Raw genomic sequence first — 72,089 nt, 5'->3', positions numbered from 1 at the left:
CAGCAACATTCCAAGGGAAAAAAGCCAGTGATAGCCAGCAAGAAACGATCTGTGCCTAACTGAGCACTGGGAACTGAGGGGAAATACTTACTCAGAACACAGGTTTTAATGAAAAGAGACCCAGGATAGTAACAGGGTAGAAAACATGGCTTGAAGTGTTTGGAATGATTGCAAATTCAAAGTGAACAGGATTGCCTGACATATCAGGAATATTATGCCACTAACCATGAATATCAGGATTGCTGCATTTTTTTTTTCTGTTTTGTTCTTAGTGTAGCAGCGGGATCAGCTGTCAAATTTGCCAAAGTTTGCACTTTGGAATCAGAAGACCTTCTTTTCCTCTGTGATGGGATGAATTCTCAGTGTACATGTCGCCTGAATGGGACCAAGAACTACCCAGGCAATCCGTTTATATTTTTTCCAGTAAACCAAGAGAAACTGCATGCTGTTGCTAAATTGTAGACATCAGTACAGCTGGAGAAAGGCTCAGAAACTCTCTTTCATTGTATCAATTAAATGTACTTAGTATATGCACATATTTCTTTATCTAGATTCCGTAATTTCAAAAACTATTGTCATATTAGCAGTGAATATGGCAAATCTGATGAGAAAAGAATTAGTAAAATTATGTATAAAGAAATAAAATGATGCCATAGCATGAGATTGTATTGTGGTTGGAAATACTTCCCTTCTTCACAGGAAAATAAAAATTAAACTGATTGTGCAATAGCAACTCTAAAGGCATCGCTCAGCATTAGATTAAAACCTGCTATCCCACTTGACTCATTTTCTAAGATAATTAAATTAGATTCCAAGCAATTGATCTAAACATTTTTAGTGAAAAGAATTGGACATTCCCTTCTCTTTTGTTTCCAATTATTTCAATGCATAATTTTATTTTTCTGCATTATATCTAATTTTGCTCTAAACGTAAAAATTTAATCATACCTGTGTCTTTCTACCGATGGGAGGGAGAAATTGTAGAACACGGTAGTTTTATTTTATAAGGCAATTTCCATCTTCTTAATCAACACAGGGCATCTTAATTAGACTAGATGGCAACATTACTTTATGCTGAAAGCTGTGTTAAAAGCTATGATCTCTATTAGTCCATAAAGATTACTGGGCAGCACGTTAGTTCCTAATAAAACCAAGGTAATTTGAGAAAATTAAAGCAAAATTTCAATGCGCCATGCTTCAATTTTCATGTATAGTAAAAATATTAAAATCTAATGACTAGGAAATCAAGCCTTGTTGTCTCATTTCTTCATGATGACATATACTATTTTTGTGAAATATTTATCTTGCTCCTTTTCTTAATTCATTAAAACACACTGCAATGAAACTTTATCGGCTTTCAAGAAAGAAAGACTGTGATTATGAGAAGTAAAGTTCACAAACCTGCACCTTTTAACTTTTTACAAAAGTGATACTTTGAGATCGCAGGAACACAGCAGTCTCCAATGTGAAAATACAGAACATTTCTCTTGAGAGGAAAGAGAGGTTAGTCTGAAGTTCTGGTCAGAGTCATCATCATTTCCTTCTTCCAAGTTTAAAGCAAATTACTCAAAGTGGGGATTTCATTCATACTAGAAACAAAACAGTTTTGCAACTCAGTATAATTTATCCTGTAAAAATAGTTATTTTATCTGTATGAAATAATTTTATCAGACAGTCATTACTTAAATGCTTAGGTATCAGTTAGAAGCTAGCTTGTTAGCTAGGTATTTTCATCAGAGTTTTGAAGAATTCAGACATGAATTGATCTGAAATCTCAACTCCTTACAAGAGCATACAAGTTTTTAACATTTCGTGCCTTACATGATCCTATTCTCATTTACCTTATTATCAACCCTGATTCAATCCTGACAGTTCATTCAAATTCTCCACACAGACTAATGTTTCCCACGTGTAGGGAAGAATCTGCTTTTTTTTTTTATTTCTTTTTTTTTTAAATTTTATTTTAAATTCATTAATTACATTGTATTATGTGACACAGTTTCATAGGTACTGGGATTCTCCCCACCCCTCCCCAAACCCTCCCACCATGGTGGATTCCTCCACCTTGTTGCATAACCACAGTTCAAGTTCAGTTGAGATTACTTTTACCATATTGGTTACTCATTACTATGTCAATTAATTCCATAATGATGTAAATTTTTGCTGATGGTATGTTGGAGCTTTTAATTGATCGGGATGATACTCTGCTGGCTCTGTCTTCAGACCAGAGAGGGTATACCTAAGAAGCCGTTGAACTTGACTAGAATCTGCTTTTTAAATGGAGTTTTGTCTGTGTTTTCATCAAACAGAACCGACATGCATGTGGTTTTCTGATATTTTGTCAGAATGATGAAAGCTACATATTAATTCAGATTTTGAGCCAAACTGAACAGCTTTGCAAATAAACAATCCAAAATTAAGCCTTTGAGTTAAAACCTGTTCATTGATAGAAAGAATAATATGTATGATTATATACATGGAAGTCTAAATATATATATATATATATATGTATATATATATATACAGACACATTTTTAAGTCTAAATGTCACTCCAGGTCACCCAAGAAAGGTAGAGCTAAACTAGAATAAAAGTTCAAGCATAAGTAGGGAAAGGCAAATATGCTAATTGTTAAACTTGATAGTCTGAATAGTCCCCAAATCTGTATGCTATAACTTAACACCCTGTATGATAGGTATTAAAGGGTGGGGACTTTAGGAGCCAATGCCAAGAGTTCTGAGCCATCTTGGATGGGATTTGACATTACAAAAGTGGGTTTGAGAAAGAGAGCTCGCTCTCTTTTTTTCTTCTGTCCTGTGAAGATAAAGTGTCTGTCCCTCTGGAATGCCCAGCAATACGAGATGGTACTTTGGATGAAGACAGCAGTGGTTACCAACCCTATCAGCCACTTAATCTTAGATATCCTGCACTTCTAAATCAGGGGAAATAATTTTTTATATAAATTACTATGGATATTTTATTATATCAACAGAAAAACTTGTATGTTCTTATTTAATTCTCCATGATTATCTTAGACATGTTAGTGTAAAAAGTAAACAAAAAAATAAAACTATGGCACATTTTACATATGCTGGTAAAAAAAATATATGTGTGCTCACGCTGTATGTACAAATAGAGAAACAAATTAATTAAATTAAAAATACAATAAACATAAATAGGTCGATAGCAACTACTATGAAAATCCTTTGAAACTGAGCCTTATAAAAGTTACTTCTTTTGGAGTTTCTGTGTGTAAGGAACATTCATTTTCTATTATTAACATACTCATTATGGTTTTTCCCCCATTTCACCATCTCTTTCAGGCATTACCTAAACGCTTCTGCTTTACTTGATTAACACATCAAGACTATTAGATTTGGTATTGTGGGTTAAGCACTACTTGCAATTCCAGCATCCTATATGAGTGTAGCTGCAAGTGTCACTGTGCTCCACCTGTGATTCAGTTCCCACATATTGGGAAAGGCCATGAGACAGACCAATTACTTGGGCCCATGCTGCAGATATAGGAGAGTTCTTAGCTCCAGGCCATCTCTTTATATATACATTTCTTTCAAGTAAATAAGAATTGATGTTAAATAAAATTTAATTTTAAAAATCTAGAGCGTAGGGGCCAAGTACAATCAGTCAGTGGCTGAATCCTTACCTTGAACATGCCAGGCTCCCATATATATGCTGGTCCCTGTCCAGGTTATTCCATTTCCCATCCAGCTCCCTGCCTGTGACTGGGAGGGTAGTAGAGGATGGACCAAAGCTTGGGACCCTGAACTCAGACTGGAGACTCAGAAGATGTTTCTAGCTCCTGGCTTAAGATGGGCTCAGCTCTGACCATTGTCCAGCAGATGGAAGATATTTCTCTGTCTCCTTCTCTCTGTAAATCTGCCTTTCTAATCAAAACAAATAAATCTTAAAAAAAAAACTCTAGATTGATCTTCTATACCTTCTCTCTACAAGCTTATATAACTTCACACTTAAAAAGTTAAGCAGATTTCCTTCTAGGTGAATGAAATACAAGTCTTAATTCTTAAATATTTAATCATTAACATTCACAACCAATTCACACACAAAAAACTCCAGCAAGAGATGATTACTTGTAATTACTTGTTTAGTTACCTGTCTTTACTTATTTCCAATCCCTTTCAGGGTTGGAAAACCTTGTTTTGTCACTTTGTGTGGATTTAATGTGCCTTTTCTAGAATAATTCTTGAAAAATGTTCTTTTCCCAAGATCCTAACCATTATTTAAGTAACATCTTACTATTCTACCTAATCCTCACTCCTAGAAGAGGAAGAGGAAATTTGACATAGAAAACATGATGAACACTTTTTACTCACTTCTAGTTAACCTAATTTAATTGCCAATGCTTGGTTAAAGTATAAACATACCTAGAAATGTACTTTTTGGCTGGATGCCAAATTCATGCTTGCTAAAATTAACATTCAAATGGAAACCAGGTGTAAGACAAATATCACCAAATTATGCACTCTAATGTTGAAGAATACATTGGATCTACATAAACATAAAAATGTTAACATTAGTAATTTCTTAGCATATTAGTAAGTACTTGAATGCTTTTAAAAAACATTTTGACATTATAATGGAGATGCAACAATTTCTCAGTTCTGTTAGCTGCAAGGATGCTTCTGTCTCCCCTGTCCTGAATATGTACACTTTTAAACAGATGCGGATTTTCAACCTTGGTGGATTGTAAGATATACTGCGCTTTTGGTTAGCTCCGCTCAGAAAAAACACTGCGAGCAGTGATGTCAGAACCCTGTCTTCTTTGTAGTGTCTGATTTACGAAAAGGCCACTTTTTTCAATTAAGGTCACATTCATATAGCAATCCCCACACAGAAAAATATTATCTAGCTATTATTCTAGTCTCCAAAAGAATTGCATGTCCTTTACCTACTTTAGTAAGCTGTAGTGTTGTTTTTAGTATTTGCATAAATAGCCTGTTGTTCATTAAAAATTTGTGTAAACTGTCAGCTTTCTTTTCAGTATTCCCAAACCCTTTCAAGATTATTACTAATGTTTTGATACCCAAAATTATCAATGATTTATGTCATAATTAGTTGTGACAATATTTTAGTGCCTTATTGTAAAATATACATTTAGATTTCAACTAATTGATTGAATCTCAGCAGTGGGAATTTTTAGTCTATCATGTATTTTTATATATATTTGAATTGCACATTCAGATGTTACAATACATTTGTTTGATGACCAGCATTGCTTTATTAGTTAAATGATGAATTCTGGTTGAAGTGTGACATTGATTCTGCATGTGTTCAAGTAGTAAGGCAAAAGCTAAGAACAAAGTTAGACAATCGGAATTGCTTATCAATATTGCCAAAATCTCCATCTCAAAGATAATTCAGTCACTGTCTAAGGAAATGCACCCACTGTGGCTTAGGTTAAGCTTTGAAGCAGCAAAACGTCAGACACTGGAAGAGCAGTTGTTCCAACAGAACTCTTATCCTTCCAGAATATTTTATCTTCCCCCTTCAATTACTTTTTATGCAGCAAAACACTTACTAAATTGTTCCAAAAGTCATTCTCTACTTTATGCGTGTATTTATGCACATTTTTGTGTTTTAGCATTTCCCTGTTCATTTCTGCCAAATCATTTTATTTCTCATAAAAATTTCAAATCTCTGAAGTCATCCAAACCACTTTTTTTCAAACTTAATATGGTCTCAAGAAGCCACTTTATTTTCTGCTCTTATCAAGCTGATGATAAAAAATAGTTTTATTTGCTATCTTTTTAGTAACCTGAAGTTAACTTCCCAGTCCTGAAGGCTGACTCTTTCTTTTTCAAATTGTCCCACACATACATAGATTTTTAATTTCACATACATGTGGGTTGGTTATTATTGTCAGATCAAGTGTTTTGATTGAGTATTTGGATATTTATTGCTTTCAGACGCTATCCTCCTAGCCAATAATGCCATGTTCTGGTATATTCATCTTCACTTTACTCTATAGTCACTATGTTGTCTATCCACATCTCTGTCTCTGTCGTGGTCCATCCTTCACACATCAAATTCACATGTACACATGTTCATATACATATATGCACATGTATCTAATCAGTATTCTTTTAACAAGTGTTGTTATACAAAAATCACATCTTGATTTTTTAGTCTAAAAACATTTTAATCCAGTTTCTTTAGGCAGTACATGTATAATTCACTCCTGTTTATATCAATGTATTATACTGTGTTTTATATACCTGATTCATTTAACTCTGTTTGTATGGATTAGAATTCACTTGACTTCCTTGGTTTTAATTTGTCACTACTAGTAATACTTCAACAAATATCTGAGTATCTATTTCTTTAGATTTAGATGTTTTCATTTTGAGTAATATAATGAACAACTCATGCTATAATCAATAGCAACTGCAATTGACTCTGATAATCAGAGAATCATCTTATTGCTTTTTTTGAGATTCAGCTTATTGTAATAAATATTTTAACATTTTTAAAAGGCACTTAATAGAATTCTTGTTTTTTATCCTCATGTTTCTAAGATGTATTTACTAAAATGTTTAATTTATAGTTTATTTATAATTTTACTGAGTGTTTTAAGTTAAATTTCTCACCTTCCACAATTAAATGTTTATGGGTTAAATCATGTTTTTTGTTTAATTTTTATTTACTTGAAAGCCAATTTTACAGAAAGGGGGATTGAAAAAAGATGAACAGAGACAGCATTGGTTCACTCCACAGATGGCTGCAGCGGAAGACTATATCATATACCATCACTGCAAGTGGCTGAATTCCAATGCTTGCCACAAATCATTCTTTCTTTATTCTGTTCCATTCAAGTATTACTCTTGCTATTTACTTAATTTTTGTATTTTCTATGATTTGTGAACTGTTTACTTCATGTAAACAGTTTACATGTCTATTCATGCAAAATATCCAAATTCATTTGTTTAGCATATCTGTATAGTAACTTAACAACATGCAGTAAGGAGACCCCCCATTTTCTTTTTCAATGTGTCTGTTGGAATTGACACAACTTTTGTCATTTCCTAGTCATAATGAATATGCTTATGACATCAAAATACCAATTTTAAGAATAGGAATTTTCTATCGTGTGTTATCCTCTTACTTACTTTTTTTTTTTAAAGATTTATTCAGTTTATTACAAAGTCAGATATACACAGAGGAGGAGAGACAGAGAGGAAGATCTTCCGTCCGATGGTTCACTCCCCAAGTGAGCTGCAGCGGGCTGGTGCGTGCCGATCCGAAGCCAGGAACCAGGAATCTCTTCCAGGTCTCCCACGCGGGTGCAGTGTCCCAATGCATTGGGCCATCCTCGACTGCTTTCCCAGGCCACAAACAGGGAGCTGGATGGGAAGTGGAGCTGCCGGGGTTAGAACCGGTGCCCATATGGGATCCCGGCGCGTTCAAGTAGAGGACATTAGCCACTAGGCCACGCCGCCGGGCCCATCCTCTTACTTTCAACACTACATGGGATTAATGTCACAGAATCTCCTCCTGTTTCTGATTACACTTCCTCTGGCTTCACTATCTGCTTGTTCCTACTAATGCACTGAAAAGAAGCACTGCCTTTTGTTCTACCCTGTATACTAAAACACATTCTAGTAATTATTCATTGAAGGGATTGTTTATCTAATTGTTTGAAAGGAAGACAGAAAAACACAGTAAGAGAGAGAGCTCTCATCCCCTGCTTCACTAGCCCCTATAAGACTTTGCACATAAAAGCCGGGGTTGAGCCAAAACAAAGCCAAAAGCCAGAAACACAATGCCAGAGTCCATGTGGGTGACAGGGGCCCAGCTTGGGCGTGGTTACCTGTTGCTTCCTGGACTGCATATTAATAAGAAACTGGAAACAGTAGTGTAGACTGTAACCCAAGCACAACAATAGGCATTTTAGGCACTCTAAGATGGTTCGGAACTATTAACTCATCTATATGCCCCAAGTATGGAACTTCTTATCATTACCTTTTGAATTTTAAAGATGTACTGATATTTACAATTAAAAAACAAAACTAACCTATATATATATATATATATATATATATATATATGTTTTATTTTTTATTTTATATTTGTATTTTACATATTCTTTCCTATATTATATGCCAAGTCTTTCATTTTCTTGTTATTACATTTGACATTTATTAAAATCAGTTTGGAACTTGGGTTATATCAGACAAAACTGATCATTTTATTGTGACTCAATTAAAATTACATTAAAGTAAAATGAAAATCATACATGCCTATGCCTGTCTTCTTACATTTTATTAAAATGGCTTTACTTCTTGTTTTCAGTGATCAGTTTTTGGTTTTATTTTTTCTGTGAATAAGATTAACACTCAATGTTTGCTTTCTTGGCATCCATTGCAGTTAGCATCCACACAGGTGACTTGAAGTCTGACGATCAGAAGTGCCCTCTTGAGAATGCGATTTGGGAGGTGACCTCAGAAGCTGAATGGCTCAATGTTTCAAATCATGGCAGAAGTGCTTCCTATTCCCAGTTCTGAACTTTCTGGACATTTAGAAGCTGCGACATGATAGTTCTCTTCTAAACAGATCTTTCGATGGGGGCACACCTGGGCTGATATGCAGACTTGTGCTTTGTCTTTTTGAGAGATAGACAAACTACGTCCTACTCTTTTACAATTTTGTTTTCCTACATAAAATCCAGAAAAGGTATATTGCTCATACCTGAAACTCCATGCAATAGACATTCAATAGACATGGTCTCAAAACAGGAGGAAGATAAAGTATCCTGAAGGAAATGACTATTTGTACTTAATGGCAGCAGGAAGGGGCAATATGTACTGCAATAGAAGAATTCCGGAATCCTGATGGCAATCATCAGCAGGAATGTTTCACATTGCATGTAAAAGCCACTGGCCCTGCACAGTAGCCTAGCGGCTGAAGTCCTCGTCTTGCAAGAGCCGGGATCCCATATGAGCAGGTTCTAATCCTAATGGCCCTGCTTTGCACCCAGTTCTTTGCTTGTGGCCTGGGAAAGCAGTCGAGGATGCCCCAAGGCTTTGGAACCCTGCACCTGTGTGGGAGACTGGGAGGAGGCTCCTGGCTCTTGGCTTCAGATTGGCTCAGCTCCAGCTACTGTGGCTGCTTGGGGAGTAAATCAGTGGATGGAAGATCTACCTCTTTGTCTCTTTTCCTCTCTGTATATCTGACTGTCCAATCAAAATAAATCTTTTATTAAAAAAAGCCACTGTTTTGCTGACTGAGCATTTGCTAACCCAGATGATTTTGGAAGGTGTGAGAAATCCACATTGGGTACAAACAGGAGATGCTGCACCAGTACCACGCATTAAAACAAAACTGATGAATGCAAACTTTGAAACCCTCAATTTCAAAATAATCTGCCTTTCTTAAAAATAATTTTTATTTGAAGGGAAGTTGTAGCTGAAACTCCAATCCATAACAGGTTTGTCTGGGTTGCTGACTTACAATGACTGGAAATTTCACAAGTTCTCTATGTGGAAATCCAGATTTTGCTTGCAGAAATACAGGGTAAAAGATTGGAAGATGATCAATGAGGAGAAAATGCCAATTCTTTTATGCCATTTTCACAAAAGGCCCTTCTTGGGGCCAATTATACAATGGGACGCAGTACATGAGTTGTACGAGAAAGCATTATAAGCATTTGTTTATTTCTGTCCACTGTTTCTGCGAGAATTTTTCAGCTGAAAAGATGAGCATGACCTCAGACATCTCACACGAAAGAACTTTCTTGCAGATAATTTCCGTGAAGGATGAGATTTCTTACAGATACTAAAGGTGGGGAAAAACTTCCTGCTGAAGCAAGAGGAGGTTTTCAAGAGAGGACTACCCCCCAAATCTTGAAAAGTTGTGTCTTTTAAGCACAATTTTTAGACACAAACACGAACAACCACTACTGTAACAATAAACTAGATGTTGGCAGCCTCCTCATTGTCAGGATAAGCTGAAATCTCAGGCACCATCTCCCTGTCTTTTCATAAAAATGAGAAATGGAGGTTGACACCTGAATTTGGTCAAAGATAACTTGGGAGGAGCCCTTTGCTTTCTGCCAAATGGACTGCCTGACTGCCTTAGAATTCAGGAAGTTGGAAGTCACATTCCAAGAGGAGCTTCACATATTGCCCAGCTGCTGGTTTTATGGTAATGACATAGATTTAGGCAAGCAGCTAGTGCAGTCAAGAGTTTGGAAGCCACACTTCCCCTCCACTTACGTAACACTTTCTGACCACCTGTCAGTTAAGTGACTCCTGTCCAGTGAGTACCTCAGCCCCTTAAAAACCCATGCTTAGGAAAAGCACACACTGGATCCCTCTCTTCTCTCCCTGTGCACAGACTGGGAGAAATGAAGGTGGCGATCACTCTCACCATTTCCCTTGCCCACTCTCGCTGAACGTGGGCCACATGGGTCTGAATCCGTCACATTCTGCATAAAATTTACCACTTGCTTAAAGCATGTTGGTGGCCTTGCTTAAAATGCTTTTTAAGTAATTATCAAGAACCTAGGAAATAAATGTTAGGCCCTAAGCTACAGTGCAATATTGCACCAGGAGCCAGGAACAACATGCCTTTCTAAACAAATAAAATGGAGAAGCAAGATTTTATATTTTCAAAGGAAAATTTTACCTGGTACCTAAAACCCTAACTATCCTTACAGACTGATCTTAGAAATTCATATATGTAGGAATGAATACATTGAGTTCTTGAGTTGAGAAACGAAAACATGAGCACAGGGGCTCACTGGCTAAATCCTCGTCTTGCATGTACCAGGATCCCATATGGGTGCTAGTTCCTGTCCCAGTTGCTCCACTTCCACCTAGTTCCCTGCTTGTGTCATGGGAAAACAGAAGATGTCCCAAAGCCTTGGGACCCTGAACCCACGTGGGTGACCCAGAAGAAGTTCCTGGTTCCAGGCTTCAAATCAGCTCAGCTCTGGCAACTGCAGCCACTTAAATCAGCAGATGGAAGAAAAAAAAAGAAAAGCAAACATGAGTTAAGTTTAGTTTAGGACCTGAAAATGGAAACATAAGTGTAAGTCAGTTTAAATTTTTCTCTTTATTTGTATTTGCCAGAATCTGCACTCAGAGATATTGAGTAGGTAAGAACAGTTCTAATTTCCATTGTCCTTGTTAGCCAACACATTTTCAATACTATTCTGAATTAAGTGAAGCTGAAATGTCCAAATTCTTTTGTTATATTTTTTTAAAGATAGGAATATTGGAATGGATCTCCTTTGGACTTCTGTCTACTTACCCCTCACTCTGGGATTTGATTGCCTCTGGGATAACCCCTTCAACAGGAAATAGAGACATACATGTGTGAGAAGATATTCTACAAACTTGAAAAATTTATACGAATATTGCTTTGAGTCCTTTGGGTGCAAGCTGGAGAGCCAGTATTTGACAAGGCTCTCTCATTTCAATCTTGATGTTGAGGTTCTGGGACAACACAGTCTAGTGGTGCTATTTCACGGCTGGAGGAAAATAGGTGGAATTTTTATCATGGGCAGAAGTGAAAACAAAATACATTAATTCATAGTGATATTTTTCAGTTACTATTAGTGCACAATATATAACACAAGCTAGATGTTAGTCCTTCAAAACCTTACCTGAGCTGCTTAAACAAAGCCGATCAACAAACAAAAGTACATGTAATCAGAGTTCCAAAAGGATAAGCCTTACTAAAAAAAAAAAATATACCCTCATTGAAACAAAAACTAATTCCAGTTACTCTTCTTTGTAAATGAGACCTCAAAATAATAGCACTGTTCATTTTTTCTCCTCTCACTTCCCAAAACAATGCTTAGGTGTTTCTGATACAATTGATTGCTCTTAGTAATAGAAACTTTGTAAAATTATCCTTGTGGTATATTATTTCTGTATCAGAAATCCTATTTTATACTTAACAGTGATCTCTCTTACTTAACTTCTGCTTTTGTTACAACTTTTAATTAACTTTTAATGTTGACCCAAGTTTAAAAACCTACCTGATGAAATCAGGGAAGTAGGTGGGATTGCAATGGTAATTATTTAGGTGTCTTTAGTATGACTTTTGGGAAGAATTGATGCCGTCTCTAAACAGATAGTTATTAAATTAGGGGAAGACAAGTTCTTAACAATTATGTTTACATTTATTCCAAAACAAAGTTACAGCACACTTTCAATTCCTTTCTAAGAAGAATTAACTTTTTTTTTTCTTTTGCTACTGGGTCAATAATGAAATATGCTTGTATTAACCTATTCTATATTTTCTGTAGAAATATAGAACAGGAGCTAGAAGACACCAATGACAAAGTAATAGCAGGAAAAAGCAAATCCTAACTACTTTAATTATGTTAACACCCATTGTGTATGTTTGTGGAAAGATCATGCCCCACTAATACGTGTAGGTTTAGCCTAATCAAATGTTCTTTAAAAATATTTAAGGTGATGGTAATACTATTCTATCTGATTTCATCATCACACATTGCATGCACATATGGAGTCATCATACCATATCCCATAAATATGTGAAATTCAAACAAGAGAAAAAAATTAAAATGTTTTAACTCACTTTGAAATCCTAGAAACAGTTTCACAAGAGTTTCCACTTGGCAAGAGGGGTTGAGTACAAAGTAACTGAAAGTCAGAGGAGACTGTGCAGCAGAGAAAAGCTCCAGTTCAGACTGTGAAATGTGAACTTACTGTCTATGGAGTCATCTTTCCTCACAGCTTCATAATGCAAAATTCCCTCTTCCATAAAGACTGTTTTATCTATGAAGAATAAATATCACTGTGTTCACATGTGATACCCACAAATAACTGAACAACTTACACTGTGATTGCAATTATGTCCTCATAAACATGACTAGGTATACACAAAATGTCATATATGCACAACAGTTTAATCATGGAAGTTCTCTGGATTCCAATAAAACAGATTTCAAATGATAATGATATTTAAAAAGTTATTAAAACAACTAACACAATTTTAAATTAGAATATATTTTTAAGCATTCACTTTTATCTTGGGGATAGTCCTAAATAGAAGGTTTATATTATATCAATATGTTGTTTAAAATCTAAACATAAAAATAGAACAAAAAACATTGGGAACGGGACAGTGGCCAAGCAATCTAATCCTCTTACAGGAAGTGCAAATAATCTGTATGGAATCCAGTTTGTGTCCCAGCTGCTCCAGTTGTGATCCATCTCTCTGCTTATAGTCTGGGAAAGCAGAGAGGATGGTCCTAGATCTTGGTTCCCTGCACCTAAATGGGAAGCTAAGAAAAAGCTCCTGGCTCTCAACTTTGGATCAGCTTAGCTGATCCATCGTAGCCATTTGGGGAGTGCACAAGTGGATAGAAGACCACTGCCTCTGTGTTTCCTTCTCTCTCTGTAAAAATCTGCCTTTCAAATAAAAATAAATAAATCTTAAAATAATAATGTAATTAGGCAAAAAGTATTCACATATCCTTCATAAGTTTGCCTGACTCACTTTTGCAGCATTTGGTCAAAGTGATCTGTCATCCATCATCTCTGAAAACAGTTTTTTTATGTCACAATTTCCTGACCTACTATAAGCCAAGAAATGGGACTGTACAAGGTCAGTGCTTCCGTAAAATTAGAATAGGGATGATAAATTTTATTTCAGGGACCTAAATAATGTCTATTGGAATTCTACAAAGAGTACAGAGGGATAGATGTGTAACTCTACATAACAATACTTATGCAAAACTTAGGCTTGAGCAAACACAATAAAAAAAATGAAAAGGATGGAACTGTATCCATCTCTGCTTACAGGTTTGGTGTACTTTCCTCTGGTCTCGAAGGAAGTAATTGGGTTCAAAATACCATGACAGGGCATGTCCAGGAATCCTGTGTGTAGAGCTGTGCACTCACACAGGGGCTGAGGCTGACTTGTGAGGTAGTGGAAGCCTATCTGTGACCCCCAAGGAAATATGCATGTAGAGTTCCTCAACTGTGGAGGGCTCATGAAATGGTCATATTAATTGGGAACTAAATTTGATGTTATAAGCAGCCCCCCTGGTGATGGGCCAAGACACTGGTGCATGGTAGGCAGTCCAGGCATCTCACAGGTCCTACGCAGGCTCTACCCACAGGGCAGACCAGGAGATTGATGCTGGAGCGATAGGCTGGTAACACCCTCAACATGCCACCACTGCTATATCAAATGTCTAGGTACTGTAGGGCGTGGGGATACGGGGACCACACTGATGCTCTTTGGTAAGTTTGATGCCAGTGTCCTTGGCAGGCTGCACTAGTGTTTTGCCACAGTGCCAATCTGGGAACTACAACCTGGGGCAAGATACCAGGATCTTAGGCCCCACCTGTAGTGTACTTCCACACAAATGCTAAAATATTACCTTCTTGCCACACTGTACAAAATATGTGTGTATCCTCATTTTTGTATGTTTGTGTACACACATGCACGTACCCCAACATTTCAAGATAAAACTGGGTGACTTTAGGGCATTATGTGAGTGTAATTCCATCATAACATGATAATAAAACAGCAACGCAGGTTGCAACACTGGCACATAACCTTTGACCATCTCCATCCTCCCCACAATGGACCATTCCTGGGCTGCTCAGCAGAAGGCTCAGAAATGGGGTTTCATTGAAAATTCTGGAAATTAAAAACTGCTTTTGAGCAAAGCTGGGTATGCCACCTTGCCCTTTCCAAGTACCAGCTACCGTAGCCCTCAGGGTGACCAGGGAAATGACTTAGAAAGGAAATTGACATATTTTGCTATAGCATCCTTCTCTCACCCCAACTGTAAAGAATCCAGAAGTTGTCTACAGGAAGAAAATTAAAATGGTGGGCAGAGCTCAGATGGTATGTTAGTCTGCTTTTTGTTACCCTAACAGAATTACCTGGCAGGAACTTTTTCAAACAGGAAAGTTTTATTTCAGTTTGTAATTGGAGGTTATAAGATCAGGAAGCCCCACTGTCTGTCAATTGATGCAGGCTGCTCCTTGGAGGTGTGGAAGCACAAGAATGTGGTGAAACAGGGGGAGCATTGAACCTACTGTGAACTGCAACTCAGTGAAGCCTGCAGCAAGATGTGCCATCCAAAGGCATGCTCCTGGGACCCAAGGACCTCCCTCGGGTCTGCTTTGATTGCTGAGATGCCAACATTAGATCAGATGTCCATTCATAATCAATCATTAACATTAAGACCCCAGAATTGAAATGATCTGTAAGGTTTGGGGAAGACTCATCTCACTATATATTTAACAGGTAGTAAAAGGCCCTGCTAACTTCTCCTTGTTAGTGCTAATTTTCAAGGCATCATTATGCTCTGGTTCAAAATGGGAAATACTTCAAACTGAATAAGAAATGAAAATATTTGTATTATTTTAGGCTGGACTTTATTATCTTACTCATATACAAACACGAATGATCTGTGTAAAAAAAGTCAACTGAAAAGAATTCTTGTTTAATGAATGTGTGCTTAAAATATATTCACTGGTTGTTTTTTGTGTGTAAAGGACTCACAAAAAGAAGTAGACAAATTATCTTCAAGTGAAAGCTCACTGGAGAAATGGCCTATGAACATCCAGAATTTAGAATCATCAATAAGAAAAATAAAACAATTGAAAATAAAATAATGATATGTCATTTTAAACACAATTGAAAATGTTCCTAATTGATAGCTTTGTGTAGAAAACAAAAATATTTAGAAATAATTATTAAGATACATCTGTTTTTAAATGCCAATTTGTGTTTTGCCATTTAACAGATTTTCACTTAAGTATTTTTTGTTTGTTTTCACATCTTTGTCATTTTAATTATGTCTGTCTCAGCAAAATTTGCATTAAACTTTATTTTATCTGATATTACTTATTTTTCTGTATTTTTTCCAGTTTTTTTTTCTGCATTGAAATTTCGGGTGAAGTTAAGATCCCCAATTTTTCTATCGGTGCAAATAAGCAAATCATTTTAAAACTGAGTTCAGAGTTTTTTTAAAAAATCTGTAATGTGAGGTACCACCTGATGCCAGTAAGATTGGCCCACATACAGGGAAACACCAACAATGCTTGCTGGCGAGGATGTGGGGAAAAGGGAGCCCTACTCCACTGCTGGTGGGGCTACAGGTTGTTACAGCCTTTATGGAAATCAGTATGGAGAACACTCAAACAACTCAAAATCTGCATACCATATGATCCAGCAATAGCACTCCTAGGAATATATCCAAAACACCTGTTACACGAGAAACCAACATGCACCCCTACGTTCATAGCAGCACAATCAGTAATTGCAACCAAAATGCCCATCAGCAGAAGACTGGATAAGAAAGCTATGGCCACCAGTTCTAATTCCAGCAGCTCCACTTCCCATCCAGCTCCCTGTTTGTGGCCTGGGAAAGCAGGACGGCCCAAAGCCTTAGGACTCTGCACCCGTGTGGGAGACCTGGAAGAAGTTCCTGGCTCCTGGCTTTGGATCAGCACAGCACCGGCTGTTGCAGTCACTTGGGGAGTGAATCATCGGACGGAAGATCTTTCTCTCTGTCTCTCCTTCTCTCTGTATATCTGACTTTGTAATAAAAATAAATAAATCTTAAAAAAAAAAAGAAAAAGAAAAAGAAAAATGGCTGTGACTTGTCTGGCTAACGGTGACTGCGTAGATGCCCCTTTGGAAATACATTTCAGGCACCTTGGTAAGCTTGGTGATGCATTTGACCAGCATTATCATCCACTGGAAAGTGAAGGGCAGAGAGCTGGTTCACGCCAGGTCTAATTTTATATATATACACAAAGGTCTGAATTAGGTGGGTAAAAGTCATGCAATGTTTTTGTTTTCTTCCCAAAGTCATACAGGTGCTAGCAATCAGAAACCTAGAGAAGACCCTCCGGTGTGGGTACGGATGGGAACGTGGATAGGGTACCAGCAGCCCCTGCCACACTGCTTTTAGAAGACTACAAAGTGTGTGAGGTGTCTTCTTTGGGTCCCCCTTCCTTGACATGGAATGTATTTGTTGTGACAAAAGAAAGAAAAAGAAATCCCTTCTGAATTCTGTTAGTTTTCTCAAATATTTCTACTTTTGATAACTGTTTTTTTTTTTTTTTTTTTTTTTTTGTTTCTAGTCTTCTGCTCAAGTTCAGCAGGAACAGGACACATTTGATCTCATTTTATAAAGCCCTAACAAGTAATTGAAGGCTGGGTTTATAGCCTGGGAATATTTAGAATATAGAAAAATAGATTCTTTTATGGTATAGTTTTTTGTAATCATCACACATATTTACACATTTTTGTACATATTGCCTTATCAAAATATACTTTTCATTTATCAAAATATACTTTCCATTTATCAAAATATACTTTCATATTCTGTTAGAATTCCAGTTACTTCCTTAAAAGGTTTCCAAATAATTGACAAAATTTCATGTGGAAGGATTGATGATCCAGTGTTAACAAGGACATATCTTTAAAATGGAAAAAAAAAAAAACCAAACTTAAAAAAAACTCTGATAGCTTGTTATTTCATCAGAAATGATGCCAGAAAAAAATGCGAACAAATTCTTACTTGGATTTCATTTTTTAATTTGTAGTAATTACAGTGTTTATGGTGATTCCGAGATAAAATGTAAAAATGATGCTCCTAGCTTTACTTTCAAGCTAAAGATAGAAATGACATCTAAAAACTTGAAGAACTTCTATTTTCTGGCTTACCTCAAGAAAATGTAAATGTTTCATTTAAGTCCCATCAGTTGGGTATTTTTATCTATAACTCACACATCCGTCCTAGTCCTCTACACTCCCTCCCTCTTGGTGTGTCCTACGTGACTATCTCCCACACTAAATTACAAGTTTCATTAAAGACAATGGTTGTCTTTTTGAAGTTTGGGTATCAGCCCACCTCATCAACACCCCCAAGTCACTGCTGTAACAAGCTGCTTTGCATGAAAGCTTCTTCTGTGTATATTACTCTTACCATGAAAAAGTGAAATCTGAATGTTTCAAATACAGTGAAAGGGTTTCAGAGGGTTTGTTTTATCATCTTCATTTTGCTCCTGAAATTTTTGAGAACTGTACGGTTTGTCACGCCACTAATCATTAACTCCAGGAGCCTTTATTATCATCATTGCTATCATATCTATCATATCATAACTAGATAGCAAAAAAATTAGTGTTCCAGGTAAAAGATCAATTCAAACATTTGCTAGCACACATGCTATATTGAGTTAGTGGAAGTGATCTTTTACCTGGAATACTAACATTTTTTGCAATCAATTTTTTGTTTTGTTTTTACAAGAATCATTTGACTACACAGAAGAGTCCTAGATTGTATAGAACCATGACTAGAAATCTAAAAATCAAGGAGGGCCAGCTAAATCTCAAACTACCAAAGAAAATAATAGTAATGAGAACTAACATTCAATGCTTACTTTCCGTGTACCCTTTTTGAGCATAGGATGTTTATTTAGTCCTTCATTAAGCTCCCCGGATTTGGGATGCTGAGTCTATAATCCTGTCTGTTTCACTGGTTCCTTTGGCCTCTGAGGTTCTTTAACGTGACTGAGCTGCTCAGCTGGTGATGAACAGAGCTGAGGTCAGCCCAGATGATCTGAGGGCCATCTGTCACTAAGACTTCTACATTGTTCCCAAGAAAGACAGACACGTCGGATCATGCCGATGGAAAATTTCATGCCTGAATTTCTGTTGCACCTGAGAAAAAGAAACCTTATATGTGTTTTTTTTAAAAACAAATATCAAGTTGTATATAGCTTATAATTCTGTGATTAAAAATTGCATTGCCCTCGCAACTTGTGTTTCTTGTTACTGAACTCAAATGCATTGTTGTATTAAATCAGAGATAACGACTTTCTGTGTACAGGCTAAATTAGACTCTTGGATGAACTCCAACAGCCCTGGGACTTCAAGTTCTGTGAGGCTCTGGTACCCCATCTGAGGAATGAGCTTCTTGCTGGTAGGTTGCTTTAGCCTTTTGTGAATGTTGCCTTACTGAACATTGGGTCATTGCAAGGCTTTGCATCCTAGCAGGCTATTGCCAAATTTCTAAGGAGAATATAATAAAAAAATAGTTACTGCATGAAAGTTTTTCATGTGTATCTCTACAGAAAAAATTATCTTCGCTCCTCCTGATTCTTTTCTTTTCCTCACGTTCCTCTACGTCATTTTCTCCTTACTCTCCTCCTTCACTGCCTGTATGCCTTTATTTAGAAAATTCTCTATTTTCTAGTATATAGATATCTTAGTTTCTTCATATTTCATTACAGCTCAATGTGTTTGCTATTTCAAGAAGCAAATTGGGGCGCGGCGCGATAGCGTAGCTGTTAAAGTGCTCACCTTGAATAGCCGGGATCCCATATGGGCACCAGTTCTATTCCAGGTGGCCCCACTTCCCATCCAGCTCCCTGCCTGTGGCCTGGGAAAGCAGTCAAGGACAGCCCATAGCCTTGGGACCCTGCACCCATGTGGAAGACCTGGAAGCACCTCTTGGCTCCTGGCTTCGGATTGGCTTAGCTCCAGCCATTGCGGCCACTTGGGAAGTGAACCATCAGACGGAAAATCTTCCTCTCTGTCTCTCCTCCTCTCTGCATATCTGCCTCTGTGTATAACAATAAGTCTTCAAGAAAAGAAGCAAATGGAATATTTTGTATTCATCTCTGAAGAAAGGAGTTAGTACATGTATCTCTGTCCTTGATTGCTTAAATTCCATGAAAATTAGTCCTTGAGGTATAAAAATGCTTTTAATGTCTAAATATTTACAGCATTTTCCAAACACACTTGATGCAAAACAGGTTTTTCAGTTATTCATGTTGACATCAAATTTTTAAGTCCTTTCCAAGATTTTGTCCAAGAAGACTTTGAAATTGTCATGATCCTGTGTGCAAGCATTTAAGGTATTTAATGTTGTATAGTAATCCATAGTGGATTTGAAAAACAGGAATAACCTATTATTATGCTTGGCTTCTGTAAGTCAGAAATTCAGAAAAAGCAAAACGAAATCTTTTGTTTCTCCATCTTATGAATGGGCCTCGAAAGGCTGATGTGAAAGCTGTGAGGTAGCCGTTAGAGAGCTCATTTACTTGCAGGGCAGGTGCCTTATGCTGGCTGGACTGTATCAACTCTTCTACATCCTGGACTCTCCAAGATGCCTGTTGTATTGTCACTTGAGCTTCTGCTCAGTGTGTTGCCTGAATTCAAGGACACAGTGTCAAGAGGAACCAAATGCCACAAATGACTCCACCTCATAGGGCACCTGGCATCCCTCCCAGTGTGCACTCTTGGTTCAGGCAACCTCAAACGGAACCTAGGTTCAAGAAAAGTGTCCCTTGAAGAGAAATGATAAAATGCCATAGGACTTTGTTGGAGCAGAGGTGTTTTTTTTTTTTTTTTTTTTTTTTTTTTTTTCCGTTCTGGGGAAATATAATCTGCCAGAGAATTCCATGCTCTCTGCTTATATAGTAAACTGTGTGGCCAGAGACATGTTATACATTTTTTCTTTTTTGTGTTTAGAATTTTTGCTTGAATTTTATTTTCTTTGAGTCCCCCAACTGTGTGTCTCAAATATTCTCCATAGGAAAATAATGAATTGCCTTTGAAGCAGAAAAAGTGAAAGAAAAAAAATTGCAAAAAAAGGGTGGGTATCTTTTGCTCTTCTTTAATCTGAAGGAAAAAAAAAAACAAACAAACAAGGAAACAAAGGCCAAAACCAACAAGAAAAATCATCTTACCTTTACCCTTTCCCTACTGCTACCTCACCATTAGCATGTATTGGAGAGGGAGAGGCAGGTTTTTCATTCTCTGGTTCATTTTCAGATGACTGCAACAGCTGGGGCTGAGCTAGGATAAAGCTAAGCATTTAGAACTTTTTTCAGGTCCCCAGGTGGGTTCACAGACCCAAGTGTTAGGGGGATCCTCTGATGCTTTTCCATGTGCATTAACAGGAAGCTGGATTACAAGTGGAGTAAACAGGACTTGAACCTGTGCCCATATGGAATGCCAGTGCTACAGAGAGCAGCTTAATGTGCTACACTCAAGATCTATTTATTTTGAAAGTCTGAGTTACAGACAGAAGAAGAAAACATTCCATCTGTTTGTTCAGCCCCAAAGGGTCTCAACAGGCAACACTGAACTAGACCCAAAGCAGAAACAAAGGGCTTCATCCAGGTCTTACCGGTGAGTGTCAGAGTGCCCTAACATTGAGCCATCTTCTGCTGCTTTTCCTAGGCCATTAGCAGGAATGTGGATTGGAACTGGAGCTTCTGGGAAACGCACTCAAATCTGATGCAACGGTTGCAGGTGTCAGCCTTTCCAGCCAGCCATGCCATAACACCGACCCATAACCACACGTCTGATTTTTCCTTGCATACACTCCCTAGTAAGGGAAGCAGTACAGGATTAATGTTCTTTTTCTTCAGATCCAGGAAAAGACCTTGAATGAGTTTTTCAGGTTGTAAGACAATCTCAAAGAACACATAAGTACTCCACCTTTCTTTCACTGTGCTGAAGAGAAAAGCTTTCACTCAGATTTAAACTGGAAGAGACCTCCCACATAATTGTCCAAAATATATTGCCTAGGGATGAGAGCATAGAAGGTATAGTGTCCCAAATTCTAGATAATCCCAAGATTATCCAAGATTCAAGATCACATCCTTCATCCAAGATTACAATTCATTTCTTGTGTTAAGAATGCCACCAACATTGAATAGTATAATTTTCAATCTCAAGTTGGATCGACACAAAATATCTTGGAGTTTGGGCACCTACCATGTGCGTAGGTAGCTGAATACCCATGCCAACAACCTTTATGCTTTGGCACAAGGCAAAGCACCTCACAGTGGAGTAGGGGCTCAGATAATTTCATTGCCTGAAACTGATAAACTGCTTTAACTAGTTCTCACCTCCAAAGCTGTGCTTGTTGGGAGGGTGGTACTATTGGATCACTAATTAACATAATCAGTATTAGTGGCACTATTGCTTTGAAATTATTCTAAGCTCAACAGTTATTTTCAGGTTCTGTGTTCCCCTTCTTCTGCCCACTTGATTGGTTTTAAATTGCAACTGTCGACTACAGCTTTCTATAGCTCTTACTCAAGACTGCTCCAACTTCCAACTTTTTCTTTTCATTCAAACAGCTAAATTGGAAGGCTGTAGTGCTTGATTTATATTTAGATGTATATTTGAAATGAAGAGTTAAAAGGTAAAAATCTGCCCAGCTGCAGGAAACATTGAAAGTTCTTTAGAAACCATTATGTAGACTCGCCCAAATGGCTGTTCTACAAATGTACATTATAAATTCGGCCTTTTAGCTGTGAGCATTTCATTGGAGTTTATACTATTTTACTTTTCTTTTTATTGTCAGTATTTAATGGTAATCATTTAGTATCGTAAAGCTGGACATGTTTCTCTACATAAGAATTATAATGCCATGTACAGAAAAATGTAGTGGGGATGGAAGAAAATATAAAACATTTTGATTGTGAAAGAGTGCATCAACATTAGTTTGAAGCAATAATAGAGTGAATTGGCTTAAACAACGAGTGTATTTATCATTTTAAGGACGTGGACGTGCGTACGAACTACCAGATTCAGGGTTGATCTGTGAGGATCGCTGGGATGTCACCAGCAATCTAACAATCGTCCCCTCTGTCAGATATTGCCCTCCATATTCAGGTCTAGTTCTCTTCTTGTGATTAAAAAAAAAAGACAAATATCAGAAAGCTGCTGGGTTGCCGCCTACCTTTTTTATATTTAGCGAAAAATGAGTAAGCAAGAAGAGAGAGAGAGAGAAGTGGGAGATGCAAGGTGGAAGAAAAGAGAAAGGAGAGAGATGAGGAGGGTGAACAGGAGGAAAGACCTCCTTGAAAATCACTCTGAACAGACTAGTAACTTTCAGGGAGTACATCGGTAATTGCGCGCTGATGAGCTCGCTCCAACCAATCACAGGTGGAAGTGACAGCAAATCATGATTGGAATAGTCTCCAGAAAGGACCTTGCCTTGCTGCTGTGAATTAACTCAGCTTCTCTGGGCTCTAGTAGATTTCACACACCACAGTGAATCCCTGAACAACCTTAGAATTCTGTTAGAAAGAAAAGGGAGAGAATAGCAATCTCAGAGTGCAGTCACAAGTGTCTGCTCTGCCCAGATGGGGGTTTATAGCAAAAAAAAAAACTGACCACAAGCAACAAAATTCGACCTTTTATAAAAGGCTTAGCTCATATGAATATTTGTTTGGAAATTATCCAAATAAAATTCCGAGTTATAAAAGAAAATTCAATAAAGTAGTAAAGCAAGTATATTTTAAAGTATATTTTAAAGTACTACAGAGAACATTCTTATTTTTCCCTTTTACTTTCACTTGAGGTCCATGGAGAAACTGGTAATTTATTATTTTTATTGAAGGAAAATATGAGAACATTTTCTTTGCCTCCTGAAAGAATTGCAACTACTTTATTATTTTCTAGTTTTCCATTACATGAAATATAAGCCCAATATTGGCATAGCACAAATGTATTAATTCACTTAAGCCATACTCAATAAATGCCCACCATGGCCACAATGTTTGGAAAATGTGTGCCTTGGAAATGACATAAATGTGGTAGACAAGGTTTTGATTCTGACATTGTTTAGGACATAATCAAAATTATGTGACATATGCATAAATAATTCCAAGACAATTAATTTGAAAACAAGTGCCATCAGGTCTAAGTTTTATAGTAGAATACAAAACCATTGTAACATATAAAAATCTGACAAAACTGTATGCAGAAAGTATATTCCCACTATTATTCATCTAAAAAGAGATTTTTGCATATCTGTATGGATAATTATATTTACTTAGGATAAAGTCACAGTTTTACAACCTTTCCAATGTGTCAGGTACCAGGAATGTTGTCTATATTCTTCCGTTAAATTCTTTAAGTAACCCCTTCTCTGTAGATATAACAATCTCATATGAAAACATGAGGAACATTAAAGCATGAAGGTGAAATTATTTGTCCAATGTCATACAACAGATAGTGGAGTTGGGATGAGGAGCTATGTGTTTCTATGCTGGTTAACTTACATTCACACATACTATATAATTTAATGAAAAGGATATATTGTGTATGCAACACTTTTCTATGGAAGTTTTTAAAAGGTGTGTGTTTGAGAATCATGTATTTATAAAATACGAAAATAGGTAATCCACTAACAATTTAACAGCTTCTGATGCCAGAGCAACTTAAGTAGGGTAGGATTGGACAGTGCGGATTAATGAGTCTCTGACTTGCTTTGTAGACAGAGAGAAGGAATTTCTCCTGTCTGTGGCCCCTGAGAATGCTTTGAAGTGCTCTATTGGGTATAATGGGGAAAATCTGGCCATAGTTTCCATTTATATAAAGAGAGTTTTTATTTTAAAAGCACTTTTGCATGCATTATGTAAATACTCAGTAATGAATATTTAATCCAAAGGCTTCTGAGCCTCATCTATATTTTTATGGGGCATAATTTAAGCCACTTTTAGTCTCCCAATATCTCTGCCCTCTGAAGAACCCCAATCATGACAGCCTGTTAACAACCACATTGAATAAATGTCCAATATCAATTCACCTTGCATACAAATAAAGCACTTCATTCCAAAATACAATTCATCATAGACAGCTTTGCTTTTTTAGAGTCAGTGGGCTGTACAATGGAAATGACGCACTACAGCACACATGGAACAGCCTACTCAGTAGGGCCAAAATTGCACAAGATTAAAATTAAAACAATAAACTTCAGGCAGAATGTGTCTTCATTGCTAAAGCATTGGGTCATTTACTTTAACAATGCTAACTTACTCTCACTCACACATTCCCTTTAATTAGTAAAGGAAGTAATATGCAAGAACACACCTCATGGTGTCCATTACTTTGGAGAGATGTTCGCTCTGCTCTAAAAATAATCTGTCCCACTATTACCCTCTCAGAAGAATGAGAAGATACCTCAACAGAAAAATGTCAGACAAATGGTAGAATAAACTGAGAATTTTCCTGGTATGAGTATAAAGCACAGGTGGTATATATGTCACATGTGACATCATCCAAAAAAAATGCTTATAAAGAGCAGTGAAGTGATAGAGCAGTATAATCCTCTATTTGTGGTGCTGGCATCTCGTCTGGACACTGCTTCATTTCTTGATTGTTTCACTTCTGATTTAGCTTTGTGCTTATGGCCTGGGAAAGGAGTGAAGCATGACTCAAGTGCTTGGACCCCTTCTCCCACACTCCTGTGAAGTAGCTGCATCCTGCCTTGGATTGGCTCAGCTCTGGCCATTGCCACCATTCAGAAGTGAGCCAGTCTCTCTCTCTCTCTCTCTCTCTCTCTCTCTCTCTCTCTCTCTCTCTGTGTGTCTGTCTCCACCTTACCTTTCTCCTTCTCTCTCTGCAAATTTGTATTTCAAATACAAAAATGAATGATTTTTTAAAAAAATAGCATAAAAAGCAATTACATAAAGTAATACTACCCTCTGTCCAGATTGTGAAAAATAATCTGAAGAGCAATAGCCAAAAATTTTTTCTAAATATAATAATCATTCTATTCTAATAATATATTATTCAATTTTTATATAATACCTGAAGTATTCATTTAAAAGACATATTTAGAGTGTCTAGTTATTTTGTGAGACTAACAGAAATAGTACTTTTCCATTGTAATAAACTCTTTTTTAAGTTACTGTCAATGCATGTAGCAATTTAACATATATTTTCTAGCAAGTATTTTGAAATTGTAGTGGAAAAGAAATCTAACAATCATTAGATGTGCTTACCAAACTCCTGACATGACCCTGCAGATCAGCAGTCATTATTCATAACTTTAAAACAAATATTCCTAATAGTGGTAATTATTTGCTTGTTTGTTTGACTAAGTCACCACTAGGAATGCTAAGATTACCAGCAGATGATAATTCAAGTACTTGGATTTCTTTGCATTCTTTAGTCCTGGCTTCAGCCTTACCCATTTCTGATGTAGGGATTTGGGCTGTAAACTTACGTATGACAGATCTCTCTCTCCGTCTCTCTCTTCTCTCCCTCTTTCTCTCGCTCTCTCACCTGCTTTCTTTCATTCTTGTTCTCTCTCTTCCTCTTCTTTCCTTCTCACTCCACCCTGTGTGTCCCTCTGCACATCAAGCAAGCAAATAAATGTCTTAAAATGGATATTTTCAGTGGAGGATTTGTTAGGTGTAATCATAAAGCAAGTTTATTTTATCACAGTTATGTTTACTGAGGATTAAAGCTCCCTTCTAGCTGCTGGATGACAACAATGACAGAGTCCCATAATGTTTCTGTTTACGCATGTAAAGAAATTCTCCGTGATCATGCTAAGTTAGCAAAAACTTGGAATGTACAAACTAATTCAGTCTTTACTAAACTCTCTCCAATAACACCTGCTCTCTACAGGAAGCCCAAGTCCATGACTTAAGCTGGGTTGGCATTTTTCTCTGCTACTTCTCTTTCAGTTCCCAATCCAATTTTGTGGTTCCTGTGATACTAGAGTAATGAATAGACAAAACTAGTAAAAGGGAACAGGAGACTGAATGCTCACTACTGAAAGATGGCTTTGTCGTCACTGGGTCTTAAAAGGTATTTAGAATTGATGTGCAGGGCAAGAGTCATATTCCAATTCTGCTATCATTTGCTTTTAGTCTCCCAATGCACTTAGGAAGCATACGAATTGTTATACAACAATCCAAAGCCTAGAATCATTCTACTGATTGGCAGTCATTACAAGGCCAGAGATTTCAATAGCTGCTCTCAACTGAGTCATAGAAGTTGAGCTCATTCAGATATTTCAGTGCTTTAGACAAGTGTCCAGTAGATAAACACCCTCATACTTGCCTTCACTGACTTCAATAGGCTGTTTGCATGTCTTCATCAGCACTTTCACCTGTCTGTAATACTTCACTTTCTCAAGTATAACTCATTACATCAACAGGATTCACCATTGGTCATTCAATCATTAACCACCTTAAACATCAAAGGACACACATAAGCTACCAAGTACCTTCTTGAAGCCAATTGTTAAGAGGAAAGGGGAAGTAACTGTCATCACTTCCAGTTCAGTAGGTGATAGACAGCACCTGAGATGCAACTCAGGGCAACTCTTCCTTAGCTCATCTCAAGTCACAGCCCAACTTTCAACATCTGGAAAATATCTTCATCACCAGCTTATGTGAAAATTTGCAAAGCTACCCAATTACTTTTCCAGGCTCTGACTTCTAATTTTTTCAAGTTCATATTTCCATAACTTTCTTCATCTAAGCCAAAAGTAATGAGAATACCATTGGAGGGGCCGATGTTGCCAAAGTTGGTTAAGTCATCTATATAAGTGCTGGTTTCTGTCCTGACTGCTTTACTTGAGATTCAGCTTCCCTGTAATGTGCCTGTGAAATCAGCAGTGAGTGCATGGCCCAAGTGTTTGTGCCCCTTAACCCATTTTAATGACCCAGAAAAAGTTCCTGGCTCCTGGGTTCCATTTGAAGAGTAAATCAGCAGGTTAGAGATCTCTCTCTTTCTCTGTCTCTCTCTTTCATTCTTCTACTATGTGTGTTTGTGTGTACAAAACTTTATTTCAAATAAGTAACATAAGCTTTTTTTTGGTAAGAATACCATTGGACATCTCATGACAATACTACTGGACTTTTCTCGTTGAGCTGCCTATGCAATAATATATATACATGCTTTAAAAATGTGATTTGCCATGGAAGATTGAGAATAAATGTAGAAGCTACTTATACAAATCCTATCAATACATAATATTTGGTAGGTAGATCAAGGATAGGTATTGGTAACAAATTTAATCCTTGGGCCCTGGCACAGGTAGCCTAGTGGTTAAAGTCCTTGGCTTGAACATGCTAGGATCCCGTATGGGCACTGGTTCTAATCCAGGCGGCCCCACTTCCCATCCAGCTCCCTTCCTGTGGCCTGGGAAAGCAGTCGATGATAGCCCAAAGCCTTAAGACCCTTCATCCACGTAGGAGACCCTGAAGAGTCTCAAGGCTTCTGGCTTTGGATTGACTCAGCTCCAGCTATTGGGAGCTCTTGGGGAGTGAATCAGCAGATGGAAAATCTTCCTCTCTGTCTCTCCTCCTCTCTGTATATCTGGCTTTGCAATAAAAATAAGTAAATATATTTTTTAATTTAATCATTATTCTAACCTCTGTGTTAATGATGTGCAACTAGATCCTTCTTATAAATGATCCCAAATCCCAACAAAATCCATGCATTTCTCCTAAGTTTCCAAAAATGCCTTCTCAACTTGCTCCTGCCTAGCTGTATACTTAAGCATAAATTTTAAGGTTGAAATAAGAAATTCTGCATGTATTCTTCCCAACATGTTTGTATGTTTCACATCAAATCCAGTCCACATAGCATCAGTTTTATACTCTGTCAGCTAGCAAAGAGACAATGAGGCGAACTTCAAGAGAGTACTGCTGTATTTACATCATGAGATGAAGAGTTTGTTATAACCATTCCTACATCAAAGGTTGAATTCCCATTATTAAAAAATGTGGGTGGTGAGAATATCATATTGATTATTTCTGTTTTATTAAAGTCTTAATGGAAGTGGAAAAGGTTAAGGTATTCTGTGTGAGAAGTTGTGCTGTTCAGGATGTACTTCTGAAAATAGCCAAGGTTACTCACCTCTGCGAAAAGTAAGAAGAAACTGCACAACTTTGGAGAGACATCTGAGAAGAAATCACTTCTTGGCTAACACTAAAAATAAACAGGTACACAAACCGAAAATCTGTACCACTACTGTGTTTTCTTCTATTGGAAAAATAAACTTCAATGCTCTTACCGGCAAAGAAGGCGTTTGTGGATTGAAGTAATACATTCACATCCCCAACTTTCCAGAAAGAGAAAAACAAGTCTATGCTCCAAATTAAATCACATAACTTACTTTTCGGGCTATGTTTTGAAAGGCAGAAGTTTATTGCTCCGTTCCCCAATTTCCAGTTTCTGGACAGATCTATATGATTATGTTCTCTGGATAAAATCGCCAGCTCTAGATTATTAGGATCATCACTCTGGCACTGAAAGAAAAAAAAAGCACTGCCCATTCTGCTGGAGTCCCTAATGGCATCTTCTATTCCATAATTGCAAGGTTAGCTACCCATTCCTCACTTCTAGCTTGCCATCTCCACTCAGATCAAGCTGGTAGAAGCAGATATTACTACTAATGGAACACTATGTTTGACTTTTCTTCCTAAAAATGTTATTTTATTGACTTCTCTATTTGCTCATATTTTCTAATTTTATATTTATTTACAGCTAAACATTTATGTTTAAAATAATCATTATAATTTATTATAATCTATGATTGTTTAAAATTAAACTATGTGATAAGGTGCTGTAAGTTATATTTACATTATTTATGTTTACTTACAATTGTAATATTTTTAGTTATTTATTTTACTTCCACTTTATTTCAAAAACAGAAAGATAAAAGAGAGTTTCCCATCTGGTGATTCATTCCCAAAATGCCCACAGTAGTTGAAACTATACCAATATCAACATGCAATTGTGGAACTTATTCTAGGCCTCCTATAGGCCTGGCAGGGACCCAGCTACTATGCCATCACCCGCTGCCTCCATGATATTTTAAATTGGATCAAAAGAAGATGAGCTGGGACTGGAACCAGATGCTACAATACGAAATGCTAGAATTCCAAGCAGTAACTTAGCTACATACTAAATGCCTGCCTCCATATACAAACTACAGTTTTTTTTTTAATCAGAATGCTGCTAATACAGCTGAGAATATTATTTGTAATTATCATTGGAATGCAGCAAAAGATCAGAATAGAGATGTTAAATATCTTCCTCAAGTTATTGCAGCATGTCATCAAAGAAGTCAAGGTGAAAATAAAGGATGAATTGACTGAAATATTCTTATGTGCTCTATGATACTCTATTCCAAGTGACTCTATATAATTATGATAATATATGGAAGTTACAAATATGATACCAACTACGTAGCCAAGAAACAGAATCCCTATTTCTGTATCATGGGAGTAATTTTCCTTTTTGTTGTATAGTCAGTTTAGAAATAGGCTCCCAGAACTGCTATATCATTTTTCCAAAACAGCTTATGCTTATCTAATTATGGTCTACTGTAAAAATAAATGTGTGTTCATATACTACCCCCACACACAAACTCTCACACACATATACACACACAGAGATGCATATGTAATTGTTTATCTACTCCTGGAAAACACTGTTGTGAGCACCAATAGTAGAAATACGAGTAAGACAGGATTCCTTCTGCTAAGAGCTGTGTGGTTTAGCTTTGATGACATGATGGATTACAACACAACAGAGTAAGTGCTGTGAAAGAAAACAGATGAAATAAAACTGGATGGCACAGACACCGAATGATTTCACCCTTTGTCTGTAGGAATTGGAGAATGAAGTGGCATTTTTGCACAGCTGAACTTTTCACCAGGTTGTAACTTACATCACATTCATTGCTCCATTTTGGACTTACTCAAGTCATGTATTCATTTAAACAGCTGTGCCAGTAAGCATTCTTGACTCTTTGCAGGCATCTAATAAATATGTCTGGAGTGACTAAGCAAACACAGGGTACTGTGGTCTGGTGCTGTGAATATACAAGGATTAAAATGATCTCATTAGTAATGTCTAAGTAAGAGCCAAATATATGTAAACAATAAAAACAACAAAATACAGAATTGCATAAGCTCTGTAAGTATTGTTACACAGTAGTCAGTGTCCTTTTTATAAAGCCCATGGGGTCTGATTGAATTGGCGAAGTCATATTAAAATGTGCAACTCCTCCTTTTACTGTCTTAATTCTTCTTCTCTGCTGTATAATCAATGATATAGTGAGCTTATTGTTATTCAGATAGGTACCAAAAATTAATGTTTGGAATCAGAGTCATTTCTCAAATGAGATTGAAAGAGGTTTGCCACGGCCATTACCTCACCAGCATTCAGCGTCTCTTCTGAAGGACACTAGAGTAAGGAAGAGACGAATCAGATTTAGGAAGAACGGAGATAAAAGAAAGGCCAAAGGAAAGGAATTTTTTTCATTATGCTGTGGACTTTAATGGATCTCTGTTGTCAGTCTAATTTGTAAAGATCAATGGCTTCTGTTAAACTGCAGTCCAGGCTTTCCGATCTCCTTTTAATTCATCTACTCAGCACACGCTTTCCATTTTGAAAGATAAGAGCTTGAAGGAGTTTCCGGATACTTTTACTGCTCCCTTTAAAAAAATTTTTTTTTGAGCTATCAACTGAAAATGTATATGATAATAAAAACTTCTTAGCAAAGAGTAAGATGCAAAAGCTATCAGTTGAAATGTGGTCAACATATAAACTACAGTTTATCAGAGTATGTTTATGTTCAGTTAACAAGTTGCCAAATAAGCGGAGAAGGAAAAATGAGAAATGAAGTTAAATTTTCAGAAATTTCCTAATCTGCACCTATTGAAAAACAGACTGATTTTGCACCATTTGCCAGGATAATTCTTGTCAAAACGTCAACTATTTTTTTGTGCAAGCTTTTTTTTTGTGTAAAGATACAATTTTTGTGCAAACTTATTTTAGGTGTTTTATGGGATATGTTAGACACAATACATGGTCTAACAAATATGCCCATCTTTTTGTTTCATTTATTCTTATCTATTTACCTAACATGTTTGATTTATCTCTGGTACAGAGAATGAGCTCGTTCTTCACCAACTATTCAAAATAAAATGTCATATTAAAATACTTACACTTTAATATTGTAAGAATGTAATTTTAATAAATATATAATTTGTTTACCATATTTCAAATGGCCCTTAACTGACGACAGTTTCAACTTAAAAATTTTCAGCTTTAGAAAGTTGCAAGAGTGATATTCAGTCAGTAGAAACTAAACAAAAAGGTAAATGTCCATTTTCTTCAATATACTGTGTTGGTAGCTTTTTTGAATACATGTATCCAATAACTTATACAAATTATTAAGCACTTTGCTATTAAATATGCTTTGTGTTAGATAATTTTGCCAACAAGCTAGTGTAATTGTATTGAGAATATTCAAGTTAGTGTAGACTAGATGAAGAAATTCAATAAATCTTTGTTTCATCATTATCATATTTTCAACTTAAATTTGTTTGTTAGAATGGAGCCAAAGCATAAGCCCATAATCATCTTCATTTAAATAAAAATATATTAACTTACATGATAAATATAAATGTTTAATGTAGTAACACTTAAGTGCAAAAAAACTATATTTATCTTTATCACTCTATTTTTATAGAAAATATCTGTTTATCCAGATGAAATAACAAATTAATGCCATATTACTGAAAACCCTTAGAATGTTGAAAATATTCTAATATTTTGTCACAGACACCAAATCTATTGAGATAGGTTTGTCACTGTGAAAGTCATCCCTGTAATACTGAACGAGATTTTAGGCAATCTGCAAAAATCCATAAAAGAATCAATTATCTTTTGCCTAATGTACAATGAAGATCAATATAATCGAAAAATATTCTAAAGAGTTTGTTTTTAAGGTTTTAATTTTTTTTATTGGAAAGACAGATATTACAAAGAGAAACATCTTCTCTCCACTGGTTCGCTCCCCAAGTGGCCACAGCAGCCAGAGATGCGCCTATCTGAAGCCAGGAGCCTCTTCTGGGTCTTCCACGTGGGTCCAGGGTTCCAGGGCTTTGGGCCCTCTTCAATTTTTGCCTCAAGCCACAAGCAGGCAGCTGAATGGGAAGTGGTACCTATGTCAAATCCCACCCATCACAAGGTGAGGATTTAGGCACTAAGCTATCGAACTGGGCCTCTAAAGAGTTCTTAATAATATTTTTGAAAGCAAAGGATTTCCTGCTTAAAAATAAAATGATTGGCAGAAATATTCTACTTCACAGATATTTTAATTAACTGAGATTTGATATGGCTTACTTCCAAATAATTTGGAAGACTGAGGCAAAAGACAGTGCTGATGATAAAATCAACCACCATTGCTTGAGTCAAGCACTCCTGGGTTAAATACACTTGGGTAGTGATGCAGTAAATTACTCTAACAGAGAAGTGTATCTACAAGAAAACGTATGCTCTCAAACTTTCTATTTTCCTACAAACTTGTCTTTGAGCTGAACAAGCCGAAGAGAGGGCAACATCAGGCTGTAGGTCCTTAGGAGCCACATTTACACCTTCATCTCAGGAGCTCATTGGAAGGCCTGTGTCCAAAGAGCAAAGGTCTCCAAGACAGCACACCCAAATCAAAGCTTTAGTGGGATACAGGCTCCTTCATCTTTTACCTTTCATTTCCCTTTCTATTCCTCATCACTTCTCTGTCTTCTTTAAATACACATCATGGCTTAAATTTATATAAAGATCATAAAAAATGAGAAAAGAATCTTAAACAAAAAAAACCTTTGAAGAACAGTAATACATGGCTCTAAAGTACAATAGAAGTTGTATTGTGAACTTTCAAACAAATAGTGTTTTTTAGGCGAAAAAAAAATGACAATACGACCTTGTAAAACAAGTTCATAACTCAGATAAGAGACATGGTGGTTCAAGTAATTACAAGACAAAGGGAGAAGATGAAATCAGTCTATAACTACTAGGAAGAACACTGAAAGATGAAACTAAAGTTACGACAGGGATGAAAGTACATTTTGTGTTCTAAAGACACAGCAAATATGACCGACAACACCATCAGGAAGAGAGGAAGAGATCAGAGGCGTGAAGAGACATGATGTTTATATATATTAGTCAGAAGGAAGGACAGACAAAAAGATCATGAAATTGAACCATACAGCATATAGGAGTATAAAGCAAATTTAAAATAGTTCCAAAGTATCTTAAAAAAAAGTTATTTAAGTGTAGTGAGGAATTAGGCATGGAGTTTGGTTCAGCAGCTATAAAGCCTCCTGGGAGACCTGCCTCCCTTATCTGAATGCCTAGTTCAAATTCCACATTCTCGACTTCCTGTACAGCTTCCAGTTTTTGCACGTCACACAGAGGAGCAGATAATACCTCAGCTTGTTGGAGTCTGCTACCCAGGAGGTAGATCTGAGATGAGTTCCCCACTACTGGATTGCCTGTCCGAGCCCTGGCTATTATGCACATTTGGGAAGTAAACAAGGAAATGGACAATTTTTGTCTATTTCTCTGTCTCCATGCATTTTCAAAAAAAATTAAAATAGATAAAATAAAAATTTTAAATGAAAATTTATTTTTCAAGAAAATATTGAAGCAGGATTATTCTGGTGAAATTATTGAATGTCAACAGTAATGAAAGTATAGTGTTTTTTTAATATATATGACCAACTAGAAATGTACAGAGATTAAAAATTATATAGTCTTCCATATGTATAATCAGTAAGAGAAGCTAATAAAGATATACCTCAGTAGTTCCTAGGTGAGAAAATATGGTTCACCTCATGCTAAACAAAGTAATAAGCAAAAGAATTTTTATGAATATGCAAAATCAGGCTAAAAAAAATTCCAGAGGAGTGGAAAAGGTGTGGAGGTACCCAGCGAAGATTCCGGATGATGTAAATGAGAGGATAACCCAAGAAAGATCAGCCACTGAAGAGATTATCTAATAAAATAACTCAGGAATAGAGAAGCTGTGTTTAAAATGACTCATAAAGTGACCCAGTGAAGCAATTCAATTATAAAGTAGAGCTTAAAGTGATTGGAAGCATGTTTAATAGAATCAAATGTAAATGAACAATGAAGGAGCAGTGATATAAAATGTGGTTAAGAGTATTTCTCTAGTTTTTTAAGCAAGGAGTCAATAATTATAACTTGAAATGTGCAATTAACAGGATGTGATGATATTGACACCATTTGTGCTAGTTTTCTTAATTTTTGAGAATGCTTTTTAAGTACCATATTGTCGGCTGTGCCGATGAATGGATAAACATTTAAATTAAATTTAACATTTGCTTTTCTTATACTTCAGTGGCGATATTGTATTTTATTTAAATTAGCATGTTTTTTAAAACATCAAGTGTAACAGTTTAATATTTCAGAAAATCATGATAATCTCTTTTCCAATAAACACATATTTGTAAGAAATATATTCACCAAATTATGAATAATTAGTATATATCATTATTCTTTTTACTATTTTTTTCTGTTCCTTATGTTTTCTCGTATTTTTATAATTGTATTAGTGTTTAGAAAAAAATTTCAAAAATACCAGAATATTTCTTACATCTCATAAATTCTGTGGTACTACTTAATCTTAAACCAGTAATGAGTTAGATTGCTAAACCAATTGTCATTAATATAAAATGACTCAAGTATTCAAGACACAAATTCCTGCTCTCTGCATATTCATGAAAGTATTTTAGAACAGGCCTTCTCAGAAGTTGTTTTTGAAAAATCAAACAAACAAACAGAAATTTATTGAGTTATTTTTTTTCTGTTTTTACTGGTGTATATAATATCTTTAGATATTGGAACTCGAATTGCAAACAGACTCATATGCATACATGCCTTATACATATGACTTTCTGAAATGTTCCCTGGGTGATACTCTCAGTAATTACTCCCCCAACCCCTATCAACCTCCCAGCCCCACCAAGGAAAAGCCATAATCGATCATTTTTCTTCATCTTACAACCTGCAATTTCCAAATGATCAAGGTTACATTAACCTAACATGTAAAGAATATTCAGCCTTCGCATATTCCATCTCATCAATCTAGAGTTAGGATTTTCAAGTCTGAGTTGTTCTAGTGAATGAAGCTCTTCAGGATCCATTAAGCCATAAAGGGATAGCAGTGCATTTCATTCCTGGACTGATGATTACAAATGGATGACTTCTGATTGAATTGTTGGGTTGGAAGTCAGGATTCTTCCTTCCTACTTCTGATTTCAAATAGAGATGCATCTATTAGTGAAACTCTTTGGTACCTCTTCTTTCTTCTACTAAATTCCCTCTGAGAAAGAGTGCTATGTGATCAGCAAGATCAGAAGAGGAATATAGTCTAAGTCCTTTCTTCTCTTTGTGTCTGAGAAACTGTCAGAAAAGAATCCTTTGCTTTCCAGAGATGCTTCTGGCACTGCAAGTGGGTAGGGAAGGTGTTCCAGCTACTCCAGTACTGCTGGTTGAGTACGATGATCTGACTCTGGTGTTCAATAGTGATATAGAACCCCAAATAAAATCCTGAATGTTATACCAAGATGATATACCATAGTTTAGTTATTACCTTTATTTTGTCTATTATAGTGTTAAAATAATGACAGACACTCCATAGTGTCTCCGAGTAGATGAAATATGGCATTTTGACCTTCTTTCATCTTTTCAGACTCTTCCTTTGAAATGAATGCCAACTTTTTTTGTTAATATTTTTTCTTTATAGACACAGATCTGTAGATCTATAGAATTAAGAATATTTGAAGTATAATTTGATTAAATAAAATAAAAAATCTTAAGATTTAAGTTTCCTTTTATGATATTTTACTTTGAAGGAATAACCAACTCTCTAGGAATTAAACGATTCTATATATTTAAAAAAAACCACAGCATTGAGTCAACTTTTCAGGATATTTTAATGTTTAGTATTGCCAGGAATAGCAGAATTTGGGGATATCTAGAAAAGCCATGTGATAAGAGAAGTCTCTCTATCTTTTTAGGGGAAATTTTATTTAATACTTCACAATCAATTAACTTAATAAGTACATACAAAAGACCGAAATACCACTACTTATCAATTCTGATGTCATTTGTAATCCTTACCAGTGACATGTTAAATTTTTTTAGAGAAAGGAACATAAATGGTGTTCAGTGATATCTTATTTGAGAATTTCATGGCAAAGAAGTATAGCTTCTTCATGATCATGTCCCTAGCAATTTAGTACTGGCTACACTCGAATACTAAATCCTAACCCTTAAACCATGTCGATTATGCTCCCAGTCCTATGTAAAGTGTAAGTCCTATGGAGGTGCCTATGTGAAATTTGGCACTTTTAAAATCAATATTAATGTTCAACTACTTTTTCCATCATAGTCATTGTAAAGTTTTTATTAACGATGAATCCTTTCAAATACACTAAACATTCCATAAACTGAACATTAAAGTACACCAGCTTCAATTCTGAAATTTCTAGTAGTCTTTACTTTCTTATTTCAGATTATCTCACATAAGGGAAAAATGTCTTTAAAACAACGAGCAATAATATAAAATCTGATAGAATGTTCCTTAAACACTGTGAAAAAAAAGTTGAAGACATTGCCTGCTACACCAGTACCCATGTGAGCACCACTTCTAGTTCCCAGGGCTCCATCTCCACACCAGCTCACAGTTCTTGTTCTGTCCATCAGCAGAGGATGGTTAGAGGGATTGGGCCCTTGTGACACACATGAGAGACACAAGTGCAGCCCTGGTTTTTGGCAAATGGGATATTCTCTTTTTTCTCTCTCTCTTGCACTTGCTCTCCCTCTCACTCTCTGTATTTCTCTCTTTCTTTTTCTCTCCATCTCTTACTCCACCATCCATAGAAATAGATGTATATATATTTTTTTTAAAGAAAAGTTTGAGCCCTTATTATGCCAACCTAATGGGAAGGGGATAAAAACTGTAAAAGTATTTTGAAAATACCTCAGCCATTAAAGATGTACTTCTTATTAAGTGAGAGAAGATTTTACTAAAACGTGGAAAGGTTGATAGTCTGGTTATTTAACAGAAAAAAAATATCCCATATGTTCTTAATTCCCTGGTAGGTCATAGATGTTTCAAATGTCGTAGAACAGCATGTTATTTCTGGAGATGCATGATTCTTCCAGTATAACAGTGTTGTTAGCAGAGTGAGTCTGGATGACTCTCCCTCCTCTTTTCTCTTTTCTGTGGAATGACTGTGCACATGAATTGTCATCAGTAAGATCAGCTGTTTATATAAGAAATTCATGTAACAATTCACATGGACGAACAGCTTCAAGATTTCTTGGCAATAATTTCATTCTATTCGGAGTTCAGCTAGATCTTATTAATTTTCAAATTCTTATTGATCATTTGGGCATCTTCTCACGTGCAAAATTACCTTTAATATTCTTTTTTGCTGGTCCGTTATTCTCAATTAAATTTTATCATTTTTTTTACTGTTTTTTCAAACTTCACATGGTCTTAACAAATGTGTTTCATTGGCCTTTTGAAAACTTCTACAAATTTTCATGAAGAAAATAGAAAAACTCAGTTTATTACAAGAATTTTGAAACTCACGCAGGGACTTTTATAGCATTTCTTTTACTCTGACTTTTGTTTTCATACTTCAAGGAAAATCTTCCTGCCAGAGCTGTAACTTTAATGAGTTCTGCTGCATGAAATCTTTCCTTTGTTATGCATGTCTTTCAGATTGCAACTATCAAATTTTTAAATAACCCTAGGTTATGCAAGTAAATACTAATATAGTGCAGAGATTTTATTCTTCTGTTTATCTAATTTAGAGTTACAAGCCATCTTGAGTGGTTCTGGAATTAATGATTGCTTCTCCAGTTATTCGTAATTTTCTGAAGAGTTAATCAGCTGCCATCATAGAAGCAATGATCAGTGCTTTATAAGCTATGCAACTCTATTACTTTGGTAACAATTTAAGTAACTATTAAATGGCAGAGACTTTCTATAGTGCTGATCCGCTTCTATTCTCCTATTTTTATTCTTGTACCAAAATGCAGTTTATTAGCAATATTTTCATACTACTATATATTACCAATTGGAAATTTTAATTTTGATTATCCTTGAACTAAGCATTTTCCATTTCTGTTTTTAAAGAGCTATTTATTTTAAACATAGAGATAACAAGAGAGAGAGAGAAACAGAGTATTTTATTCCCTTGCCCACTTTTCAAATGGTTTCAAAGGCTGGAGCTGGTTGGATCCAAATCAGTTTCCAAACGGCCTCCATCATGTCTCAGACATAGGTGTAAGGACTCAAACACTTAGGCCATCCTAGGCTTCCTTCTCAGGTGCGCCAGCAGGGAGCTGGATCAGAAGTGGAGCAGCCCGGACTCCAACCAGTGCCTGGACTCCACCTAGTGATGTGTGTGTGTGTGTGTGTGTGTGTGTGTGTGTGTGTGTGTGCCTGTACATACGTAGTGGCTTTAGCCACTATGTCACAACATCAATTCCAAACATTTTTTTATCACTTTTACTGATATAACAGTTTCATCTTTTTAAAGATTTTTTAAAAAATTATTTAAAGGCAGAATTACAGAAAAAGAAAGACAGGGAGAGAGACATTGAGAACCTTCTATATGCTGATGTATTCCTCAAATGGTCAAATCAGCTAGTTTAGGCCTGAGGGAAGCAAGGAAGTAGGAGCTTCATCCAGGGCTCCCACAATAACATAGTCTCAGAACCTCAGCTATCTTTGCTGCTTTCCCAGGCACATTAGCAGGGAGCTGGATCAGAAGAGAAGTAGATAGATCTCAAACTGTTGTCCATAAACAATACTGGCTTCGCCAGCAGCAGCTTAACTCACTGCAGCGCAGCACCAGCTTCACAGCTTATCTTCATTATGTCCATATTAGCTCAATACATGCTATTTTCAAATAAGAACAGTAGTATTTTCCATTTCCTGATATTACAATATCAGTCGTTTTACTTACCTTATTTTGTGGATAATAGTAGAAATCTAAAAGTGTTGGTACAGCACAACTGCAAATTATTGCTAATATCTGAAGAAAATCTTACAGTGTCTCAAAACCAACTAGAGAGCTACTGAAGGCTAATCATGATACTGTTGGTCTAGCAGAAATTTTCCTTCAGGTTTAGTTGGTTTTGTGATTTTAGCATTCTTTATTCTTGTTTTAACGGTTATTATTATTTTTTTTTAATTTGGAAAGACAGAGCTAGAGGCCAGGGATTGATGGGACTCTGTGTGTGTGTGTGTGTGTGTGTGTGTGTGTGTATGTGCGAGAGAGAGAGAGAGAGAGAGGGGGAGAGAGAGAAATTATCAGCTTGTCCACTCATCAAATGGCTACAAACACCAATCAATAGTCATCCGATCAGTTTTCATAATTGTTCCTTTTTCACCAGAAAAAAATATATTTATACATATATATAGCATCTGTGTGCATTGTTCTATGTGAGTCAATCAGATCAAGTATATTCGTGATATTATGCAAATATTCTTCCTCAATTAATTAATTTCATAGCTGTTGAATATAATGTTCATTTTTTCAATAAAATTATAGGCTTATTTTTCAACAACAGGGTTGGTAAGGATGTGAAAAAGAGTGAATTCTTGTTCATTATCAATGAAACTGTAAATCAGTACAGTCATTAGGAAAAACAATACTCACAAACATTAAATACAGAACTATCATATCGTCCAACAATCTACTTAGCATCTGTTGTGGACATGTGAAATCGGTACATGCAAGAGATATGTGCATTTTCATCATTCCCAACAGCAAAGTTGTGGAAAAAACCTCAGTGTTCATCTACCGACAAATGGAGAAAAGAACTGTGATCCTTATGATGAAATGCTGTTTAGATCTTTCTAAAGGACATTCTGTCATTACAGATAGTATGGATAAATATGAAATAATTTGCAGATAGTGAAATTAACCAGGCACAAAAAATACTTGTCACATTAACTCATTTATATATGCAGTTTTTAAAAATGAAATTCATTGGAACAGAGAAAATAGTCACAAGAGGCTAAGGAACAATGAAATGTTTTCCAAAAATACTAAATTTTAGCAGAACAAAAGAAGTAAGATCAAGAGACGTGTTATACCTCATGGTAATTACAGTTAATAATGATATAGTATAAACATGAAAATTTCTAAGATTAGATTTCCATTGTTCTCACACAATTAAAAAATGGCATACAAGGTGATGTACATGTTAAATTGTTTGATTTAGGTATCATTTATCTATTTGTCTACCTATCTGTCATACACATATATATGTGTGTCTGTGTATGTTTTAATAAAGATAATAAATATATTTCACTTATTAATGAAAATAAAATACAAAAGGAAAGGTAAATGCCTATATTTTTGCTTTTTAAAAAGATTTTGAGATCCAAGAGATAAACATGTATTCTGAATATGAGGGTTTTATTTTGTATGTGTTTATATACATACATATATATATATACACACACACATCTATATATATCTTTTCTCCAACTACTACTTTGTGTTACTATGCTTGAGTAAAAATTGAAAGAGACAACCAAGCAGTTCTGCTCTATTTCAGAAAAAGTTTCCAATCAACACTAATAATGTGCTGACAAATAACTAGGAATGGTGACACATTTGGGTCAATAGTAAAAAGGAAGAAAGGGTTCTGGTGCTACAATTTATCTCCAACAACAGTACAGCACAATGGCTAAGACAAACAATACTGATGCTGTTCCAGAACTGGTACTGCTCACGAATTCAGACATCTTCTCCAAAGCAGCAACTTAGATGACACAGTTGTATTTTGAATAAACTTGAGTTTATATTACACTTAATATGAAATATTACATAGCCTATGGACTGCCTATTTTCTTAAAAGGATATTTAATTAGCTCCAGTTTTAGCTTTTGAGACATTTTTGTCACATGTTAAGAAAATGTATTAGTTTATACCTTATATGTAGTTATTTATATTTAATGTTGTGTGTATACACATGTATTCTATCCCATAAATGGAAGTCATTATGGATATTTTTCTGTTGTGTATTCTATAATTTTCCAAGCATACCGTTTGCTAACTATTTTGGTTACTTTAACTATGTATTAAATTTTACAGATATACAATAAATTGCTGTCTGCTTTTAAAATAATTCATTTTGGGGAAGTGTTATTTTTTGTATGTGATTGTGGTAAGCAGATGTTAAATTGAATGAAGACACCTGTTGGGATTTGACAGGGCTAGCTGTGACTTGTAGAGATCGATGTGGCAGAATTGATACCACATACAACAGTCAGCGCTCACGGGTTTTTTTGGTTTTATTTTGCTTGTTGTGGTCCTTCAAACTCCCTGTCACCATTATTTTGATTTTCATTACACATGTTTTCAGTGTATTTTTTCAATACATTAAAGATGCATTTAAATTTTGTTTTTCAAATCTTGTTGATAATATGAACTATTTAGTTTTATTTTATTTTTTTGAAAGCCGGAGTTAGAGAAAAAGAGAGAGAGATAGAGACAGAAAGACAGAGAGAGAGAGAGAAAGAGAGAGAGAGATCTTCCACCTGCTGTTTCTCTACACAGATGGCCACATCAGCCAGCGCTGGACTATTCCAAAGTCAGAAGCCAGGAACTTCCTCTGGGGAACTGAGGGGCTTTTTGAGGCACATTAGCAGGGAGCTGGATGGGAAGTGTAGCAGCTATAACTCAAGCCCAAGCCCGTATAGGATGCCAATGCTGCAGGCAGAGGTTTTACCCATGACATCACAGCTCTAGCCCCAAACTACTGACTTTTATAGTTCTTAAAAATTGTGATATTTTGAAAATGATTTGTTAGTTCTATTACATTGTAATAATTACACAATTATATATATAGTATTTTATGATACCATCCTCAAATTTAAAAAATACATTTATGCTCCTCTTTGTTGTTATGCTCTTGCACTGATCAGTAATTATAGCATAATGTTGTATGATGTAGTGAGAACAGACGTTTTTGGTCTATTTTTTTTATTTCTGTCATTTTTGGTTTTTATAAAGATTTATTTATTTATTTATTTTTATTTGAAAGGCAGATTTACAGAGAGCAGGAGGACAGAAAAAAAGATCTTCCACTCACCTGTTCATTCTTCAAGTGGCTGCGATACCTGGAGCTGGGCTGATTTGAAGCCAGGAACCAGGAGCTCTTTTGGATGTCTCACACACAGCTAGAAACTCAAGGCTTTGCACCATCCTCTAAAGCTTTCCCAGGCCAGAAGCAGGGTGGGAAGTGGAACAGCTGAGATTTGAACTGGCACTTTTATGGGATGCTGGTGCTTGAAGATGGAGGGTTAGCGTGCTGAACTGTGGTGGTAACCCCAAAAGATCTATTGTGTGAGATTTTCATCCACAGCTCAAATTGCAGCAGGGGCAAAGAGCTTCACCCGAGTCTTGCATGTAGGTGACTGGAACCCAACTACATGGGACAGCGTTCACTGCTTTTGAAAGACAGCTGGCAGAGTGCTGGAGTAGAAACAGACACGATCAAAGCCAGCAGGGAATGCCCACATTGCAGGTGAGCACTTTCCCTATGGTACCCAAATGCTAGCCCCATGTTTTCATTTTTGATTTTTCCCTAAACACTCAGCATCTTTCCATTAAATATTTTCTTATTGAAAGCTTTTCTGGACATGTTCCTAATAAGATTGTGGAAGTCTGTACCCCATTTTACTAAGGAACTGTTATGAATGACTTATCAATTTTGATGGGTATTTTTCTTTGTGAACAAAAAAGATAATAGGATTTCTTTATTCTGATAATATGAATTTGTATTGATATTTCCAGTCATTGGATATGATGAACCAATCCTGCAAGATATGATATCATTTTAATAAGATGATTGTGATTTAGGAATGTTTTAATAATGTTTACTTTCAAATTCATAGCAAATTTAAAAATAGGAGTGTTAAACCAGGATTGTTTCTCTCTTAAACCTTGGAGAATTTCACCAATGAAGTAATTTACTTCTTGAAATCTATTTGAGGGCAATTTATTCATTATTATTTCAGTTTATTCAAAGCACACAGGAATAGGTTTTTCAATGCCTTTGTGTTACCATTTTGTTATGTTATTTAAAATTTACTCAAAGTTGTTGAATAGTTTGTTTCAGGAATATTCTTTTGTATTTAAAGATCTTTTTAATTTGAAAGCCAGATTGTACAGAAAGAGAAGAAACAGAGGTCTTCCATCTGCTAGTTTATTCCCCAGTGGCTGCAAAAGCCAGAGCTGAGTAGAACTAAAGGTAGGAACCAGGAGCTTCTTCCAGGTCTCCTAAATGAATGCAGAGTTTAGGATGTGGTCCATCCTCTGCTGTTTACATAAGTTTGGAAAACCAACTGTTTTCAAATCACTACAAGCAGTCTATTATTCTTTAAAAACAAAACAAACAAAAACTAACTTACATATTTGCCATTTGCACACATTTTGTTCTTCATGAAGGCTGAATTCAACTTCATGTGTGTATGTGTATATGAATTTGATTGGAGAACTTTACATTTCAAGTGAAATTTTTAGTAAATTGTTTCCAAGTGCTAACTTTCCGATCATAGAATTGATTTTTCTTCATTTTTCTGATTTTTATATAATACGTCTGTGTACATAATATTCAAGGCTTATTTCAACATGTTAAAGTGTCATTTCACTTTTTTGTCACATGCTTTTTTTCCTTTTAGTAATTTTTGACTTGACAAAATTGTATGTTTTTACTGTATGCAGTGTATAATTTCAAAGTATACATACACTATGGAATGCTTTAAATTTGATAATTAACATATGCCTTACCTCACATATCACTTTGGTGAGACTACATTTCATCCAATCCTTAGGCATTTTTGTAGAATACAAAGTAATAACAACTATATTTACAATGTCAAAAATCTATAGTCAGCATATTATATATTTATAAAATAGAAATTATTATATTTTGAATTTGTTTTTCCTGTTGAAATAAAATTTTATACCTCTGTCCAGCATCTCCCCAACTATCTCAATCCCTGGTAACCACAGGTTTATTCAGAAAGATGGATGTTGCATAGCTTTATCCACAAAGAGGAAATAAGTGGTACATAATATTTCTGATGAGGAGTCAGTACTGAAGGATATATGCATCATCCAAATTATGTATGTATGTTATATGTATGTATATATTCATGGTGTCTTGATAATTTCTTCATGGCATGCTTTTATATGTCTCCCTTTGTGTTTATTTTCTTACTCTCTTTGGACTTTGTTGACTCTTGCAGATCTATACATTACTACTTTGCGCCAAATCTGGAATATTCAACATCTTGCTTAACAAATATTTCATGCATCCATCTTTCTCTTTGGGCTCCAATTTACCAGTCATGGGCTAATGGACTGCTCAACCTCTATCTGTTTATTTTCAACCTTCATTCTCCTGGGGCATTGGTTTGAACAGTTTCTACTACAATAGGAACTATTTGTGAAAACTAGTTTTACTTTATTTGAGGGGGAGGGAAGCAGTTATGGTTAGAGAGAGTAAAAGAGAGAGATGGAGAGAGAGAGAGAGAGAGAGAGAGAGAGAGAGAGATGCACATGAGACTGATGCCAAGAGAGAGAAAGAGAAAGGTCCTCTGCTAGTTAACTCACCAAATGATGCCTGCAATGGCTGAGGCTAGGCTGGGGTCTGAAATCAGTAACAGAAACCGATTGCATCTGATTATAGAGTTAGAGTTGCTGGAGTCATCAACCACTTCAGCATCCTCGTTGAGAAGAGGCTTAATCTGGCACACAAGTAGATAATTGATCCCACATCCTAGAATGTGGAATCAAAGCATCTTAACTGGTATCTTAATCGTGAGGCCAAGCACACTCGCTTTGGGGTGAACATTGTGGTACAGTAGTTAAGTCTCTGCTTAAGATGCCTCTATCCCATGTAGTGGTGCTTAGGGTTAAGTACCACCTCCACCTCTGATCCACTTTCCAACAAATCCGCATCCCAGGAGGGAATAGATAATGGCTAAGTATTTGGGTCCCGGGACACCCAGTGAAATTCTGAATCTGGATTCAGTCTACCCTGAAGTGGATATTTGGGGAGTGAATCCCTGCACTGTACCTCTCTTTCAATTACATAAGAAGATATGCCTTTTACAAATATGAAGGAAATGAGCACCACCCACCTGTTTGTAAAGGAGTTGAATAACAAAAATTTACTCCACTTCAGATGTGCTATATTTTCCAAAGATTGTTAACTAATTATTTGAAATTAGGTTCAACACTTTACTTAAAAATCACTGTGCTTTTTAAACAAGTACTTGAATGTTGGGTGGCTTTTTTTTTTTTTTAGACTGTCTTGATTGCCTTTTCTTTTTATAGTCTCCCCACCTCCATTCTTCCTCAGGAATAGCATTGTAAGCCTCTCAACTGAAAACCTGAGATATTAACTAGTACTCTTCTTGTTAAATCCTGAATTACAAAATTTAACTTCGCATTTCCATGAGACTGATAAGAGTGCTACAATTGAACTTGTTAGTTTCTGCTTTTTGATGGCTTTCTGGTTCTTTCATACTATTTTAGCATAGAAATCAATACTATCAGAAGAAAAGCAATAGATGATATCAGGCTCATCTTAATAGGCTCCTTTTCATGCTGGGATCTTTAATTTTTATGTCTGCTTAATCTCTGGTTATTTGATTGCTTTACAATGTTGTCTGAAGAACAATATTTGAGGAGCAAGCTTTTTAGCCTAGTGATTACAGAATATCTGCGATTGATCCTGATTCCAGCTTCTAGCAGTGTGGTCCTGTGGGATGAGCAGTGAAGGTTCAGGTCACCTTGTCCCTGACACCAATTTGTCGCTCTGTGTCCTCTCTCTATGTCTCTCTCCTTTTCTCTTCAACTAAAATAAATAACACAGATTTTAAAAGGAAAGACAAAAAGTATGTGATACTTAAAAGCTTTTTTTTTAATTCTGTTCCAAAGCTTATGGATGGAGTATGCTCCATCACATCTAGAAGTGAAAATGACACATTTACTTTTTAGCAATATTAACAGGTTACATAGTTTCAAAATGCAAATCTATTATCATGCTCCTTACTGTATACCTCATTGAAGGAATGAATTATTTAAATGCTACTCTCATAATTGATGAATCTAAATTTAATCTATAATGAGTTGGCGACAGGAGAATGGCTCACAAATCTGAATATTGAAGAATGATGTTATTTAAAAAGTTAAAAGTGTGATCATAGAATTACCAACTCTTCTTAGATCATTATTGCTTCTTAATCTTAAGTAGTCCAGCTTTTATGCTGGATTTTCAGAAACACTTTTTAAGATTAATTCCACTTAAATGTTTCAAACCATTCACACATTTTAACTCGTATAATTTCTGTTTAAGAAATCATATTTATATATATTATGATATAAATTAAAAATATGCTAGGAGATACACTGAGAAAATATAGTAGATTTTGACTAGAAAAATATTTAAAAATATCCATAATTGAAAATATGCACTTAAAATTTTTGATCTTGAAACTTTGTTGCAATGAATTAATTTTTACTACTTTGGAGCTTCCTGGAAGAATGCCAATGACTATAATCCTTGTTATGGAAATGTTAAATTAAAATAGTGACATACTATTTAAATCACAATTAGTCTCTTTGTTCTATCCTGGTAACAAACAACCATATATATCTTTTGTTTTGATTGGCTCTTTGTGATAATTAGATCGTGTAAGTGGTAATCCACATTTTTCAAAATCCTTCAAGTCCATAAAAGAATATTTTAATTAGGTAGTTCTATTGATCAGTCAAAGCAATATTTTAGACAGTAAGTAAAATGCTAATTCATTTCCTGAACTGATCCATCCTCTCAATTTTTATTTACTTGAATTGTCAAGACTATTGAAAAAATGAAGGTTTGTTACAGGACTGCTATTAATTCAGTCTGATTACCACTGAATATCATAATCAGTTTCATATTTTAGCATGAATACCATGTAATTTTGCAGCTTGGGAAACAACATTTGGTTTTTACATCTTTATCAACATCAATCTATGGCATCAAGTTACTTATTAAAAGCACAATTTGGGTTATATTCAGCTCATACAATGTGAGTTTCTCATCTCTATTTAAGATAATTTGACTTTCGGGGGGAACCAACATTTTGGTAGTACATGATTCATAATGAAAAATCAGCAGCTATATTTCACTATGAGTTTTCAACCATGGATAAGCCAAATGTGTGCAATTTCTACTTTGAAATAATAAAGTCCACCTGTACTCACATCAGGAGGCATGCTATTTAAGTATTTTCTCTATGGCAGATAACAATTTTAATATTTCTCTGTATCTTCAGGAAGAAGCTAGAGAGCCTGGTTTTCCATACACGGCAATCATCTTCTTTAACTGGCAGCATTTGTGATAGAATAAACTCCATTAACTTGTTCTATTAATGCCCTGTGCAGTCAGCAAGATCAGTGCTGCAGAGAATGATGAAATGACTACCAGACTTTCTCAGAGCCTTGCTGAGTGCTTTCTGCCATCCTGAATATGTAATTATTGCTCACACAAACAGGTAGAATTTGATATTCTGTTGCTCAGGAAATCCCTAGAAATCGATGGAGATTCTTAATGGAAGGAATAAAATGATTGTTTTCTCTCTTTATGGTTCATTTATTATATCTTGCTGTAAACCTGTTATCAGTACAATAAAACTACAGAGCAAATTTGAAACTTTTTCTTTATCTTATTGGCCATGACTCAAAAAATTGACACAACCTAAAGAATTCTCAGTTCAGATGACTGTCTAGTCCATCAGTTCTTTGTCAAAAGCAGAACGTAAGATGAGAAAAAAAAATCAAGGCAAATAAGAGCTAATGAAGCCATCATATCTGAAGTTGCTTTACTGAATATGAGTAAAGAGGAAACAGATCTTAAACCATCAAGATAATCTAAGCTGCATGTTTTGAAACTGGTATCTTGCCCTGTAGATAGCCCAGCTGCTAGTACTTATCTGAAGAGAGGTATTCTTTTGAAAATAACTTGCACAACAAGGGACATTAGCCACTTCAGATGTATAAATGGAATTTTTTTCTTAGCCTCTCCCTGCATTTTAGGCTCCCTGCTTTCTCCCCTCTACAATTCTTCTCTACCTTCCACATTTGAGATGAAAGCTAGCTTCGGAGCTGACTAGCGTCATGAACCTGTCAATATCAACTCTGAGTACATTACATTTTAGTCTAACAACATATAGGACGCACGAAGCTAAGCAATCACAAAAGAAATTATTGAAAGGAAGAGTCAAAACTGATGTAGCATGAGAAGTATGATAAAACAAAACAACATTAGAATTAAATCCAAGTCAGTTTTTGCTAGCAAGAATAAATTTATGATTTGCAGATTGAATATAAGTAAAAAGATAAGTATTTTTCATAACAATGATCTCTATATTCAACTGTGTGTTGGAAAAGCATTCCTTTTGTAATACAGCAGTGTCTCTTCTCCCCTTTTATTTAAAGGTCTCTCTTCATTTCCATTATAAATCCCCAGTTTGCGTATTTTTCAGCTTTACTACAAAAATTCACTGCAGACAGAAATCTTAAATGCAATATATTATTCTTGTGGAGGATTTTCAAGGCTATTAACACTTTTCATTTGTCCATTTGTGCATTAATAGGCCTATATAACATGTTAAAATGCTCTGGTTATGAGGAATTATTTATATTTCCTTACTAAAACTCTTTTCCCTGAAATAAAATTAAACAATTAAATGATATGATATTCTCTTCTGAAATGGTAATTTTATGTGTGTAAGTTATTCATTGCCAGGAAGTGACAGAAATTACATTTCAGTCGACAAAATCACTGAATCTTAGAATGGTCATGAACTGAAAAGACATTTAATTTGGTCAGGATATGGTAATTTTGCTCGGGAATAAGTAAAACATATGAGCCTACTTTGCAACATGATTAGAGATATTTCCTTACATTTTATTCATGATGAAGTCCAAGCTTTTGTCCATGCACAGTGGATAAAGGGCATTCTTTCCCTTAAGGTAAGTTCAAATGTCATAGTGTAAATTACATTTGGCTCCAGAGGAATCACCAAAGAGAGGTCACGTTGGATTTCCATTTCACTCTTCAATACCAAGTTGCTCATCATCCCTAATATTTTTCTTAGATTATTTTTAGAAATCTATTTCTGAGAAGCAATATGAATTAAAGTCTAAAACACAGTAAGTTGGTTAACTAGGCCTATCTAAACTCTTTAGTAGTAGCATATTTAATAGTAGAATATTAAGTAAGATTTTAAAGATTTTTTTTGGTTTTACGATTTGAGTAGAAAATCAATACTCGTTGATTGCATGTAAAAAGATTATTCTGAATACTGAGCATGTGAGCATGAATAAAAACATGTTCTCCTGTCCTTTGAGTAACACACACACTAACAGAGGAGAAATACAAATATCATCCATGTGAATTGTGACACATTGGTGGCAGGTGTCCATACTTGGCATGTGAGAGCACGGAATAGGTATTTGTTATCACATGTAGAGGTCAGGGAGTCATCTCCATAAACAATGCATGTTGCTTATTTTGCCGAGTATTTAGAATAAGAAAATAATTTGCCAAAACATTTTATGTTTACTAAGTTATTTCCCACATACAATAATGAAAAGCATATTGAGATACTCCAAGCAAGAAAAAGATTTCAAATATTGCAAAATACATCAATGAAAAGATTGAAGAAGAAGAAAACAAGAAATGAAATATTAAGAAACCAGATTATAACAGAGGTATTTCAGGGTTAGGGGAGTTCTAAATTATGTGTAATTTTGAAATTTTTAAATATCATATATTACGTTGTTGGGCCTGGTGTGTTATCCTAGCAGCTAAAATGCTCACCTTGCACACAGATGTTGGGATCCCAGGCAACCCTTTGTTTTCAAAAATATTACTAAGAACTCTTTAGAGGCCTAGTTTGATAGCTTAGTGCCTAAATCCTCACCTTGCAACTGGTAGGATCTGACATAGGGGCCACTTCCCATCTAGCTCCTTGCTTGTGGCCTGGGAAAGCATTCGAGGATGACCCAAAGCCTTGGGACCCTGTATCCATGTGGGAGACCCAGAAGAGGCTCCTGGCTCCTGGCTTTGGATCAATGAGGAGGGGATTACGAAAGACACTAAGAAAGTAAAATTACTTATAGAACAAATTATGTTCTGGGTTAGATAAATTTTAAGCATAGAAAGTTGCAAGCAGTGGTTAATATAAAATGCAGAAGAAACAGTTCAATTAAATACTGAAATTTCTGTGTAAGTTGTCATTAAAGAGGTCAAAAGTGAAGCTGATTCATTGGAATTGTTGAAGATAGTAGCATTGTTACGGTAGGTTAACAACTGAACAAGAAGTGAAAATATCAATCATAAAATGCCAAGGACGTGGGGTCACGCCTAATTTATTTTTACTAATGTTTGTAGGTTTATCACAAACACAAAATGAAGGTCTTCCACAGCCATGTGTTGACAGGCAAAGATGAACTGATTCATCACTAAAGCTTAGAGAAGTGGAGTTGAAAAGGAAGAAAATTACCTGAGCCAGAACTAGAGGGGAATATAATATTTAGAAATCGTATTTTCTTGTAGATACGTAAACTGATTAACATATAGACATATGTATACAGTTTCCAGTGTTCAAAATGAAGATTGAAACACAGAAGATATTTGTGGAGAGGCACCTTTTAAACAAAAAATAACAGTTGGCAGTGTACATGATCGAGAGTAGACATATTGTAGTGTTATCTGCAGAGCCTGTAGAGAAGGAAGTCGAGTTCACTGTACCATAGAAGAGAGTTCACAGGTTTGAAGGGATGTTTCCAAACTATAGCAGGGAAAATGTTAATATTACCTTTCTATACTAATATAGAAGGGAAGACAATCTTCTCATATTTGACTAAAGACTGTAAAGATGAAATGTCATAGGAATGAAAGAATTTTTGGTGCTAGAAAAGAATAGCAATAGTTATTCAACACTGAAGTTCAATCTAAGACTAAAAACATCAGTTTGTAATATTCATAACAACTTCAAACTCTAGATATTCCAAAGATGACCTGGCCCAGGCCCTTAGGCATGCCTACATGGTGAGTGCTGGGTCCATGAGCCCCTGGCAGCTGCGGTTCTGGTTGGGCTTGTGTTTCTCTAACGCTCAATTCTTCCTACCCTGAATAACTATGTAAAAAACACCAAAAATAAAAATCAAAAATTTGAAAAATGGGGGATATACCAGTGGGTAAAACACATGTTAATGAGCTAAGCCTATAAATGAATATGATGACTAATTAGATTAGAAACCAATATTGGCATTAACATGTAGTAAGATGTATGTGTGACTTGGTGAATAATCATACCCCACAAAGAAAGTCATTCAGCAGTTTAAAGTATTCATGGGTGAAAATTATTGGAACTAAATAGATTAATTTCCCTTTCAAGTTAAGATGTTGTTAAAGATTCTTCACAGAGGTATTGCAAGTACCCATAATAGCAGCATAACTTAAGATAGGAAAGAAGACCTATCAGGTGCAAAGTGTTTGTGGTAAGCTAAACCAATTACTGCTCATGATGACAAACAATTCAGTGGAGCTTGCAGAATAATCCAATAATCTGAGCTTCAAAGTGGAAATAGTTTCTAAAGGAGAGGTAAACACAAAGGACAGAACAGAGATCAAAATTGAATCAAAGTAAAACTGTACAGCTATATTTAAACATTAGATAATTTCAGTTAGATAATAGGACACATTTAAAATCTAATTACAATAATAATCAACATTGTAATTAATATCAAATTATATTTCACTGCTTTAACTTGAAAGTTGACTGAATGTGCACTTTTCTTTTATAAATCCATGTGTTATTTATGACAGAAGGTTTAAAAAATGTGTGCATAAATGAGGCTCTCACAAACTACCAAGTGCTCAGAAGAACTTGCCAGACACCAAGAATGTGCAATCTTCTATGCGTGGTGACTCTATAAACACTGTCTTCTTCATTATTTTATTTATAATTTGCAATCATTTTTTGCTGAGAATTTCCTGCTGGCAATTGCAGGTATGTGAAGTGGAATGGAGTCTTGCTCTTTCCCGTAAGGTCACAATAACCTATTTAGAAGTAAAGTTCAAGAATAATATGACATTTTACATAAAGGATAAAGACAGTGTATTTCTCAGTAGTGGAAACAGAAACCACATCTTGTTATCATATTTTCTAGCAAGCCTCAAAGAGGGCTCTTTCAATGACCAGCACTCTGACATTGTTTTGATGAGACATAAGTGGAGTGACAGTCTCCTTTCCTATTCTCAGACATTCTAAAGGGCATTGATAAGAGACAGAGCAGTGTCTGAATTGTCTCAATTCCTGCTGGATTTGCCTTAGGGAATAAGGATAATTATAATGATGAGCTGTGTCATTATTATTTTAATTTATTGAGTGCTAATGGTGCACTCAACAGAGTAGTAAATAAGGAAGGAAGGGAAATGGTCCCTTCTCCAGCCTCAAGACAGAGAAAAAACACAATAACAAAGACATAAAAAAGGGAGGGCAAGTTCCAACTTTACTGTTGTGTGTGTGTGTGTGTGTGAGTGTGTGTGTGTGTATAATGCAGGAGACTGAGCTCCACGATTATTGGAAGAATGAACAATACTTAATGATCGTAAGATAACATGGGACCAAATAGCAATATTGCAAATAGGCAGCCCCACAAGAAGACTTTCAGATCACATGTGCTCCACATTTATTTGAAATTTGTAATTGTATATGAATAGTAGCCATCAGCAAGATGAATAACCCTAAGCCCTCAGCGACGTTGCAGAGGTTTGGGCACTAAGCTAATCAGCATAAGAAGATGGGAGCTATGGGATATATCCAAGATTTATGGAGTTACAGAGATGTCGATGCTCTGGTTTAGTCTTACTGAGTAGGATGTCAGATAACGGAAAGAAAACCAGAAAGAAGGTCTGGGCAATCGCTTCTAATCCCCTGCCTGCTACCTGGTGGATGTGGCTTAGAGCTTACCTGCCTACAACCTGAGGCACAGCTTTCAGGTCTGCATGTGGAACATGACCTCTGACATGACCAGAAGGTCATGTGAAATAGATGTGTTGTACAGCCAACTACAGTATGTTTAGTGGGTGTAGGGACTGCTGAAGATGCCCTCCTGCCCTCCCCTCCTGTAACATTTAAAACCCTGGAATTTGTGTTGAATAAATGGACATTCCTCACCAGCTTGTCTCCTGTGGTTGTTGCTGCTGAAAGAACACTGTTGCCTCACCTTGGTAACCTCAGTGCCTGCTGGCAAACTTAAACCCTGAGAAGGTAGCAGAGGATTGAGACAAGAGCAGAAACTGATTGATAAAAAATGTTTCATTTTTGTTTTTATTTTTTTTTCCTGAACTCAATCTGAATGCCTACCTTCCTCTCCAATCAATAGCATATTTTAATATGTTCTTTTTGTCACTTAAGGCTTTGTGTAGTTACACAAAAAGCCCTACTTTTTGCAAAAATGCACCAATATTCAAGGACATAAACATATTCAACAGATGCGTATATCCAGTAACCTTTAAAGTGGTACTTCTACAGGACTGTCATGAAAATCACAATAAAAATATTACAAGACTATTAGACTTGTAGAGATATTCAAAGCATGCCAGTTTCCTCCCCAGTGATCACATCCCCTAACAGATGATCATGAGTGCTTACCACTAATCCCTAATGTAACAGTCAAGAAAGGTGTAGTGGGAAAAATGTATCACTGTTAAGTGAGGTACTATGGAAAATAGGCATAGGACATGATGTATCTTTAAATGTTATTAATATAAAGAAAACAAAGTTGGTGCATTTCATAGTTTACAATTGTAATAAACATACTTCCCTCTTTCCTTTAATCCTCCTTTTGCTTTTTACTCTCTTTAACATTTATAATAACATACTTTCAATTTACTTTATAATCACAGACAATGCACATCAACCTTAATCATCAATAAATAAAACATCCTAAGGCCACTGTTCCACAGAAATATAGAAGAAGATCACTATAAACAGCAACCAAATCATAATACATCAGAGTCATCATCACACCTTTTTGGTACACTATATTAACTACCACATATATGAGAGGCATATGTTTGTCTTTTGAGGATTATTCAATTTCACCCAATTTTCACTCCAATTGCACCCATGGTGCTTGAAAGACTGAATTTCATTCATTTTATGGCTGAGAAGAATTACATCATGCATTTACACACAGTTTTTTTAACCCACTCATCAATTGATGAACATCTGGATTGATTCCATCTCTTAAATATTATGAATTGAACTTCTATAAACAACAAGGTACAAACAGCTGTTTCATATGATGATTTCATTTCCAGTGGGTAAATTCCTAGGAGTGGAGTGATTGGGTCCTATGATAGATCTATTTTCAGATTTATGAGGAATATTCATACTCTTCCAAAACCATTGTACTAGTTTGGGAAGGCAGTAAGAACAAAAGCTAAGGGCCTTGCCCTATGCCCTCTGAATAACACTAAGAGAATCTCCCATCAGTAATGCTTTTTTTGTTCTGTTTTTAAGATTTATTTATTTTTATTGGAAAGGCCTATTTTCAGAGAGGAGAGACAAAAGAGCTCCTGTCCGCTGGTACATTCCCAAAGTGGCCAAAACGGCCAGAGCTGAGCTAATCTGAAAGAAGCCAAGAGCTTCTTCCAGGTCTCCCATGTGGATGCAGAGCCTCAATGCTTTGGACCATCCTGCACTGCTTTGCCAAGCTACAGACAGGTTGCTGGATGGGAAGTGCAGCAGCCAGGACGCAAACCAGCACCCACTGAGATTCTAGCACAAGCAAGGTAAGGATTTAGCCACTAAGTTATTGTGCCAGGCTCTAAAGGGACTCTTACTGCATCTCAAAACAGCAGTCTAACCTAACCTCAATTTCACTCTGTACTTCCTTCCAACTTTGTGGCCCCTAGAATACAAAACCTATCAAGTTTTAAGCGCTTATTAGACACGACTACAGCATCCCTCTAATTTCCCATTTCTCAAGTTCCCTACCTCATGAACCCAATCTATAAAAAGTCCAGCTTACTGCATACCCCGCCATGTGTTTATCTACACATAGAAGTTGGCCACCCTCTGTGGATTCATTTTTCTCATTGACAAAAAAATTTGATTTAGTTGTGAATTCTTTTTCTCTAATATATGCCTGTTTCCAGTGTACTTTCCCACCAATAATGTACTAGGGTTTCTTTTTTCTAAATCCTCAATAACACTAATTACTCTTAAAAATTGGGGGGTAGGTGAGAGTCATCCTGAGATGCTTTTTAATTTCTACTTACCTGATGGCTAGTGATCCGGAATATCTCCCGTGTCTATTGGCCAATCTTTGATTTCCTCTGATGAAATCAAAGGTGACAGGATGTCTAGTTCTCTCCCTCCTTCCCTTCTATTCCTTTCATCGCCTTTTGCAAAGACATAATTTCAATCCATTCTACATTTATAGGTCTTAATTATCCACTAACGTAAGAGGCAACATGTAAAAAAGTAGGAAGACTACATTTCCACAGGAATATACATACGTACTAAAACATGACATGCCCAAAAGTCACTGAGAAATAAATACCTAGAGTAAGGAACAGCCCAAGGTTCAGTCAAATCGGGTTGATGGTTAAGACCTTCTTTCTGAGGGACAACTCACACTCTATCTCCATCAAGCTATGTGGTACAAAGGCATGTTGAGCAAAGTAGACAATTCCTCACTTGGGGTGCTCTCATTCCACACCTGGAGGGCCAAGTTCCAAGCTGAGCTCCTCCACTTCAGATTCAACTTCATGCCAATGTTCATACTAGGTGTAAAAGGTAGTGGCTCTCCCTCCCAGACATGTGTTAGACTAAGGTGGATTTTTTGGTCACTTTGAGCTTTGACCTGGAAGTAAACAGAAAATATATCTTTCTCTTGTGTGTGTGTTTCAAATAAATAGAAAATAAATAAATGTTATAAAAAGGTGTTCAGCACAATGGGTATTATTGTTTATATTTTTGTCAATGATCTAAGTAAGTTCATATTTTTGTATAGTTAATTTTATCCCTTATGTTTTAAAAGGAGTAGCGACTTTAAAATAGTATGGCAGTTCATCTGCTAAAACTACACAATTTTAAGTTGTATGAAGGTGATTTTTGAATGCTTCTTGCAAAACCTAAGTATTTGATAGTATTCAATCCTCAAGTCCACAGGATGAGTGGTTCTATAACATAAGGAATCTGGAAATAAAAGGACAATGTACAGACAACCCGATTAGGCCCATCTATAGTGTGATTTTTGCTTTCTGTATAATTTGAAACTCTGAGAATGCAAGGCTGTAGATGAAAGCAGGTATCGGTAGCACAATGACTGTGGCCAGGCTTTTTTTTCCAAAAGCAACCAAATGCAATGTCTATGAGTTTAGGAACTATTCAATGAAAAATATAGTCAGAATTCTACTTAGTTAAAGCTTTCTAAGGATTTGATAGGTTGATAGAAGTCATTGACTCTTGGTTTTGAGAAGCAAAAAGGAAGTCAGGTTATAGTTGAATAGAAAGGAATAATAACAGCCTATAGTGATAGCAGAATATTCACATCACACCTGTGAATGCTTTTTTTCTTTCCTTTTTAAAGTGGAGAAGATGCTCAAAGATATCTAAGAATTTAAATGTTTCCAGAGAGATAATATAAACTTATTATGATTTAAAGAAAATTAAAATAAATTATTTGTTCCTCCAAAATCTCAGATAAATATGTTATTTTTATTCTCTAACATGTTACACATTAACTAGACAATAACTGAGCACATTATAATTACTCTTTAAAAAATTAGAAAGAGGCTTTATTTAATTCTGTCAATAACAGTTGACAGAATTGGACAGTTATTAAATATTTACAATCTGCAGTCTGGATTGTGCCAACAGAAAACAGCACTGTAATTTCAAATGCAGCAACTCCACTTGGCAGACTGTGGACTCTCTGGACTGCGACATTTGATGGTAACACCCTCAAAGGCATAAGGATTGAGGAAAAGGGGCTAGGCTTATAGTTGGGACATACCATTAATTAAGATAATTTTTTGTGTGAATAGGAACTGGTGGAAAGCATAGCCATGATTTGCGGTTAGCAGAAGTTATCACTGGCATGATTTGAATATCTCTACAAGTCTAACAGTTTTATGGTAAAATATTTTTATCGTGATTTCACAGCAATCATGTAGAAGCATTACTTTGAAAGATTACTGGACATATGCTCTGTTGAATAATGTCCTCAGATGAAGACATTCTCCCTTAGTACTTCCCTCTAGCTCATTTCTTACCCCTCTGCACAGGGTAGCGTAAATTAAAATACGCTATGATAAGGCCAGGCATCAGATTAGAACTAGCCATATTTTATTGACTCTAAGACAAAGATTTTTACATGTTAATATTTATGAAATCTGACTGTATTCCATAATTGATGTTGTATATAATTTAAAGGCAGGGTATTTGGGGAGCACATTAAAAACTTTATATATTACACTGGATGGCATCTTGGATTTAATGAAATACTGTGGCGTCTGGTTAGTAAATAGAGAAACCATAGCTCTAAGATCATGTACAAAATGATCATCATGATGAAGAGTTTGAAAAAGAAAATTATTACTAATAATGTATATATGACAATGTTAAAGAATAAGAGGAATATATATTTTGGAACATGAGCCGTAAGTCTTACATAAACCATTTGTTATCACATATCAGTGTAATAATTGTTTTAACTTTTCTGAGTCAATTCTTAGTTCACAAATTAGAGTTATAATGTCAATAAGCTATTGTTGTATTTATTGGCATATGTATACATAGGCCCTCAGACACTCATGTATTAAAATATAAAATTCAAATATAAATTATTATTATGACACTATTTATTGGTTTGCGTGTGTTTTTGATTATATATTTTATTTTCAGTGTAAATTTAACCATGAGAAGGTATAAAGATTTTCCATATACTTCCTGCACCCACTATTATCAACATCATTTAATAAAATGATACATTTGTCACAACTGATGAATATGCATTGACATATTGCACTACCCAAAGTTCATAGTTTCTATTATAGTTCTTTATACCATCCTTTGTTTATGAGGGCATGGAGGAAATGCTTGTGATTCCATTTGCTTTCATACTCTTTATTCAGTCATTTCTAATATCTCATGGACATGTCCTCTTGCAACAATGTTTACATAGGCTTTAAATCATGTAACTATATATATATTGCCTTTGTCTAAATTCAAGTATAACAACTGTAACAACACAATTCCCATGCAAATTTTTGTTGTTGTTGTTGGAAGCAAGGTTACCTGAACTGAACTTGGTTTAGATTTACTCAATGGAGGCACTAAGAATAGACTTGAAAGGTCCAAATTAGTCTGAAACTAGTTAAGGAGCTGAGGGATGGAATAATGCCACAATTAAGCCATGTCTGTCAAAGCATTTCCACTGAAGAACTCTTTCAAATAAGCTCTATTTCTGGCTCCCAGAACTTTAGAGCATTTGAATGACAATTGCTCATTGCATCACAAGTGCAAAGGCATGTATGTCATATTCTGTAAGCATCATAATATTAACAAGAATAACCAATATTCATGGAAGGGGAAAAATAAATGATTTCAGTAATTACAAAAAGAACATTGAGCTATTAAAATTAGCCAGATCTTTAAAAAATTTCAGCCCAGCAGAACTAACGTTATTAAAAATAGCAAGATCATAACAAGCAGTCATTAGAATCTGCATATGAGAGTGAGAATGTTCTTAATTACAAATTACATTTACAAAATTATTTTGAAGCTGTAAATCAGTACAACAAAGAATAACACGTTTAAAGAGTAAAGTGTTTTAGGACATTTTCAAATGCAAATGATGGAGGCAACAATAGCAAAATAAAGGTTTTCCTTCTTTTTCAAGTCAAATATTTTATTTGAAACAAATATTGTGACAGAAATTGCAAAAGTTTTTAAAATCCCCTGTCATTTAACTTAATCTAGGATATTCTTTTTCTAGGAACCCCAAATGCCTGCGTTGTCATTCTGAGTTACAAGTGAGTGAAACTGAGTTTATGTTTCCAGAAACGTGGACTTAAAGTTCTGCTATCAATCATGCTTTTAACACCGATTTATCAAATTTATTAATTTATCTAGCTGGCTATTATCTATCTACCTACCTACTGATTTATTGATTGCCTGGAAGCTACTATGCAAAATGTCAGGAGAACATGGATGGTAGAAGCTTTTGTTGTTGTTGTTTTCTGGCTAAAGACAGGAACCAGAAACTCATCTTGAATTATCCACATGAGTGCTGGGAACACAACTGTTTGAGCCATTGCTTGCTCCATACCAAGGTATACATCAACAGGAAGCTGGAAACATGAGTGGAACCAAAATCTGAGCCTAAGCACTCCAATATGTGATGCAAGTGACCCAAGTGTTATCCTAACTACGTTACCAAATCCCCACTGTTGGCGAAAATATTCTGAGGCTTTTCATTCTACAAAAACATAACAAACTTTTCTGTACTCTTTTCACTAACTAGGATCAAAACATCCTAAACACTATATACAAAAGTAAGATTAATATTAATGTTATGTAAGCATTTTAAAAATAAGTACTTCTGAGGATAATAATCTTAGTAGGTAGAGTCTATGGGACTTAGTTAAGTCATGAGGATAGTACTGTCCTGAATTGCTCTTTTGAAAGAGACTCAAGGGCCCTAGAGTATGCGTTCATCCAGGTAATGACCAAACTGAAGAACCCATCTTGAATTATGTTGGGCCTTCACCAGATAGGAATCCTGTCAATGTTTCGACCATAGATTTCTGAGCTTCCAGAAATATGAGAAATACATTTTTTATTGTTAATAAGTTATGAAACCAATGATAATTTTTTCATGGCAGCCTAAATAAGCTGATAAGGCATGTCATTCCACATATCATGGGCTGGGATAATCCCAAACTAAATGCAAAAAAAAAACCCAAAAAACAGCCATTGTGATTTGGATGTATTCCTCAAAGTCATGTATTTGTTTAATGTTTATTCTTCAATGTGGTATTGTAGGTAGTGGGGCTTAATAAGAAGCAATTGCGTCATCAGTATGGAGACTTTATATATTGATGAGGTAGTGTGAGATACTATTTTTTGTTTGTATGTCTGTTTATTTGGAATGTTTTGACTTGCCCTTATAGGGCAATGTCTCCATATTTAGGAAGCAGCCAAAAGATTCTTGCTCAGTGTGAAAGTTATGCCTAGGTTTCAGAACCATAAGCTGAATAAATTTATTTATAAATTACCTTGTCTAAAGTGTCCTGTTAAGACAACTAACGGACATCAACAGAAATGATGCAAATCCTAAAATTACATAACAGAAAAATTAAAGTAGTTATTTTAAAAATGCTCACATAACTAGTATGAATAAGTTTAAGCCAAAAGTAGGGGGAAAAAGCTTTAATAAACACATGAAAGATATTGGAGATCACTCAAATAGCCATTTTAGTACTAAACCTGACCATACTGAGTCCATTTCAAAAAGAAATGCAATTCTTAGGGAGGGAAACAAGGACAAGGCTCAGGTCTGGAGGGAGATCTGGGCCTATGTGCCACCATGTGCTCAGAGCCAGGTGGGTTGGTGTACCCCAGGAATGGGGCTTGGCTGTAGAGGGGGGCCTGAGCTGATTGGTTGCCAGATGCTCAGATCCCGAAGGGGCCTGCTAGCCTTGGCTCTGAGCTCTTAGGTGGCAGGGTTTGGGCTGGGTGGCCTGAGGGTGTCACACAGTAGCTTTGGCTCCTGGACCTCCCAGGGGTGGGATTTTCAGGGTGGAACGCATTGGCTTTCAAGATTCAGACCGACACAGCAGCCCTAGAGGGATAGCAGATCTGGAGTAGTTAGTATTGACCAATCCCAAATACCACTCACTGGGGCACACTAAAGCTAGGGCTGAGGGCCTGCTTGGCAGCGCTAGATCACAGTACTTGCCAATGAAAGTCAAAACAGTGGTTGGGTAACACTGGGCTGGGCCATGGCACTAAACAACATGTAAAAGAACTGGGTCTGGAGGAAGATTCTGTGGGGGATGCATGTTTGACCTGCAATTACAACTGGTTTTATTGGAGCTGTGTGTGGTGACAAACTGACCCAAGTGTGACCATGGAACCACTGACACTTATGGGTACTTGGGTTGGATACAGGCTGGATTGGTCCAGGCTGCAGCACCCAGAGACACACTCAAGAATATGGTGGGTTGGACCACAACACCCACCGCTCATACATATGTAGGTTAGAGGGTGTGGCTTATGACTGCTAAAGGCTTAACACCCATTGGCATGGATGAGTTACGGATCTGGCAGTGGGTCTGTTGGGGAAACTAGTCAAATTGCCCTGATGGGATATTATTCCTGCTCATGAACATGTGACTCAGGCATGGATGATGGTCAGACTGGGCAGAGTAGCTCCTCTTGTCTGCATGCGTGTGGGGCAGTTTTGGAAGGGGGTGAATCAGGCAGGGCCAGGCCAACCTTAGCTCACTGGCAAGTGTGGGAGCCAGACTGGAATGTGAGGCATGCCTGGCTAGGCTTTCACACCTGCTGGTTTGCATGAGTCATGGAAGGGAGTGGACTGGGCATGGCCATGCTGTAGCACTCACCAGTGAGAGTTGGGACTGGGCATTGGCTCGGATAGACCAGGCTGTAACATTCAATGGCAAAGGTGAAGACAGCAGATGGACTATGCAGAACTGGGTCAGAGCAACCACTGGGCTGGGGACAGGCCTGGTTGGGGAGCTTAAGGGATGCCCCGACTAGGTTGTAGGATGGAAAATCTCTGTATCCATTTCTTTCTCCCTGACTTTTCCATTCAAATAAATATTTAAAATGATAAAATGAAAATATTTAATTGACATACAATAATTGTGTGGATTTATGTGTGTGATGATATTTTGACACATTTGTTCATTGCATATTGATCAAAGCAGACAATTAGCATACCCATCCTTTCTATATGCATCTCTTCTTCGTGCTGAGAACTTTAAAATTCTGTCCAGTTATTTTGAAATACAGACTTAATTATTATTAGCTATAATAACTCTATAAGAATTCACAAATCATCTTAAAGAAGCACAGTTTAGTAAACACAAGCATTAGACAAAAAAAGTTGAAATCAACATTGTTAGTAAGAAGAGAAATGCAAATTAAAGCTACTGTGAGATATCACTTCATAAACAGTAGAAGAGCAAAAATTATAAAATGCAGAAATAATAAATGTTAATGAGATTGTCAAAGAATTAAAAATTCTCAGGCAAATTTTCTGGAAATTAAAATGATACAGCAATTTTATAAAGCCATTTGTTGGTTTCTCAGAATGTTAAATATAAATACCATATCTACCACCATTTCATATTCACTACTACATATATTCACAGAATTTATAAAAGAGTTATATTCATGTTAATTCTTACACACATTCCCATTGTCACATTGCTTATAGTAGACAAAATCTAAACTAAGCTAACTCATCATGTAATGAATATGTTAAATATATGTGGTGTGATAGAATGCAGTGGAATACAATTTGGCAATGACATACTGGAGTAAAACGTATTGACACAGAAGTACCATTGGTATCTTCTAAAGCATAGATGAAGGTCTGATAAGTGAAAGAAACCAGCAAAAATTCCTGATGTTAGGATTTCATGAAATATCCAACCCATATAGTCATTCCAGTACAAACATAACAAAGCACACTATCATGGTGTGTTATAGTAATATGTTAATACCATCACATACTTCATAATGATAGATATAATCTAATCTAGATATAATCTGATCTAGAATCTCCATGGAGATAAATCACTGTCTTATACATTAAAATTTATGAATATGATAGTCACTATGTTGTAAAATCTGACATGTTGGACCAATGTTGTTGAAGTGGTCACCATGTCTAATTTTAACTTTTGCCATCCCAAAGATTTTGGCAACCTGTGCACAATAAATTCATGTTACATTATTTGAAGAACATTGATAGGATTGTACTCTTCTCACGTAAAAATCATGGTAATGTAGATGATACTGTCAGTCACTTCCAAACATAACCTCAAACATTTTTTAAATTCTTTCCCTCAAAATCTTTAGCTAGTAATATGCACTATTTATGTAAAATTCTTTGTTTCTTCCTTATGATTACTTTCAGTACCTTATTGTATGATATTTCTAATTTGCATAAATGAAATAGTTACATTTCTAAGTTACATTTCTATTCAAAATAATGGGAGTAAAAAGTTTGCCTTAGATGTAATTTTATTTATTTATATCCATATGTATAATAACATAAAATGATTCTGAGAACACTTAGGAGCATTTATTATTTGATACAATTTGTTGTTTTGTTTATTTCTAAGAAAACTGAATGAGAATTTTGTTTAACCATGTCTTTCCTTAGGCTCCATAACATCACTCACATGTAGCCTCTTACAGTCATTGGAGTCTTGGACACATTTCTATCTACGTTTTACCATTCTTTGCTCATTTTATGACACACTTGGTTGTTCTATGTTGATTTACTCATTCTCATCTCCAAATTCAATACATAATATCTTATTTGGAATGCAAATAATCTCCCTTGCAATTTCAAGTCATTCCTGTAGTTGCATTTTCTTAAAAAATCATTTATTTTTTTTTATTGGTAAGGTAAATTTAGAGTAAGAAGGGGAAAAAAAGAGTTTCCATTTGCTGATTACTCCTCAGGTGGCCACAATGGCTGAAACTGAGCTGATCTAAAGCTAGGAGCTTCTTTTGGATCTCCCATGTGGATGCAGGGGCCCAAGGCTTTGGGCCATCCTCTACTGCTTTCCCAGACCACAAGGGTTGGAATTAATGTGGAGCAGCCAGGATTCAAACTCGAACCAGAACCCATATGTGATCTGTAGGATGCAAGGCAAGGATGTTAGCCACTAAGGCACGGCTATAAACCCATGTAATTGCATTTTCTTCATCAAGTTCTGCAAATTGTTCAACTTGATTCCAATCCTCAATAGCAAAGAGTCTGGCTCCAGTTCTATCCTATAATCTCTAAATAAACTAGCTGCTAGCAATTAAAAATGAAATGGCTTTGATTAATGTAATACATGTCCTTATTTTAATTTGAAATTTACTATTTCTAGAATTCTCATCTAGATATACTTGTTTTTACAGTATCTAACACTTAGAAAAACTGACAAGCATGTCATGTGAGAGAAGTTCAGAAAAAGAAAGAACAATAATTCTAAGAACCACTATGGAATGATATTGAAGGTTATCTGTGCACTTAAGAGTGATTTTTAGCATTTTCATGGAAAGGAAATGTCATAACCTATAGTCCATTCTTATCTTCTGTAATAAAAAAGGCAATGAATGGCACAACTTTTTGATATCTCTTATAAATTTTAAACATCTTAAAATTGCATAGTATTATTCCCACAAAAAATTCCAAGAAATAAGAAAGGCAGAAATATCAACCCAGAAACCTATAGAGTACATTCTAGGGGCTTTAACTTTTTTATTTTCTGTGATATTTTTAAAGTACAAATTTTCCTTTTCTTTTGACCATTTCGTTTGGGCTTACCTGCCTCCCATATTTATTTGTTTTGGCAATTGCTTCATAAATAGCTTGGTTAGCACAATGCCATGCCAATAAAATATCACATTATCATTGTCAATGTGATGATCATTGTAGATTGACATTCAAACTTTCAAGTTCAGAAAACAGATCTGTCTCTTCATGTCATGCTTCTGAAATTTGGTTTCTAGACAATTTGAGCAAGATGTTATTTAAATAAAACATAATACAAGGAGGAAAAGGAACAGCTTTCTAAATCTCAGCATGAGATGATATCAAAGGGTAGCTATGAATTTGGGAATGAGTTTTTGAGGTTTCCCTGAATAAGAATATCATTACTTATAAATCAAACAGAGGAATGCGATTACTATGAAAAGGTAAGTAAAATGCAACTAGATCCCAGGCCTACCAAGATGAAATATATTTGTCTCTGGAAGCAGTTTAATCCACTCTGAACTGTAACTGACTCTCTCTTCTTGCCTTTTGTCTTTTTTTTTTTTTTTTGTCAATTCTTAAAGGTCTTAGAGAAAAAGTTTGTTTCCCATGTTCACCTTTGCACCTGGAAGTAGTATATCTTGCACAAAACTCTTGGATCCATGATATCAACATCTTAACAGAAAATGATAGAATGTATTCTGAGATTTTGCACAGTGTTGGGATTACAAGTGAAAGTGTGACATGTTGACCTAGCCAAACCTAAAGAGGTGTCAACATAGTCATTCATACCTCCCACAGAACACACTCAGCATACTCAGTATTTCATAGATTGCTATAAGTAGTAAATTATTTACTGTTAAGATCAAAAAAGATATTTCCATATCTTTATTGAAAAAAATCTGTTTCTGTCATATAAAAAAAAAGTGTACAGGAATTCATCAATGTTAGAATTCTGTCTAATCCACCAGGTACGAGAAGAAAAGAGGAAGCAGGTTGGTAAGAATTTTTGAAATTACACTGTGCTTGCTTTGGTCCCCAGATAAGAGAGGTGTTCACATTCCCTCCAAGGTCATTTCACTTAAGTGAATTTTGGCTTGCACGTTATGCTTCCTATCTTCTTCCCAGGCTGTTGTAAGAATTAATGAGATACTCAGCCCAGTTCACATATTTCTCCACACCTCTGTGAATCTCCTCCACACCCCAAGGAGTACTTTATAGGCATCCTTTACTGGATTTCACTATGCTCAATTAAGGAAAATTTAATTAAAATTTATTTCAAAAATAACATCAAACTCCCAAATGCTTTCAAACTTACTAATGTTCCTCTCTGTAAAACACATATTAATTAGAGATCCCAGCTACATTTGGCGTTCTTAAGATTTCTTGAACTATTTAACCAAGTTCTTCCTCCTTTAATTTTTTTAAATAAGTGTAACTGGAGAAAATCTCCACAAAATTAATATGCATCTTGCACCCTGCTCATTGCTTCTGTACATAGAGTTATTCCAATTAGTTGGAACTCTGCACACTGATGAAATTAAGCAGTTACAGACAGGAATACTAATCTGGCCTTTCACCTCTACTTTTCTTATTAATTCAGACTTGAATCATCATGATATAACTTGAACATCATTGGATTTTTCAAGATAACATGGGTGTTTTGTAACTATTCATAGATTTTTGTATCCTAATAGTTTCATGGGATTTCCAAAAAGAAAAAAAGGAAGGGAAATGAAAGACTCCATTTAAGTGGGTTAAAGGGAAATAAGAGAGAGAAGGCCAAAAAATGAAAATGAAAAAACATGCAAATGCTGACTTGGACCATAAGGGTTGAAAGAATTTGCTGGTTCCTGGAACAAATGGTTTGTGTGTTGTAGCAGACTGAATTGGCTCTGTACTCAGAGCACCTTTGTAATGCTCAATAATACACTCTATTACAAACCAGCTGTGTGGCTTTGGGCAAATCCCTTAAACTCTGTGCTTCTTGGAGTTCTCATTGTTATGAAGAGGAAACTAGAGGGACTCTAGAGTCTCTTCTAGCCTTACTTTCCAGGTCATCTTCGTGATACACCCATGGTGCACACGTGTGAATGGCTTTGTATCTCAAAAATCATATATGACATCATATGTAAGTGTTGATGGCGGGCTTGTAACATGTTGACACTTTATATTCAGTTGTAAACATTAAGTCAGGACTTGAATACAGGCTTGCTAAACTATCACAATTAAAACATTCAAAATCAAAAAATACAATTAAACCATAGAGCAGTCTTGTTGGCTGGGCACCATACAAGATATAGTTCCAGCTGCTCCATTTTATATCCAGCTCCTTCCTTGTAACCTGGAAAAACAGCAAGGGATAGCTCAAGGTTTCAGGGTATTGCACCCATTGGGAAATCCAGCAAAAGCCTCTGGTTTGGAGCTTCAGACAAGCTGAGCTCTGATAATTGTGATTATTTGGGGAGTGAAGAAGTGGATGGAAGATCCTTCCTCTGTCTCTCCTTCTCTCTGTAAGTCTGCCTTTCCAATAAAAATAAATAAATATTAAAAAAATAAGTGGAGCAGCAACACTTATGGATAAAACATAAAGACACTGAAAAACAGAACATAAAATGACAAGCAAAAAAAGCAAGGCTTATTGGAATGCAAAATCAAAAGCAAGAGTTGTATCAGAAACTACAAGAGACAAACTGAGTTCTCAAAACTAAGCTACCACAGACACAGCTGCGGTCCTAAAATGCAGACGTTACATACAGTGGGCGTTTAATGGTTCAAAGTCGCCAATTATAATTTTTCATTTCTTTTTACTTGTTTTCAGTACTTAGAATTTTATGCCACCATTAAGAATAGCATTTATGACATCTAACAACAAGGATCTAACAGAACACAACCATATTTTGAAGCAATGAAGCACCCATGGTTATTTCCAAGAACTAAGCATCAGTTAACTACTAAACAGCTCTGATGATATACCAAACTTGGTTGTTTTGTAGAGATTTCATTTACTGCCACACCAAGCACAGATTTTACCCACAAAAAATATTAACCAGCATCTTGACTGCCATATTATCCTGCCCTTGTAGGTTCTTGCTATTAATTTTATAAATGGTGATTAGTACACAGTAGAATTTTACCTAAAACATATGACTATTTTACATTCTTTAGCTGATTTTGCAACATCTGTATTTTTCCTGCATCTTTTCCTGTTATCTGACTACTTACTATATTCAAAATAGTTTTTTTTACTTTTTTGATTCCTCCTTAATTATGTTTACCTTTTTCCTCACATTAAAGGAATTTATTCTCTACCTTACTCTTCTTACGCAACATCCAATGCTCATGGATTTCATCTTAATAAATAATAGAAAACCATATTTTTTAAGTCTAGCAAAAGATTTACTCTCAATCTGCTATTGACTTCTGTTCAATACTGTTTGGAAAGAAATTATATCTAAAAAAGATCTTTTAATGGCCAGGCTAAATCCTATTACTATATAACAGGCCATATCTGCATCATATTATATCAATTTAGCCTTTTGTAGAATCACTTTGTCTGAGATGATTTCTAATATTTGCCTTTGACTTTTATCTGGGGACGTTGGGAGAAAAGAAGAGTGTTGAAAAATATAAAAATAAAATCATCCAACTACATTCCCTTCTTGGAAAAAGGCAGAAAGAGAAAATAAGTGCTTACTTTCAAGAGCTGGCATTCTTCAAATTTTTTTGTTTGTTTTTTGTTCTCTTTGACAGCTAGAAAACAAAACATTAAATTTATATTAGGATCTAGCATTAGGCCCTAAGCAGACTATTTCTTTAAGGCTTACAATAACACGTATTCTCAAATGCTCCTGCTTTCTATTATACACACTTATTATCGTGGTTTCTACACTTCAAAATGTCTTTTATGTATGCCATATTCAAAGTCTTCTGAAATCTAATATACAATTGCATTGCATACATCCTTTCTCCTGCCAGTTCAGGAGGAGATTCTAATACAAACGGTTAATCAGCATTAGTTGTATATAAGGCTTGTATTTACTGACATATAGAAAGTTTGATCTCATCAGGCATTTTGAAATTGATTTTGACTTAAGACATACATAAGCTATTATTTGACAAAATTCAGTGTCATTGCAAGAAGATATTTAATTGAGTTCTTAATGGTGAATTAATAGATATTGTTTAAAATAAAGTCACAGTATTTTGACTTTCCAAAGTGGGTTTCAGAATCATGCTACTATTCTGAATATATTTGACCATATCAAACAGATTCAGACATCAAACTTTATGGGAGGACTACACAGGAACCTGAGATGCTCCTTAACAAATATCTTTATTAGGAATTCAGATAACACTTTTAATTAGATTAATGTGGACTTTAGTTTTCCACTTGTATTGAGTCAATATCTTGCAGATTAGGCAATTTTCTTCTGAATTGTCTAATTATGTTGTAATACCTTCAAAGTTAGTGAGAAAACATAAACAGCCCTCAGAAGAGAAATGTGTATGCATTCTTGATTAATTTTAAGTCTTTATGAATAATGTAAGAAGAAATGACCAACCCTGACAACTATTAGAACTTTACTGCTGCATGTCATTGATATTAGTGTAACTAGGAACTTCCTGTATTATATATACTTCTTTGTAAAAGTGCTTTAGATTTGATTGTCAGAGGATCCTCATTTTCTTCATTAGAATGATGCATACATTTCAGCAGCCACATTTGTTTAAACATTTGTGTAGTGAGGCTGCAAACATGTGTAGCCAATGTTGAAGGATTGCCAGGCATGGTTCTTGCTCAATATGCAGGCCAAATCCTGCACGTCTATAATAAACATGTAAAAAGTAGCCATTTGAAAATATACTGTTTTCTTATTTTTTATAATTCATTGCTCCTTTCACAGCATATTGTTCATTCTCTATATTTACATAACATCTGAGGTATTTTAATTTGTTTGTCTTCCATTTTACTGCATGATGGTCTGAGAAGATATATGGTATAATTTTGATTTTTTTAAAAATATTGAGCTTTGTTTTATGTTTAGAATTCATTTTAAAATCTTGCTCAACTTTAGAAGATGCAGACAGCTCATTTTCTTTCCCAGGTAAATATCTGTTATTCTGCTAGAGCTTCCAGGGTAAGAAGGTAAAGGTTTGGGGATCTGCCTCACTGAGTACAAAAAGGCAAAGATTCAAGATATCTTTCATATTGTGGTGAATTTCTCAACTGCTTACATGAATAGAAAGTAACTAACTGTATCTTCATCTAATATTTGTAGTATTATATACATAAAACATACTTTGTTCCATAGCTTAATTAATTCTATCTGGTTGTCTCCGAATCAGATTCTGGTCTCAAGAGTTCTATAGCATGGTTCCTGACAAAATAATTATTTTTCTTAAGTATTTGGAGAAGTGCAAATACACAGATTTGAATTTAGCCCAAAACAAATTATTGCAAAGATAATACTAACTCAAAAAATCTGCCAAATAAAATTGAAAGAATGAAAGGAGAAAAAAATAAAAGAAAGCAAAGAAAGGAGGAGATGGAAAGAGAGAGGAAAGGGGAAAGCAGAGGGGAGGAGGGCAGGGAGGAAGGATGAGGGAGGGGAAAGGCAGGAAAAGGAGAAAAAAAGAAAAACTCTGCTAATATGTTCCATAAAGTCAATGTCTTGAAATCACTGTTTCAGCAGGTCACTGAGCTCAACACCAGGCCTAGTTTTATGGCTCTTAATAACATTTGTTGTATGGAAGCATAGATAGTGACAAGGGAACCAAACCTTCTGCCTCACTGCATTTTGTTTTTCTTTGTGATTTATGAAAAACAAAGAGATGTACTGAAAGCCACAAGATATCAGAAGTAATTTCAAAACATAGCACGATAGCCTAGTGACTAAAACCCTCACCTTTATGTATCCAGTTTCCATATGGGTATATGTTGGTGTCATGGCTTCTCCACTTCCCATGCAGCTCTCTGCCTGTGGCCTAGGAAAGCTATCCAAGACGGCCCAAACCCTTGCGACCCTGCACCTACGTGGGAGACCGGGAAGAAGCTCCTAGTTTCAGATAAGATCAACTTTTGCCATTTTCGAAGACCTGTCTTTCTGTCTCTGCCTCTCGCTCCGTAAACCTGTCTCTCCAATTAAAGTAAATAAATCTTTAAAAAAAAAAAAAAACATGATAGTCATGAACATTTTTGTTAAGATTCTAAGAAAAATGATGTATCTGTATTTGTTCTGTTGTGTCTTCCTTCAATTTAAGAAATAAATGCTGATGTGTGCAACTAAAGAAATGTGAACATATGCCAAAAATACACAGAGAAAATTCTTTTAAATAACTTTGGTTTAGTCTTTTTGCCTGTTTGTTTTTCTTTAAAAGTACTCCCCAATGTGAATAATGTGAAGAGAAACTCAGATTAGAAATAATAGCTTTTTTAAAATTTATTATTTGGCATACCACATTTATGAGGAAGTCAATACTCAAAAAAGCATTAGGACAATTTTGATTTTTAATAAAAGAGTTCATTTAAAGTAAATAGATATTTTAACAGAGACTCCAAGAAATTTTAGTATGACTTTGGGACCTATTTGTCAAAATATATTCTTATATATTATGAAATACAATAGTTATAGATTATTAAAGAAATTTTGATGAGGAGTGAGATTTAATTGACAAAGTCACATTTGATTATTGATTGAAATAATTTGTTTTTCCAAAACTAATAACTAACAAAGCTGATTTTAAAAATCAGCTTCCATTACTGTAAAGAAGAAAGTATGGAAGATAAATTTGCCCTTTAAAAGAAAAGAAC

Source organism: Ochotona princeps, chromosome 12 (genome assembly GCF_030435755.1).
Source record: "Ochotona princeps isolate mOchPri1 chromosome 12, mOchPri1.hap1, whole genome shotgun sequence".
NCBI classification, from domain to species: Eukaryota; Metazoa; Chordata; class Mammalia; order Lagomorpha; family Ochotonidae; genus Ochotona; species Ochotona princeps.
This window is presented reverse-complemented; position numbering follows the sequence as displayed.